This window comes from Lithobates pipiens, unplaced genomic scaffold (genome assembly GCF_037356315.1).
Source record: "Lithobates pipiens isolate NorthernLeopardFrog02 unplaced genomic scaffold, aLitPip1_a1.2 Scaffold_27, whole genome shotgun sequence".
NCBI classification, from domain to species: Eukaryota; Metazoa; Chordata; class Amphibia; order Anura; family Ranidae; genus Lithobates; species Lithobates pipiens.
In genome coordinates this window covers 157,875,458-157,947,546 of record NW_027507788.1, presented here as the reverse complement: position 1 = coordinate 157,947,546, position 72,089 = coordinate 157,875,458, and the positions used below count along the sequence as shown (strand labels likewise).

At 43.1% G+C, this 72,089-nt stretch overlaps 1 protein-coding gene across 1 annotated transcript; it reads right to left on the bottom strand.

Moving 5' to 3' along the window:
* Positions 1 to 15,801: 15,801 nt before the first annotated feature.
* Positions 15,802 to 38,316, bottom strand: LOC143934280 (nicotinamide N-methyltransferase-like). Its single transcript, XM_077457743.1, has 3 exons — positions 38,166 to 38,316; positions 18,270 to 18,477; positions 15,802 to 16,222 (listed from the first exon to the last, which is right to left on the bottom strand). The coding sequence occupies exons 1-3, from the start codon at positions 38,314 to 38,316 to the stop codon at positions 15,802 to 15,804; spliced, it is 780 nt and encodes a 259-aa protein (XP_077313869.1).
* Between the last annotated feature and the right edge of the window lie 33,773 nt (positions 38,317 to 72,089).

The following is a 72,089-nucleotide window of genomic DNA, read 5'->3' as shown; positions in this document are numbered from 1 at the left end:
CAGTGCATGTTGGTCAGTTCGTACGTGTATATCAGGGCATTCTGGTCCGCTTGTTCCTGTTCTTCAGCTCGCTCTTCACAGGCTTTGCTGTTCTTCAGTGCGTTCGTGTAAGTTTGTTCTGACCAGCCGACCGTTTTGAAGCCATGGTGCGTGGATGTACTCGTTCTCGAGTTCGTGCTGTGTGGGGGCTTGGTGTTGGGGTTAATACTTTGGCCTGAGCCTGGTCCATGAGCAGGACGAGGAGGAGTTCATGGACCAAGAACTGGTTACTCCAGCATGAGCACTCCAGAGCAGAGGCTAGTCGCCACGTTGTGGTACTTGGCGTACTGCTACAGGCATCTTCCCCCAGGCTCTGGGGATCATTATCCCAGAGACCTGTTCTGCCATAATTCAGGTCCTGCAGAAGGACTATATTAAAGTAAGTTTTGTCCTTTAACATTACATTATACAGTGGTGTGAAAAAGTGTTTGCCCCCTTCCTCATTTCCTGTTCCTTTGCATGTTTGTCACACTTAAGTGTTTCGGAACATCAAACCAATTTAAACAATAGTCAAGGACAATACAAGTAAACACAAAATGCAATTTGTAAATGAAGGTGTTTATTATTAAAGGTGAAAAAAAATCCAAACCATCATGGCCCTGTGTGAAAAAGTGATTGCCCCCCTTGTTAAAACATACTATAACTGTGGTTGTCCACACCTGAGTTCAATTTCTCTAGCCACACCCAGGCCTGATTATTGCCACACCTGTTCACAATCAAGGCATCACTTAAATAGGAGCTGCTTGACACAGTAAGGTCCACCAGAAGATCCTTAAAAGCTACACATCATGCCGAGACCCAAAGAAATTCAGGAACAATTGAGAAAGAAAGTAATTGAGATCTATCAGTCTGGAAAGGGTTATAAAGCCATTTCCAAAGCTTTGGGAATCCAGCGAACCACAGTGAGAGCCATTATCCACAAATGGCGAAGACATGGAACAGTGGTGAACCTTCCCAGGAGTGGCCGGCCGCCCAAAATTACCCCAAGAGCGCAGCAACGACTCATCCAAGAGGTCACAAAAGACCCCACAACAACGTCCAAGGAACTGCAGGCCTCACTTGCCTCAGTTAAGGTCAGCGTTCATGCCTCCACCATCAGGAAAAGACTGGGCAAAAATGGCCTGCATGGCAGAGTTCCAAGGAGAAAACCACTGCTGAGCAAAAAGAACATCAAAGCTCGTCTCAATTTCTCCACTATGGAAGAGCCCTGGGGCCATCAAAAAAAAAAAAATTCCGAATTCTGAGTTTGAAAGTCAGAATTCTGACTTTGAATCTCAGAATTCTGACTTTGAATCTCAGAATTCTGACTTGCAAACTCAGAATTCTGACTTTTAATCTCAGAATTCTGACTTTCAAAAGCAGAATTGTAAATTACATTTTTTTTTTTTTTTACAGAATTCTGAGATTGAAAGTCAGAATTCTGAGTTTGAAAGTCAGAATTCTGAGTTTAAAAGTCAGAATTCTGACTTTCAAACTCAGAATTCTGAGTTTAAAAGTCAGAATTCTGAGATTGAAAGTCAGAATTCTGAGATTGAAAGTCAGAATTCTGAGATTCAAAGACAGAATTCTGAGTTTGAAAGTCAGAATTCTGAGTTTAAAAGTCAGAATTCTGAGTTTGAAAGTCAGAATTCTGAGATTGAAAGTCAGAATTCTGAGTTTTAAAGTCAGAATTCTGAGATTCAAAGTCAGAATTCTGACTTTCAAACACAGAATTCGGAATTATTATTTTTTTTTGATGGCCCCAGGGCTCTTCCATACTCCACAACACATCTTGATGATCCCCAAGACTTTTGGGACAACATTCTGTGGACCGATGAGACAAAAGTGGAACTCTTTGGAAGGTGTGTGTCCAAGTATATCTGGCGTAGAAGGAACACTGCATTTCATAAAAAGAACATTATACCAACAGTAAAATATGGTGGTGGTAGTGTGATGGTCTGGGGCTGTTTTGCTGCTTCAGGACCTGGAAGACTTGCCGTGATAAAAGGAACTATGAATTCTGCTGTCTACCAAGAGATCCTGAAGGAGAATGTCCGACCATCTGTTCGTGTACTCAAGCTGAAACAAACTTGGGTTCTGCAGCAGGACAATGATCCTAAACACACCAGCAAGTCCACCACCGATCGGCTGAAGAAAAACAAAATGAAGACTTTGGAGTGGCCTAGCCAAAGTCCTGACCTGAATCCTATTGAGATGTTGTGGTATGACCTTAAAAAGGCCGAATTCTGAGATTCAAAGTCAGAATTCTGATTTTCAAAGTCAGAATTCTGAGATTCAAAGACAGAATTCTGAGATTCAAAGTTTATAAATATAGTAGTCTCTATTAAGAAGATTTTAGGACCAGTGAGCAATAATGTAGTAACACCCACAGACCATCATTCTGCAGACATACATGTCTGCTCTGTACATGGATATGTAAACCTATCTTAGTTATAGCACACAGTATAGGGAAGCAGGCAGTGCTGGGTTCTCTGGTTCCTCTACTGTATTAATAGTTCCTCGGTTTGCTGTCTTATCATTCCTCTCTGTCTGCACCCCAGCACAGCTCTGCACCCCAAGTTGTAGGAAACATTGCACTATTGTCCATAAATTGAGGGAATTGTGAATGGCTAGAAGGCAGCAGGACAATATGTTTTATGGCCCTAACGGATTGATCATGGCAATTACTTATATGAACAGTTGTTTCACAAACAATTAACCTCCTATGAAACAAAAAAGACAGCAAAAATAAGTAAAGCGAGTTAGTATAGTGGTTAGAGCAGCAGGCTTAAAGAGGGATTCCGCCAAAAAATAAAATATTAAAAGCCAGCAGCTATAAATACTACAGCTGCTGACTTTTAATAAATGGACACTCACCTGTCCCGGGTTCCAGCGATGCCGGCAGCCGAGGCCGATCGACCGCTCGGGCCTCGGCTGCTGCGGCCGCCATTCTAGGTGAGGGAATCAGGAAGTGAAGCGAATCGGCTTCACTTCCCGGTTCCCTACTGCGCATGCGCGAGCCGCGCAATAGAAAATCTGCGCAAATCCGCGGCGGGTTCCCGCATCGCATGCCTTCCACCGGCAGTTCACACTGCCCTATGCGGACTGCTGGGAGTGTCAGCGAAACCTTAATGACACCCCCAGATCAGTTTGCATATCGCAGTGCAATCTGCAAACTGTGAACACCCATGCGATCCGATTCTGCTGCGGACCAAAAAAAGGGTACCGTGCGAGTTTGCGGCGGGTGCGATGCAAATTCAGCCATACAGATAGTATCTCGCATCGCACAGAGATCGGATGTGATTTGCACTGCAGTGCGGTGCGAATCACATCCGGGTCTCCTAGCCGCAGCAGTGTGAACCCAGCCATAATCTTTTCTGACACGTGTTGCTTACAAGTAAAAATCCAGTATTTTCTGCTAGAAAATCACTCAGAAGCCCCAAAAATTATATAAATATTTTTTAGCAGAGACCCTAGGTTATAAAATAGCAGTTGTTGCAATATTTTATGTGACGCTGTATTTACGCAGAGGTCTTTCAAACGCAAGTTAGCCCTTTTTTTCCGGTCAACCTCTAGAGAGCACTGACATCAGCACCATGATATAGAGCACTGACACCTGCACCGTGATAGAGTGATCTGACACCAGCATTGTGACATAACACATGTATGAGGTGAATCTGGGATCGACAACTACAAGCATTCTTTTTTTATATGTGAAATTCAGAAAATTCAGGAATCTTGAGATAATGGAGGCGAGGGAAGGTCAGGGTAGGCAAAGAAAAGGGTGCAGGAGATGATCACCAGCACCAACACCGTGATATAGAGCACTGACACCTGCACCGTGATAGAGTGATCTGACACCAGCACTGTGACATAACACATGTATGAGGTGAACCTGGGATCGACAACTCCAAGCATTCTTTTTTTATATGTGAAATTCTGAAAATGCAGGAATCTTGAGATAATGGAGGTGAGGGAAGGTCAGGGTAGGCAAAGAAAAGGGTGCAGGATATGATCACCAGCACCAGCACCGTGATATAGAGCACTGACACCTGCGCCGTGATAGAGTGATCTGACACCAACACCGTTACATAACACATGTATGAGGTGAATCTGGGATCGACAACTACAAGCATTCTTTTTTTTATGTGAAATTATGTGAAATTCTGAAAATTCAGGAATCTTGAGATAATGGAGGCGAGGGAAGGTCAGGTTAGGCAAAGAATCATCTCCTGCACCCTCTTCTTTGCCTACCCTGACCTTCCCTCGCCTCCATTATCTCAAGATTCCTGAATTTTCAGAATTTCACATATAAAAAAAGAATGCTTGTAGTTGTCGATCCCAGATTCACCTCATACATGTGTTATGTCACGGTGCTGGTGTCAGATCACTCTATCACGGTGCAGGTGTCAGTGCTCTATATCACAGTGCTGGTGCTGGTGATCATCTCCTGCACCCTCTTCTTTGCCTACCCTGACCTTCCCTCGCCTCCATTATCTCAAGATTCCTGAATTTTCAGAATTTCACATATAAAAAAAAGAATGCTTGTAGTTGTCGATCCCAGATTTGCCTCATACATGTGTTATGTCATTGGCCATGTGGTGGGACTATGTGTGCACAGCTAGTAATTATTTTGTGGCTGCAAATATGACCTGTAGGTTTTTAAAGTTCACCATCCCTGTGCTGTGCTGACTTCCTCCTGGGGCTGCTTATTATGAGGGGCTCCCACCATCCCTGTGCTATGCTGACTTCCTCCTGGGGCTGCTTATGGTGCAGGTGTCAGTGCTGCATATCACGGTCCTGGTGTCAGTGCTGTATATCACGGTGCTGGTGTCAGTGCTTTATGTCACGCTGCTGATGTCAGTGCTCTCTATCACGGTGCTGGTGTCAGATCACTCTATCACGGTGCAGGTGTCAGTGCTTTATATCACGGTGCTGGTGTCAGTGCTGTATATCACGGTGCAGGTGTCATTGCTGTATGTCACGCTGCTGATGTCAGTGCTCTCTATCACGGTGCTGGTGTCAGTGCTGTATATCACGGTGCAGGTGTCATTGCTGTATGTCACGCTGCTAATGTCAGTGCTCCCTAGAGGTCGACCGAAAAAAAGGGCTAACTTGCGTTTGAAAGACCTCTGCGCAAATACCGCGTCACATAAAATATTGCAACAACCGCTATTTTATTCCCTAGGGTCTCTGCTAAAAAAATATATATAATTTTTGGGGCTTCTGAGTGATTTTCTAGCAGAAAATACTGGATTTTTTTTACTTGTAAGCAACAAGTGTCAAAAAAGATTTAGTCTTTAAATGGTTAAACTGAGAAGGAGTTCAGCCCATTAAAGAAGAAACATTGTATGATTTTGTTCTTTTCTTGGCAGCCCAGAGAGGATGAAAGTCCTTGACTGATGTCTTCAGGCAACTTACATTGACTTCTATCACAGAAGTCTTCTGCAAGTCATAATAAGCATAATGACTGAGATACAGAATTCATAAACAAAAGTTTGTATTCCGTACAGAATTCGGACGCACGGCAATTCGTATTTCAGATCCTCCCGAACGTACGAATTTTAAGAAATTCGTACGAATTTGAGATTCGTACAAAACGAATCGCACATGTCTAGTACTGGATGACCTTGTCCTATCTCAGCTGGGGAGACTGAGGTGACAGTAGGCTATAGTCATCCTCACGGATACATTTTTGGGACTCAGTGCCATTACAATGATCACTGCTAGAGTCACTGAGAACTATAGTCATTGCTAGAGACAGAGCTATATTTCAAAATCATAGGGTCCTAACAACCCCGCTTCCCCGCTCAGTGTTATTATTGGTGCTAATGTGTGTGCTATGCAGCCATGATATGTAGTCTCCATGCAGAATAGTATGCAGAGATTGTGCAACTGGGGAGGCAATTAGTGACATGCAGTAAGTTTTAGTAGTAAAGATGTACAGGGCCATGCACAGTAACTAGTGTATGTAGTGACCAGGGCCGTCTTTAGCGCAGGGCAAACAGGGCAGCTGCCCTGGGCCCATTTGCTGCAGGGGGGCCCAAAGTAGCTGCACTGAAACCCACGCTCCTGCCCGCTAGGTCTTTTTTTAAGCCGGAGTTCCACAACCTGCGCTGGTCATTTGCTGGCTGCTCTGCTTTGTTAGCTGCCGTTCAGAATCCTCTCTGCTCTCTACATCTCTACATGAGAGCAGACGAGGGAGAGGGGCGAAGAATCTACACACGCACATGATCCTCGTGAAGCCAGCAACCTGCATGGACGTTCTGTGTAAGTTATGCTTTTTGTCACACAGAATCGTGTGACTTCCCTTCCAGTCAGATCCTGCTGCTTTCCAGGAGCAGACCGCGACTGCATGTGGGTGGGATCGGTATCGGGGGGTGGGGGGGGGGGCAATGATGCCATTCTAACTGCACCTGCAAGAGCCCGGGAGAAAAGAAATTCCACATGCTGCTTAAGTACTGTGTGTAAATATGGATGGGGGAGTGATTGTGCACACTGTGTCAGCCTGATCTGGGTGGGGGGGTTAGATTGTATTTATGCACACTGTGATCGTCCAGTATGTCCTCTAATATAACTCCCCCCAAGTCAGTCTGTCCTCTAGTACAGTCCTCCCATTTCCCAGGTCAATCTGTCCCCCAGTGTAATCCCCCCATGCCGGTATATACCCCAGTATGATCCATCTGACATGGGGGGATTATAATGGGGACAGACCTCCTGGGGGACAGTGGTGGAACTACCAGGGTTACAAAGATCACACTTGCGACCGTCCCTGGTGTTCCGACACTGTAGGGGGCACCCAGCGGGGTTGCTGACTGGAGGGCTCTGAACAGAGAGCGTCTCTCTCATAGAGCCCAGAGCCTGCACTGACAGTTCCCCCTCCCTCTTCACATGCACGGATGGGAGAGGAGAGAGCTGATATGCTCCTTTCCCTCTTGCCCCGCTCCACCTTTGTGCACCGTGGGAATTGTGAAGCCCAGCAGCTGAATTTGATCATTCCCACTTCCCAGGGTGCACACAGAGGGAGAGGGGCAGATCTGCTTAGTTCTCTCCAATCCGAGCAAGTGAGGAGGCAGGGGGAACTGTCATTGCAGGCTCTGGGCTCTATGAGAGAGATGCTCTCAGCTCAGAGTTGGCACTGATAGGTGGCATCCATGAGCACTGATAGGCAGCATTGAGAAGCACCGATAGGTGGCACTGATAGATGGTATTGATGAGCACTGAAAGGCAGCACAGATGGGCACTTATCGGCAGAATTGATAAGCACTGATAGGCTGCACTGGGCATTGATAAGCCCTGACAGGTGGCACTGATAGGCGGCATTGAGGAACACTGATAGGTGGCATTGATGAGCACTGATAAGTGGCACTGATGGGCACTGATAAGGGGCGTTGATGAGCACTGATAGGCAGCATTGATGAGTACCGATAGGTGGCACTGATAGACGGCATTGAGGAGCACTGATAGGTGGCATTGATGAGCAGTGAAAGGTGGCACTGATAGGCTGCACTGATGGACACTCACGTGCGGCATTGATGGGCACTGATAGGCGGAATTGAGGAGCACTGATAGGCAGCACTGATGGGCACTAATGGTGATGCACTGATAATCAGGGCATTGATGATCAGTGCCCTGATTTTTTGTGTAAATAAGGTACTGACATTCTTGCCACTTAACGGCTCTCCTTTCCTCACACAGACACAGCATGGAAGGAAAGTACTGCCGATAACCAGCAAGTCTGTTTATATGTGAAATCACCTGGTAAAGGGCCGCTGTGATTGGCCCTTTACCGTGATCTGTGATCAGCTGTGTCTGAAGGACACAGCAGCTACAGAGTGCGCTGGTTGTGTGCCCCAGGGGGCACACAGGAGGCAGGGCTCTGGGAGTTGTCCATGAACGCCCTCCCAGAACTGGAAGCCCGGGGCTTTGGTGCAAAGGGGGGGTCAGGGGGGCCCTTCATGGTTTCTTTCTCCAGGGCCCTAATGTTTCTAGTTACGCCTCTGCCCTCAATCCTGCACTCTGCCCATAGAAGACCCTTCAACCCTGCACATAGAGAACCCCTCAACCCTGCACTCTTCACATAGCGCACCCCTTAAACCTGCACTCTGTACTAAAGGAGTCCTCAACCCTGCACTTTGCATATAGTGCACTCCTCAACTCTGCATATAGTGCACTCCTCAACTCTGCACTCTGTACGTAGCGCACTCCTCAACCCTGCAGTCTGTATATAGTGCACTCCTAAAATCTTGGTATGTAACAATGCCTCACTGTTTAGTGCAGTTTAGCCACACCCACAAGTTGATGCAGAGATAATGATGTGCAGTAACCTCTAGCAACCAATCAGTGAACAGCCATATGACAAGTGTAACCACGCCAGAAGTCTTAGGAAGGCAGTCGGATCCTCTGTCGGCTATAGTAGCAGTGAGCGGTAGGAGATGCTGTATCTATCTGGTTCTTCTGACATATTGTGAACAACGCTATGACATTATCCTTTGGTTGTGAGTGTACACTGTGAAGTTATATAAATAGCATTAAAGATGTTTTAAATTAGATTACGCTATGTCTGCTGTTCTTCTCTTTCACTGAATTTTGAGGGGGATGAGCGCAGAGGTGGATAAGAAAACTAAGATTGCTGCCACTTTTTGATTGTATATGTATACGCCAGATTGAACCTTTTTTCTGGTAAGGGTTGTATCAAGGGGGGTCTCTTCCACACGCCCCCTGTTTCTACCTGTGCACGTGTGAAGGTGGTGTTTGTCGGTGTCAGCATTCTGCATTCATTCCGCTTTATGAATCTGCAATAGAATTTTTTATACAGCGTCTGATAGTGATTTCCATGATCTGATATATGGACTATATGTTTAGCTACACAGAGCATGGATTACAAAAAAAGGACTGATGTTAAAATAATTGCTTTATTGTGGCAGTTATTTGTAATTAGCGCTGCTTGAATCTGTTTTTTATAGATTTGTGTTAATTTAGTAATGATCTGCTGTAATCTCTAGCAACCCATCAGTGAGCAATAATGATGTGCAGTAACCTCTAGCAACCAATCACATGAGTGTTAAGGATGTGCAGTAACCTCTAGCAACCACTCAGCAAGCAGAAATGATGTGCAGTAACCTCTAGCAACCATTTAATCAGCGGCAATGATGTGCTGCAACCTCTGGCAACCAATCACAATCGCTACCTGATCTGCTGCAGTAAACTGATTCTTGAGTCTAGCTGCTATCTGTTGTATTTCTTAGGTGGGGAGGGGGGGGGCCCAAGAATGTTTGCCTAGAGTCCAATGAATAGAAGAGACAGCCCTGGTAGTGGCAGTGCAGAGCAGGCCATGAGCTGTATGTACTGGCAGTGTCAGGGCAGTCAATAAACACAATGTAGTGACAGGGTAGTGAGCAGTGTGTAATAGCATTTCTGTTCAATCAGCATTATATGATGGCAATGCAGACATCCCAAGTCTCACGCATTTGACGACGGGCAGACGGACACCCGCGAGTGTGGCATGATCTCCAGGCTGTCAACTGCAGCAGCCCGAGCCACCCCCTCCTCCAGGCCAGGGGTGCCAGTGGCATCGCTATGGGGATTGATTGTACGAAAGCAGGTGCAGCACGGTGATTTCCCATGTGTCCCAGACTGTTACTCTGCCCTCCTCTCGTAACCCCCCAGCTCCCTCAATCACGGAGCACCTGCCCTCTGCCAGTCCAGCTCAGAGAAAGTTAGGAAACCAGGGCAGCCAATGGAAGGTGAGCAGCAGCTGTCTGAAAATGACCCTGCATCGGTGGTGTCACTGGATAGAAAAAAATAACCCTGCAACGTTGGTGTCACTGGAAAAAATGACCCTGCATCAGTGGTGTCATTGTATGGAAAACAATTACCCTGCATCAGTGGTATCATTGAATGGAAAAAAATTACCCTGCATCAGTGGTGTCATTGGATGGAAAAAAAATGACCCTGCATCGGTGGTGTCACTGGATGGAAAAAATTACCCTGCATCGGTGGTGTCACTGGATGGAAAAAATGACCCTGTATCGGTGGTGTCACTAGCTGGGAAAAAAATTCCCCGTGTCAACGGTGTAGCTAAGAGGAAAATGGCGCTGCCTCAGTGTCAGTGGGGATAAACTACAGCCAATCAGTGAAGGGGAGATATCGGCGGGTGCATGTACATTGTAGTACACACACACAGATTACCTTATAGTGCAGAGCCCAGGGCTGAGTCGTGACACATGGTGGTTATCATGAAGCTTCCAGGGACAGTCTTCTGAAATTGAGAACTGGCCCCATGTTACCAAAATCATCCTAATATATACACATATTTGTAAAAAAAAATCCCTACTCTAATTTAAGCCCCTTTCACACTGGCGCGGTGGGTGTGTTGGCGGTAAAACACCGCTATTTTTAGCGGTGCTTTACTGCCAATTTTGTGGCACTATTCGGTCACTAGCGTGGAGCTTTTGCCCCCACTAGAGGCTGAGAAAGGGTTAAAACCACCACAAAGCTTCACCGCTCCTTCACCGTTCCAAAGATGCTGCTAACAGGACTTTTTGTAGTGGCCTGCCAGCGCACCACTCCAGTGTGAAAGCCCTCGGGGCTTTCACATTGGAAACACAGCAGCGGCTCTTTCAGGGCGCTTTGCAGGCACTATTTTTAGCGCTGTATCGCCTGCAAAGCGCCCCAGTGTGAAAGGGGTCTTATAGTAGTCAGCATATAGAACAATTTTATCAATATGTCTTTGTTAATATACCTTGAAATCAATTTAGATATATCGATAAAATACAATTTAAGCCCTCACTAACTCATACTTTAAAATAAGTTTAATATGAAATCAATATATTGAAAATATATATATAAAAGTTCAGAACTGGACTAGAACCAACAACTTCAACAATATAAACCTGTCACACTAACCATTATGCTATCACTTAAAGACTTTTGGTTAGAGCTTTTTAAGTTTAATATGAGATTAATTCTCAGTGAAACCACTGTACTAGTCCAGCTAAGTAATTGCTATGATCGATCTGTTATGACCAGTCTCCTGAAATTGTGAACCGCCCCCGGGGAAACTGAAGATGACACCCTAATGCTCCCATCTGATCACCCTAATATATACACCTTTTTTCTTCTAAATCTCTACTCTCTAATTTATAGTAGCCAGCATATACTACAACTTTGTGTGCTCAATATATCAGTGTGTCTTTGTTAATATACCTTGAAATCAATTTGGATATATTGATAAAATACAATTTAAGCCCTCACTATGTCATATTTAAAAAATATATATATAAAAAAATATTGTCACCTGGATTAGAACCCTTGTCATCACCTACTTAAGCCTGCTGTTCTAACCACTATACTAACTCGCTTTACTTATTTTTGCTGTCTTTTTTGTTTCATAGGAGGTTAATTGTTTGTGAAACAACTGTTCATATAAGTAATTGCCATGATCAATCCGTTAGGGCCATAAAACACATTGTCCTGCTGCCTTCTAGCCATTCACAATTCCCTCAATTTATGGACAATAGTGCAATGTTTCCTACAAGTTGGGGTGCAGAGCTGTGCTGGCCATTGTTTTCTGTTATGTATGGAAGCTGTGTCCCCCCCACACACACAATACACACGTTTTCAGCATGGCTCTTCTTGTTGGAGCAGATGACAGAGAGGAATGATAAGACAGCAAACCGAGGAACTAGTAATACAGTAGAGGAACCAGAGAACCAAGCACTGCCTGCTTCCCTATACTGTGTGCTTTAACTAAGATAGGTTTACATATCCATGTACAGAGCAGACATGTATGTCTGCAGAATGATGGTCTGTGGGTGTTACTACATTATTGCTCATTGGTCCTAAAATCTTCTTAATAGAGACTACTATATTTATAAACTCAGAATTCTGACTTTGAATCTCAGAATTCTGACTTTGAATCTCAGAATTCTGATTTTTAAACTATTTTAAACTTTAGAATTCTGTAAAAAAAAAATAAAAAAAAAAATTAATTTACAATTCTGAGTTTGAAAGTCAGAATTCTGAGTTTGAAAGTCAGAATTCTGAGATTGAAAGTCAAAATTCTGAGTTTTAAAGTCAGAATTCTGAGATTCAAAGTCAGAATTCTGACTTTCAAACACAGAATTCGGAATTATTATTTTTTTTTTATGGCCCCAGGGCTCTTCCATACTCCACAACACATCTTGATGATCCCCAAGACTTTTGGGACAACATTCTGTGGACCGATGAGACAAAAGTGGAACTCTTTGGAAGGTGTGTGTCCAAGTATATCTGGCGTAGAAGGAACACTGCATTTCATAAAAAGAACATTATACCAACAGTAAAATATGGTGGTGGTAGTGTGATGGTCTGGGGCTGTTTTGCTGCTTCAGGACCTGGAAGACTTGCCGTGATAAAAGGAACTATGAATTCTGCTGTCTACCAAGAGATCCTGAAGGAGAATGTCCGACCATCTGTTCGTGTACTCAAGCTGAAACAAACTTGGGTTCTGCAGCAGGACAATGATCCTAAACACACCAGCAAGTCCACCACCGAATGGCTGAAGAAAAACAAAATGAAGACTTTGGAGTGGCCTAGCCAAAGTCCTGACCTGAATCCTATTGAGATGTTGTGGTATGACCTTAAAAAGGCCGTTCATGCTCGAAAACCCTCTAATGTAACTGAATTAGGACAATTCTGCAAAGATGAGTGGGCCAAAATTCCTCCAGGACGCTGTAAAAGCCTCATTGCACGTTATCGCAAACGCTTGGTTGCAGTTGTTGCTGCTAAGGGTGGCCCAACCAGTTATTAGGTTTAGGGGGCAATCACTTTTTCACACAGGGCCATGATGGTTTGAATTTTTTTTCACCTTTAATAATAAACACCTTCATTTACAAATTGCATTTTGTGTTTACTTGTGTTGTCCTTGACTATTGTTTAAATTGGTTTGATGTTCCGAAACACTTAAGTGTGACAAACATGCAAAGGAACAGGAAATGAGGAAGGGGGCAAACACTTTTTCACACCACTGTATCTATTATATGTTTGCTAATGTATTGTATTTATTTCATCATTATCTAATTACCATGATTGAAATATGCTGTGAATGTCCCCTTTATCCTGATGCATGCTGGAAGCTTTTTTAAGACTCCTTTTTTGGCCTACATGCATATTTGCCTTCACCAACCTCCCCAGCATGCTATCCTGGGCCCATATACACCTATAGCCTAGTCAAGTGATGGCGAACCTTGGCACCCCAGATGTTTTGGAACTACATTTCCCATGATGCTCTGGCACTCTGCAGTGTACAGGAGCATCATGGGAAATGTAGTTCCAAAACATCTGGGGTGCCAAGGTTCGCCATCACTGGCCTAGTCTCTTTAACAATGTATATTGTTATATCAGCTCCATTGTACTGTTTTCCCCGAAACACCCCCTAAAATGTGTCCAAATGTAATGTGTGTCCTTAAATTAATTTATAACCCTCCCCCACCCCCTAAAATGTGTCCAAATGTAATGTGTGTCCTTAAATTAATTTGTAACCCCCACCCCCTCATACAATTTTATCAATGGGCCATCAGAGATGGTGAGGAATCTGATAAGTGGACCTTATATTTTTATCTTTTTAAATGCTCCTTCAAATAAATGTTATAGTGATGTTTTTATTGTTTGACTCCACAGTTTCCTTCAATGCCACAGGAATGGCAGACTGTGGCCTCCCATTTTGTCTACCGTTGGAACTTTCCCAACTGTGGAGGGGCGATCGATGGGAAACATGTACACATTGTGCCACAACCCCATTCAGGGTCTTACTATTACAACTACAAGAGGCTTAATAGTGTAGTGTTAAAAGGCGGTGGTGTTGGCACAATATGAATTCATGTATGTGGACGTGGGGAAGAATGGCCCGATGTTGGATGGAGGAGTCTTCGCCCAGATGGAGTTCTACCAGCGTCTCCAGACTGGTGGCCTGGGATTGCCACCTGATGCGGATAACGTGGAAGGACTCCCCTTTGTCTTCATTGCAGATGAAGCCTTCAGTCTAGGCAAGCACCTGATGAGGCCATTCCCCCAAAGGACCCTCACTCCGGAGAGGAGGGTTTTTAACTACTGGCTGGCCAGAGCGAGAGCATGCCCTCTGTTGAAGTTGAACAACGAAACCGGTCAGGGCCTGATCAGCACGGAAACCGGAAGTGACGTTGTGCGCTCCACCATGCTCTGCCTTCTACCCGGAAGTGTAATACAGTGTCTGCAAGGAACAGCACACTTCCAGCGGACGGCTGGAGATGGTGATAGCGCCCTCTATTGTATTTCTTTATGCTTGTTGATTGCATTTTAAATGTAAGCAGCTAGGATTAAGGGGGGTTTCTGCTGTATGGGTATGTTGCATTATAATAAACAGGATTATGCTATGTACATCTATCCTTGTGTTTTATGATACAATCGGAATACCTATACCAGTGGACCTTCTGGATAAGTGGGATGTCAGCACAGAGCGGTGTTTGTACACTGATACAAGGCTCTCTTTCTAGCGGTGTCTGGTGAGTTTGTACCCCAGAGGGGTGTGTGCTTCACGAGGTGGATAATTGCATTCTTACTCTGGTGGAAGGTGCACGCTAAGAGAAAAGTGACTGTGAATTATCTGAACTGTCCACATATCCATCTGCTACATAAAGACTGTTGGCCGTGGTGTTTGCCATTGCCCTATGGTTTCATTACCATAACATTTTTTCTATTTTTATTTTCTTTTTAGCGCTGTTTTAGTATTTATCTGATGCAAGGTGGTCTTTACCTCTGGTTATACTAGTGTAATACTATATTTATATTTATTTAAACAGCTGCTTAGTCTTATCTTATGTTTTGATTTCATCTCTATTTTATAATGGTAATTTTATATGTTTATTTATCTATCTATCTATCTATCTATATATATATATATATATATATATATATATATATATATATATATATATATATATATATATTTTTATGTGTGAGACATCGACATATGATATCAAATAGTTCAACACATCTACCTGCTGCTGGCACTGTAGGACTGAGGTGGCGCTGAGTGGGTGACCCATAGGCCATAGTTATACCTCATTTATCTATATATTCAGAGGACTGCCTCAACATTTGAGGTGCTCTACCAGTACATAGGTGACTTGTTGAAATACAATTCTGGGGTTTGTTAGCCTGTTCAGGTGAGATTCAGGTGCAAAATCGGTCACACTCACATGTTATGCAATTTGGGTGCGATTAAAAACGCATCCAATTTGCATATATGTAAACCCAGCCTAACGGCCCATTCATACCATTGTTTTTTTATATGCACTACAACCTTTTTTTTATGCACCACAACCTACAACAGCTCATGAAAACTAGTTGCCATTATAATCTATGAAGCTGTTCACATCAATGTGTTGTGTAAGAGGGCAGTGCATTTTGTTTTCCACAAATCCTGCTTCCTGTATCATTTTTGAGTTTTTGGTAAAATGTGTTTTGCCTTATAGTCAAAGCAACACATGGTGATGCATAGAAAATTCACTTTTTTTTTTAATTACTGCATTTTTGAAATCACATGGTGCATTTTTTTGAAATCACATGGTGCATTTTTTGAAATCACATGGTACATTTCCCAGGAAGAAATTCATGGAAAACGCACACAAAGCTCCCACCTACATTTTTCCTTGTATTACATTTTAACATTACACATTAAAATTGCACTAAAAACATGCTAAGTTATTTCATGGAATTCATGTGCACTTTCTAACAATATGGTGTGAATGAGGCCTAAATCTTCTATTCTTTATAAGCTGTACAGAACATAACTGAATCAAAATCCATCAGATCGCTCTCAGCCTTTCTTTGGGAAACCTCCAAATGGGTGATAACAAACCCCTCATTACTGAGCATACTTCTAAAGTCACTTTCATTATACTTAAAAAAATGGAACTTCTCTCCCCCAACCATATAGAATGTGCAATTTAAAGCTCCATAATGCATAATGCGCCCGCCTGGTTTGAGAAGCTTTGAGAATTTCCTGAAGTTTCTCACAAATTCTTTAAGGTCTTTGCTGATGGCTTCCAGAATATTCCAGAACACAAGGCAGTCGGCTTGTGGTAGCCCAATTGAGCCTGTGAGATTTTCCTGATTGAGATCGAATTTTACAACATGTTTAATTGCCGCCCTGAGTCTGATTTCCTTCTCCTCACTTTGGTCACTGGAAGGAAGAAGCAAATTCCCTGTCACATAAAGCATTTAACTGATATTCTGCAGAGGTATTGAGTATATTGGGTTTGAGCTGTTGAATACCGTTAACATTTCTGAACTGAAGAGACTTTCAGATATCAGTGGAAGAGGAGTGTTGACTCCAACCATTTTCCATAGAGATTAAGCACTTACAGCTAACTACTAACCACCAATTCCCTCTACCTCTTTTACTGGGGATCATATACTGCATACCCAAAAAAAAAGGTTCTTATAGCAGTATTACATTTGATTTTAGTGGAGTAATAATGCATTATTAACCCCTTCACACCAACCGTACGCAAATATGTGGCCCCACTGGACTGGGCTTTTTTCCACAGGACCGCATATTTGCGTATCTCCCTTGATGCTTGAGGCGCATCGCAAGGCGTGCTCCCAGCACAGAGACTGGGGTCCTGTTCTAATTATCGGGACCCAGAACAGACAATTCTATGTCACCTGATCACTGTGATAGCCTCTAATTAAACACTGATGTGTTTAGTCACTGTGAAGCCCGTCCCTATGTTTTTCTGTATACATTGTATACATTGTATCATTCTCTGTCCTTGCAGAGATAGAAAAAAAAAGTGTTAAGAAAATAAAAAAATGTAAATATAATAAAAAACATGAATACCTGAATCAAGGTTTGATCTACAGTAGGTCAATGGCAGGGTTATTAATTTTTGGACAGGATTTTTTTTAAATTAGTATCAGTGTCAGTTAGTGTTAGGCCGCGTACACACGGGCGGATTGTCTGGCCAACTAAGTTCGTCAGACAATCCGACAGACAGTCCGTCCTACTTTTGAATGAACGGACTTGACCACACACGATGAACAGACAGTCCGCTGAAAGCTTGCGCGATGACAGCACGTACGACGGGACTAGAAATACGACGTCCAATAGACTGCAATGCAACCTTCGGCCGTGTAAATCCTTTCTGAGCATGCGCCATACTTAGTCCGTCCAACTTGCCTACTCACGAGCGGACTGTCCGCTGAAACCAAGTTTGGACGGACTGTATTACGGAAATTCCGAAAGACTTAGTCCGCCAGACTGTCCGCTGAAAAAGTCAGCTGAAGCCCTCACACGAGCGGATTGTCCGCTGAAACTAAGTTGGACAGACAGTCCGCCCGTGTGTACGCGGCCTTAGTGTGATTTAGGTAGGATTTAAAAAAATTCAAAATGCACGCTATTGTTTCTGGGCTGTACTCTGGATCGTCAGGAGCAGGAGAATTTATTTTGGGTAGTTCATGGGTGGCAAGTTATGGTAGTAGCAAGACATATACAGTTACATTTAAAAATTAGTTTTTTTTTACTATTTTGGGCTAGTTTTCCTTTGATAATAATAATAATAAAAAAAACAGCAGGAAATATCCATTAACATTTACCACTATATGAAAGCCCAATTTGTCCTGAAAAAAACAAGGTTTAATCCACCTGGATGCACAAAGTATTGATGATACGTACAGTTTTACTAACTTTACTAACAGTTTTACTAACTTTAACTGTCAAAACTGCAAAATAGGGCTTAGACATCTACATTTGTTTTACCATAGGCACGAAGGGATTAATATAATTGTTTCCATCGTAATATTATCACCTGATTTACAAATCTCCTCAGGAGTTGAAAAGACTAATTAAAAATACAATAATTAAATAATTATTAATATTATTAATAATTAAATACAAAAATTAAAGTGGAAGTAAACTCCCCTATCGTTTTTAGCCAAGGAAGCTGCCATCTTTGCCTCTGTTTAATCCTGAACTGCCATGGTGCTGCACATGTAATTCGTTATGACACCAACCATTGGATGATTTGATAGTTTGGCTGAGAGCACAGCCAATGTGCAGTTAGCATTCCCGGCATGCCTTTTTTTTTTAACTGTTTAAATCGATGGGTTTACTTCCACTTTAAATTACAAATGTTTTAAAAAGTATGTCTGGTCCTCCTGCCAATGCTACTAGTTCATCACACCAGGTATTCAGTCTGACTAGGACAAAAAACTGGCAGATACTTCACCTCTTTCCTGCCAATTCTGTAGCAAGTGTAGTCGTGTGTGACCAATCAAATGCTCCGGTTCGGCTGTCTGTCCATTTTTTCACTTCTAGAATACAGTGCTCAGTAGGCTTGAGAAGGATGATATCTCTGAAATGTTCCTGCGCTGCATAGAGATGTTGTATTTGGGGACCAATACTGAAGTCAATCAACACATCTCCCCTAAAGTCACCTGCGGTAAAAGATTCAAAACAACCTTCAAGGAGAGCTGTGGAATAGTCTCTATGCAATGCATTTGAATTCAGGATAGTTAAAGCACAGCTGTGTTACATCTAAATATCAATATAGGCCATTCAAGAAGAGAGCATATTTTTTATAGGTCAATTAATTAAAAACTGATATTTTGGTTATTGATAGGTGCCGGAGAGTTAAATCAGTTTCTTCTATCTCTATGCTGAGGTCCTGGCTCTGCACACCTGCTGTGTCCATCACAATGGGCTTTCACCATCCCTTACAGCATGATTTGTTTTATATTATAGAGAATGTAGAGAGATGGGTGGGGGCAGCCAAAACTTCCAGGAGTACATAACCAGAGAGAATTATGGCAGGAAGATCCCATTGTAGGAATATTCCACACAAATAGCCTGGAACTAGACAACCAGGACTCCCTATAGCGGAGGTGATTGATCTTTTTGTAAGGGTAGGGAGAGTCACCCTTTAAGTTTAAACTCGTCTTATTACATTTAGCTGCTTGAACAGATATTTACTGACGTTTAGTGAAACACCATGCTTTGCAAGTCACTTCTGAAGTCTGCAAGAAACAGGATGCATTTGTGGTCAGAGCTAGCTGTTAGAATTTATAGTAAGTAGGAAATATTCATAAGGTGAAATGACGCTATGTGGTTTAATTATAGATGATTTCTTAAGGTCATTTATATAAATATATGTCTGTATGTCTGGAGACCTTTGATCAGAATTCCCCTAAAAAAGTCCGCTAACTGTATGACGCACTAGAATGTCAACGCCATTTGATTGGTGAATGTTTTGTCTAATCCTCATTGTTTGATAATACAATGTTTTGAATCATAAAAAGACTGGTAAAGAGGAAATTAAAGTTTGTGTATTCAGAATCAAACCAGTGTGTGTGTCTGGTGCTTTTTGAATAACCACCCCAATCGATTGAAGAGAGTTTTTCCAGTGAAAGTCGAGCCCGGGCAAGGAAGACCACAGGGGCGCTCCTTACAGATGGTACCAGAAGTGGGGTGCAGTCATTGAACAGGTGAGCTTTCTTTAAAATTACTTTTTATAAGTCTTTTTGAGAAACTTGCCTGTTTTAATGCTGTACCTAGAACACTTTATGTACTTGATTGTGGTTTTCAAAACAGTGATATAATCTGTCTCTGTCTTTGAAAAAAGGAAGCTCGCTAAGTTAAGGAGTTATAAGAGTTGAGACCCTCGCTAGGTTGGCCGGGGTCAGGAATAAGATAAAAAAATCCTCGCTAGGATGGCCGGGATAAAGCATAAGAATATAGACAAATAATTGAAAATTTAAGTTTTCAATTACAAAGGACTGGTCACTGGAAACCTCTAAAATGAATGTCAGGACATTTTCCTGGGTATTTGTTGGCAGGATGCTGCCCTGAGTGTTTAACAGGCTTATTATTTGTATACAAATAATCTCAAACCTATTTGGTTGCTAATGTTGATGATGGTTAATATCACAAGGTGGGAAAAGGGTGTTATGTTCCATGAAGGTGCACCACGGATACAAACATTAAGGTTTAATATATATAATAATTTTGTGTTTCAAGAAGGTTTAACTGTTAAAGGTGTCAGGAGTATTATTGAATTCAGAACAAGTGAACAATTTATAGTCTGTCCAAAATCATTAAGAGTGTGTTCTGCAACTGATGATTATAAATAGAAGTCATATTATAAGTTAAAGTATAAGAATTGAACATGGGAAATCAGCTGGGAAAGGGAGGTCCAGGAGGTAAGCTGGAACAGCCGACCCCATTTGATTTCATGTTGGGAAATTATGGAAAACATTGTACTGAACCCTTTTGGGCAAACATACTATCCAGAGCTCATATTCTTCAAGTTTAAGGTTTAACTACTGATGGCCCTTGTTGCCAAGAGGATTGGGAGGAGGTTACTAAATTTTGTGAGCAACACAAACAGTACAGTTATCCACCATTTCCCCATAATAATGATTACGTGATTGAATGTTATAAAGCATGGTCTAAAACATTGAAGGAATATAGAAAACGGTTCCCTCATCCCCTAGATGCATGCCCCCTGTCCCTTACGTAATGACGCCCATTTTATCACTGAGAACTATACCGAGGGCTGCTCTATGGGAATAAATGGGAGAGATGTTACAGAAATACATACATACATAGTTCTAGAAGTCGTTCTCGCTCTCCTATCCGGTCAGAGAGCGAGGAAGAAGAAATAGAGGAGTCACAAGATGATGACCTCTCTTTAAAAATGAGTCACCTTAAAATGCCTCTCCAAAAGTCTGTAAATGAAACAGAATTAGTGTCAGATGTAACAGCCCTTAAATTTCCCCTTATTACTATGGGGACTACCCAAGTACAAATTCCCTTGCCCCTAGGCACGGTCAAGGAAGATTGGACTGGCTTTTGGAACAAATTCCTAGCCGCCTGGAGAAAAGCATATAAACCAGAAATGCCCATAAATGGTTTGCTTGCATGTAAACAACAAACAGGGGAAGATTTTTATTCCTTTGTGTCACAGTTATTTAAAATTTACACATCCTGTGAAATTGATAGCCAACTATTGTTTGTCAGTACAGCCATGAATAATGGAGACCCTAAAGTCACACAAATTATAAAATTTGTTAATTCTGATTGGGCTACACAGAGTCCTAAATATTTTATGGAGGACATTAAAAAACAAGCATCCTCCGGGGTTTTTCATACAAAAGGGGGATTATTCACACAAACCACACTTGAAATCTCCCCTGGTATTTCTGCCATGTTTCCTGCTCTCAATGACTGACCACGAGGGTCATATCCTCAGCCCTATGACAATCAAGGGTGTTTTAACTGTGGGGATCCTTCCCACTGGAAATCTGATTGTCCTCAAAGGAAGGGCTATAGACCACGGTGAGGTGTCCAAGGAGAGCTGATTTCAGAGGCAGATATCAGGGAAGGAGTCAACAACACCAACAGGGATATCCGCAAGAACGGAAACCTCCTCACATACAAAGTGAAAGTAGAACTCCCGGTCATTCTCCAAATCAACCTAATGACAAACACCCCGTAGAACCACTTCAGGTGTCAGACTTGCAGGATAGACCCTTAATAAAGCAAAAAATAAAAAAAATAGAAGAACATAGATAGCGGGACTTTTCCATGAAGCACACGGGAGCAATGAAACAGATTAGATAAAAATAGTTTTTAATTATTCGAATTGTTTATGAAATATTTGTATCAATTGTTTCCATACATTTTACTATATATTAATATTTTTATATTTTTTGCACATATACAATTCTTAAAAATTATTATTCCACATTGATTACAATTTCCAACAAGAAGTTGATACTTCTATTACAAGATACAAACAGTAATTGAGACATGATTTAATAGAATAAAATTTATGACTCTACAGATGTCACAGAGGGGCCATAAAAAAAAAAAAAAATGAAAAAAAATAAAAATAAAAAAAACAAATAGCGAAGAACAAATAAAGAAGGAACGGGGATCATTCGTATATACATGCGGTTGTTGTTAGCTCTACGCGTTTCAAGGCCTTATAGCCTATCATCAGGAGCAAAACCGTGGTAGGGATCTATAGAAAAAAAAAAGGATATTAAAAGGGAAATGAATAATGTTTTACTATAACACTATTTTTAGCATTTTTGCTTTTTGTTTTTTCACTTAGCTCTTCAATATAGGGGTTTTTCCACCCATCATATCGTTAGTACACATCTCCATTCACATGAGGTGTTGTCCGGTTTGGGTTGCCGCCTGCTGCACTACGTCCCCTCAGCTCCCGGACGGGGCATTGTTTGGTTGGTCTGGGGATCTCACTGTCTGTGCCACCACTGCAAGGACCCTCATGTAAGTAACAGGGCTAACTAAGTTCAGGGGTATTTTCCCCTGCCCTTGGTTGGCCCTTTTTAATAATTTGTTATAGTAAAACATTATTCATTTCCCTTTTAATATCCTTTTTTTTTTCTATAGATCCCTACCACGGTTTTGCTCCTGATGATAGGCTATAAGGCCTTGAAACGCGTAGAGCTAACAACAACCGCGTGTATATACGTATGAATTCCTCTGATCCCCGTTCCTTCTTTATTTGTTCTTCGCTATTTGGTTTTTTTTTTTGTCATTTTTTTTTTTTTTTTATGGCCCCTCTGTGACATCTGTAGAGTCATAAATTTTATTCTATTAAATCATGTCTCAATTACTGTTTGTATCTTGTAATAGAAGTATCAACTTCTTGTTGGAAATTGTAATCAATGTGGAATAATAATTTTTAAGAATTGTATATGTGCAAAAAATATAAAAATATTAATATATAGTAAAATGTATGGAAACAATTGATACAAATATTTCATAAACAATTCGAATAATTAAAAACTATTTTTATCTAATCTGTTTCATTGCTCCCGTGTGCTTCATGGAAAAGTCCCGCTATCTATGTTCTTCTATTTTTTTTATATATTGAACCGGGATGGAGGAGGGGTGAACGGCCCCTGTATACCTCATTTAAAGTCCCAACCAACCCTTTTTTTTTTTTTTCTTTCTTTGCCTTTATAATAAAAATAAGGGATGGAGGCACACGGATTGCACTAATAATAATTATCAAACGCTTTTTTCTTATAGCTGTCTTTATGAAATTTCTTTATTTTTTCCAATAATGTAAATTGGATTTTTGATTTTTCTTTCCCCCTTTTTTTCTTTTTTTTCTTAATTATTTTAAGCCCCCTTTCTTTAGTTTTGCTTGCATGTGTGCAGTGTTGGTTCTGGCTGTATCTCTCGCTGGACCTTGCCTCGTGTGTTCCGTTCGGGAGCTGCGACGCGCACTGTGGATCCTCCCCCCGCCCTATTCTGACGCTGGGCGGGTGGGGGGTTTCCTCACTGCGCGTCGACGTCACGCATGCCACACCGGCTGTTTGGCTTCTTGACGCCACATGACCGGCAGTGTGTTTACTACCTTCTGACCCACCGGGGAATGGTTTGTTCCATCCCCCAAGTGGTCTGACGCGTGACGTTGGGGGCGTGGTTGCGGTGGCGGCGGTGCTTATATGGGCCCCTTCCTCATTCGCACCAAACACTTAGCACTGATCACATCGGCCATATCAGTCACCATAGATGCACAGAGGCACTCTGCCCTCAATTGCGGTTATTCTGGTAATTGTTTTTTATTTTTTACCTTCACTTCCTATACTGATCACCTTCCCCCTTCCTCTGTTGTTTTCTCAACCCTGCCCAATTTTTCACTCTTTTATTTTACTATTTTTAGCATTTTTGCTTTTTGTTTTTTCACTTAGCTCTTCAATATAGGGGTTTTTCCACCCATCATATCGTTAGTACACATCTCCATTCACATGAGGTGTTGTCCGGTTTGGGTTGCCGCCTGCTGCACTACGTCCCCTCAGCTCCCGGACGGGGCATTGTTTGGTTGGTCTGGGGATCTCACTGTCTGTGCCACCACTGCAAGGACCCTCATGTAAGTAACAGGGCTAACTAAGTTCAGGGGTATTTTCCCCTGCCCTTGGTTGGCCCTTTTTAATAATTTGTTATAGTAAAACATTATTCATTTCCCTTTTAATATCCTTTTTTTTTCTATAGATCCCTACCACGGTTTTGCTCCTGATGATAGGCTATAAGGCCTTGAAACGCGTAGAGCTAACAACAACCGCGTGTATATACGTATGAATTCCTCTGATCCCCGTTCCTTCTTTATTTGTTCTTCGCTATTTGTTTTTTTTTTTTTTTTTCATTTGTTTTTTTTTTTATGGCCCCTCTGTGACATCTGTAGAGTCATACATTTTATTCTATTAAATCATGTCTCAATTACTGTTTGTATCTTGTAATAGAAGTATCAACTTCTTGTTGGAAATTGTAATCAATGTGGAATAATAATTTTTAAGAATTGTATATGTGCAAAAAATATAAAAATATTAATATATAGTAAAATGTATGGAAACAATTGATACAAATATTTCATAAACAATTCGAATAATTAAAAACTATTTTTATCTAATCTGTTTCATTGCTCCCGTGTGCTTCATGGAAAAGTCCCGCTATCTATGTTCTTCTATTTTTTTTATATATTGAACCGGGATGGAGGAGGGGTGAACGGCCCCTGTATACCTCATTTAAAGTCCCAACCAACCCTTTTTTTTTTTTTTTTTTTTCTTTCTTTGTCTTTATAATAAAAATAAGGGATGGAGGCACACGGATTGCACTAATAATAATTATCAAACGCTTTTTTCTTATAGCTGTCTTTATGAAATTTCTTTATTTTTTCCAATAATGTAAATTGGATTTTTGATTTTTCTTTCCCCTTTTTTTTCTTTTTTTTCTTAATTATTTTAAGCCCCCTTTCTTTAGTTTTGCTTGCATGTGTGCAGTGTTGGTTCTGGCTGTATCTCTCGCTGGACCTTGCCTCGTGTGTTCCGTTCGGGAGCTGCGACGCGCACTGTGGATCCTCCCCCCACCCTATTCTGACGCTGGGCGGGTGGGGGGTTTCCTCACTGCGCGTCGACGTCACGCATGCCACACCGGCTGTTTGGCTTCTTGACGCCACATGACCGGCAGTGTGTTTACTACCTTCTGACCCACCGGGGAATGGTTTGTTCCATCCCCCAAGTGGTCTGACGCGTGACGTTGGGGGCGTGGTTGCGGTGGCGGCGGTGCTTATATGGGCCCCTTCCTCATTCGCACCAAACACTTAGCACTGATCACATCGGCCATATCAGTCACCATAGATGCACAGAGGCACTCTGCCCTCAATTGCGGTTATTCTGGTAATTGTTTTTTATTTTTTACCTTCACTTCCTATACTGATCACCTTCCCCCTTCCTCTGTTGTTTTCTCAACCCTGCCCAATTTTTCACTCTTTTATTTTACTATTTTTAGCATTTTTGCTTTTTGTTTTTTCACTTAGCTCTTCAATATAGGGGTTTTTCCACCCATCATATCGTTAGTACACATCTCCATTCACATGAGGTGTTGTCCGGTTTGGGTTGCCGCCTGCTGCACTACGTCCCCTCAGCTCCCGGACGGGGCATTGTTTGGTTGGTCTGGGGATCTCACTGTCTGTGCCACCACTGCAAGGACCCTCATGTAAGTAACAGGGCTAACTAAGTTCAGGGGTATTTTCCCCTGCCCTTGGTTGGCCCTTTTTAATAATTTGTTATAGTAAAACATTATTCATTTCCCTTTTAATATCCTTTTTTTTTTCTATAGATCCCTACCACGGTTTTGCTCCTGATGATAGGCTATAAGGCCTTGAAACGCGTAGAGCTAACAACAACCGCGTGTATATACGTATGAATTCCTCTGATCCCCGTTCCTTCTTTATTTGTTCTTCGCTATTTTTTTTTTTTTTTTTTTTTCGTTTTTTTGTTTTTTTTATGGCCCCTCTGTGACATCTGTAGAGTCATAAATTTTATTCTATTAAATCATGTCTCAATTACTGTTTGTATCTTGTAATAGAAGTATCAACTTCTTGTTGGAAATTGTAATCAATGTGGAATAATAATTTTTAAGAATTGTATATGTGCAAAAAATATAAAAATATTAATATATAGTAAAATGTATGGAAACAATTGATACAAATATTTCATAAACAATTCGAATAATTAAAAACTATTTTTATCTAATCTGTTTCATTGCTCCCGTGTGCTTCATGGAAAAGTCCCGCTATCTATGTTCTTCTATTTTTTTTATATATTGAACCGGGATGGAGGAGGGGTGAACGGCCCCTGTATACCTCATTTAAAGTCCCAACCAACCCTTTTTTTTTTTTTTTTTCTTTCTTTGTCTTTATACTTAATAAAGCAAAGTTTTGTCATCCTCACTGATTTCCCTTTATGTCTAATGGGACGGGACCTTATGTCCTCATTGAGGATGGCGATAGCCATTAAATTTGACTTACAAGGGGGTATGACAGCTAAAGCAGTTAACTGTGACTTAACTATGCCTAAGCAAAGGGACCTGACATTTTACTTCATGTCCATACCAGCCCCCCCTGGAGACTCACCCAATTTGGGCGAAGTCCAAGACAGATGTAGGACATATCAAATGCACTCCATATGTCCCTACTTTCAAGCCCAGCACCTCTCCCATCTTTCAGAAACAATACACACTACACACTAAAAACTACAGAGTATACAGCCACAAATTGTATTTACAAAGGGGAATCCTTAAACCCATCATTGGTCCCTGGAATACCCCCATAAATCCTGTCAGAAAGGCCAGTGGGGAGTGGAGGATGGTGCAGGACCTGCAGGGATTAAACAAATAGTTTCAGACATTACTGGGATCTTAAAAATTTCTGCCACATCAACCACTGACACGGTACTAGACTTATCCAATGTTTTTTCTTTAGCATTGATGTACATGAGGATTTTCAGGAAATCTTCCCTTTTTACCTGGGGCCCCTGGCCAACAGCTGACCTGGACACGTTGTCTCCCTCAGGGATGTGTGGACAGTCTGGCAGCCTTTTCAATGGTTTTGGAAGTCACCTTGGATGGGTATCACCCCAGGGATCTGTCCTACTACAATATGTAGATGACCTACTGTTGTGTAGCGAGAGCGGGACGCAGTGTGCAGCAGACTTTGAAAAGCCTGATGAATCACCTGTTTCTCAAGGACCACTTGGCGTCTCGGAAAAAGATCCAGTGGTGCAGGGACAAGGTGGAATACCTAGGATGTATTATCTCAGGCGTGACACGACAAGTGTCACCTGAACAAGTCAAAACCCTGACCTGTCTCAGTCCCCCGAAGGATAAGGCAGCGTTCCTTTCCTTCTTCAGCTCTATCATCTACTGTAGGCAATGGATCCCAGACTGTTCTTTTTATGACTCAGTCCTACGCCCTGCCACTGCATTGACTGCCCCAAAACAGGTCACATATACTGAGGAAATGACACAAGCTTTTAACTCTTTGTTTCAGTCCTTGGCCAGTGCCCCAGCACTGGGCTTGCCAGATTACAGAAAATCCTTTGTAGTCAGGGGCCCTGCATTCACTGCGGTTCTAGCGCAAATGCACGGTACTCACTACCGCCCCGTGGCCTACCTTTCAAAAAAAAAAAAAAACTACCAATTCAAGTCCAGGGCCTGCCTGCCTGTCTACAAGCTGTGGCTGCTTTGCAATGACTGTAAAGGAGGCATGTAAAATTACTCTTGGCACTGACACAACTCTGTATACCACACACACTGTAGTGCATCTTCTACAAAACATGTCAACTCAACACATGACAGCTCAGAGATCCAGTGCAATCACTCCCACCCATGACTGTTCTAAAGAATTGACTAATACAACTTCACCAAGACTGACTCCCTCCTCAAGAGTTGACTGACACTCTCAACTCTGTATTTTAAGACATTTTTGTTGACGGAAGTTGTTCCAGGCCCTCAGATAGCACGTACAAAACAGGGTATGCAGTAGTTACTTTGCCTGACCAGTTAAGCACAACAAGCTGAGCTACATGCCTTAACTAGAGCATGTCAGTTATTTCAGGGACAGGAAGTGAACATTTACACATTTACACTGACAGCAAATACGCTTTCAACGTGGCCCATGATTATGGAATGATCTGGATTAATCGGGGGTTTAAAATTGCAGACAACAAACAAATTGCCAACCAAAAATGGGTGGAAAACCCAAAAAGTTAATATTATAAGAGTGAAAGGCAATTCTTTTGACAAAACAGAAACTACTAAAGGTAACAATTTAGCTGACAGAGCAGCCAACAAGATACCTTGTACAAAGAAAAGCACAACCCAAAGACATGGATTGCTGGGTTCATGCAGGTTTGACACGCAATCCGGATGGATTGTGGTCAAACAAGGAGGGAGTCATAGGGATCCCAGAAGATCATTGGATCAGTAGGTTTGGTTTACCTGCTACCATATACTCTGACCAGGGGCCCGCTTTCACAGCAAAACTCACCCAACAGTTAGTGAAAGTTTTGGGGATATGGAAGTTCCACATTCCTTACCATTCACAGAGTGCAGGAGTAGTGGAAAGGATGAACAGGAACATTAAGGACAAGCTAAGGAAGGCCACACAGGGTACTATGAAGAACTGGCTTCATTTCTTGCCAGGGGTACTCTTCCAGATAAGGACCACCCCTCATGCCAGGACAGGTCTCTCTCCCTTTGAAATCCTAATGGGTAGGCCAGCACAAAAGCCCCTAAAATAGGTGAGGAGTCTAACTTATTTTCCTTACAGGAAGAACACGTGAAACATTTGGTAAGTAGCCTTACTGAAAACTATGATAAGTTTGCTGACACTTTCCCTCCTATTTCCACAGAACCCCTTCATACCAGGAGACAAAGTGTTGATCAAACAACTTGCAGTCCGCAAGCAACCAGGTCCTGTCTTCCAAGGTCCATTTGAAGTCCTCAAGGTCTCCAGGACAGCAATTCTGACCGAGAAAAGTCCTCAAGGTCTCCAGAACAGCAATTCTGACCGAGCAAAGCCCGCAATGGATCCACGCATCAAGGATAAAGAAAGTGCCACAGCAGCAAGAACCAGAGATGGTTCCAGAACCAGAGATGGACCCAAAGCCAGGACCAAATGGATCCGAAGAGACACTGACCCAACCACTCCCTGCCACCCCCCCTCCTCCATTCGGATCTGAAGAGACTCTGATCCCATCACTCCCTGCCCCTCTCCCCTCCAGCCCCTTTGTCCCACAGCCAAGCTGCCTTCCTTCTAGGGTCCCCCAAGCCCCAATTCACAAAGCCCAGAAGGTGCAATGTTAAAATTATTCTTATTTTGTCAATTGCATTAACCATGAAGGTATTCTTATTAACTGTTTTTGGGTGCTGGCTTACATCTTCATGCGGAATGAGTAGGAATAACAGTATAGGGGTCAGGGGTAGAGCAACATTTACAGAAATGATTTATAATTATTCCTGCTGTATATAGACAGGAGATATAATGTCAAAAGCACAAATTGCAGCAACAACTGAGTATCACATTCAGAGAAGGGATGGGACATGTAATATAGCAGCAATCATATTGTTAGCAACATATAAAGGGACACAATGATGAAAGGGCGAAATTGCAGGACCGAATGAGACGTCTGGGAGACTCCTGGAATCCATTCTCTGGAATGGGAGGTTGGTTTGGTTCGTTCTGGGATAGTATCATGAATTTCTTTAAGAAAGTAGGAATGATCCTCATCATCATACTTATCCTGGGAATTGCAATTTATGCCACCATTAAGATTGTATTTTGTCTAAATGGGTAGAATTACCAAAATCAAACCTTCCACTTCAGACCCAGACAGGCAGACAGACATAGGTGGTTCTGAGAATGATCAAGAAAGGACTTCGTCCTTCATGATCAGAGGAGGGATTGTAAGGGTAGGGAGAGTCACCCTTTAAGTTTAAACTCGTCTTATTACATTTAGCTGCTTGAACAGATATTTACTGAAGTTTAGTGAAACACCATGCTTTGCAAGTCACTTCTGAAGTCTGCAAGAAACAGGATGCATTTGTGGTCAGAGCTAGCTGTTAGAATTTATAGTAAGTAGGAAATATTCATAAGGTGAAATGACGCTATGTGGTTTAATTATAGATGATTTCTTAAGGTCATTTATATAAATATATGTCTGTATGTCTGGAGACCTTTGATCAGAATTCCCCTAAAAAAGTCCGCTAACTGTATGACGCACTAGAATGTCAACGCCATTTGATTGGTGAATGTTTTGTCTAATCCTCATTGGTTAATAATACAATGTTTTGAATCATAAAAAGACTGGTAAAGAGGAAATTAAAGTGTGTGTATTCAGAATCAAACCAGTGTGTGTGTCTGGTCCTTTTTGAATAACCACCCCGATCGATTGAAGAGAGTTTTTCCAGTGAAAGTCCAGCCCGGGCAAGGAAGACCACAGGGGCGCTCCTTACACTTTTAACACATTTGGGTGTATGATCTCTTGCTAATGTTCATCCTCCCTATGTATAGTATATTCTTATACTTCAAGCAAGTTAAAGTAAAGTAAAATCCACTTTTTGATTTATACCTAAAGACCTATAAGACTTAGGTATATGTACAGTAAATATCATCTAAGTTTAAGAAACTAAATAAGGGGTTGGGACTTTGAATGAAGCATGCACTTTAAAAAAAAAATGATTCGTTACAAGTTTATTCCATATACTAATGAATAATAAAAGCAAGACGCATAGCACGCATTTCATGGTTGCGAGCTATGGATGCTATACCTATGCATCTTCTACTGATAGTAAATAGTGATGGACGAACTTCCGACGGGACGTTTCGCGAACGCGGACCGCGAGCGCGACCGATAGTTCACGAACCGGAACGTTCGCGGCGGGCCCCATTGACTTCAATGGGAGGCGAACTTTGCAAACCTACAGGTCAAATTTGCAGCCACAAAATAATTAATAGCTGTGCAAACATAGTCCCACCACATGGCCAATGACATAACACATGTATGAGGTGAATCTGGGATCGACAACTACAAGCATTCTTTTTTTATATGGGAAATTGTTGTGACAATTCAGGACTGTGGAGCGCACAAAGGCAATGGAGGAGAGGGAAGGTCAGGGACCAGGGTAGGCAAAGAAGAGGGTGCAGGAGATGATCACCAGCAGCATAACATACAGCAATGACACCTGCACCGTGATAGAGTCATCTGACACCAGCACCGTGATAGAGAGCACTGACATCAGCAGCGTGACATACAGCAATGACACCTGCACCGTGATAGAGTGATCTGACAACAGCACCATGATAGAGAGCACTGACATCAGCAGCGTGACATAAAGCACTAACACCAGCACCGTGATATACAGCACTGACAGCAGCACCGTGATAGAGAGCACTGACATCAGCAGCATGACATACAGCAATGACACCTGCACCGTGATAGAGTCATCTGACACCAGCACCGTGATAGAGAGCACTGACATCAGCAGCGTGACATAAAGCACTAACACCAGCACGTGATATACAGCACTGACAGCAGCACCGTGATAGAGAGTACTGACATCAGCACCGTGATATACAGCACTGACACCTGCACTGTAAGCAGCCCCAGGAGGAAGTCAGCATAGCACAGGGATGGTGGGAGCCCCTCATAATGAGTATAGCACAGGGATGGTGGGAGCCCCTCATAATGAGCATAGCACAGGGATGGTGGGAGCCCCTCATAATATGCACAGCAGAGGTACAGCCCCAGGAGGAAGTCAGCACAGTACAGAGATGGTGGGAGCCCCTCATAATAAGCAACCCCAGGAGGATGTCAGCATAGCACAGGGATGGTGGGAGTCCCTCATAATAAGCAGCCCCAGGAGGATGTCAGCATAGCACAGGGATGGTGGGAGCCCCTCATAATAAGCAGCTCCAGGAGGAAGTCAGCACAGCACAGGGATGGTGGGAGCCCCTCATAATAAGCAGCCCCAGGAGGAAGTCAGCACAGCACAGGGATGGTGGGAGCCCCTCATAATAAGCAGCCCCAGTAGAAATATGACACCGCTCAACCTCTTAAAAGAGGAGGGTACGGGCATATAGTATGGTGTGCTTTTTTTGGACAAGGAAGTGAGCCAAATGAAGAAAGAAGGTCTGTGTGCTCGATTTAAAAAATTGTTTATAGACATATACATGGTCTACTGGTCACATGTGTTGAATTCCTCCGAGATCCATGCCTCATTCATTTTTAGAAATGTGAGGTAGTTAACACTGTCGTGAGCTAGGCGAGTACGCTTATCGGTCACGATCCCCCCTGCTGCGCTGAACGTCCTTTCGGACAGGACACTGGACGAGGGGCAAGCCAACAGTTCGATTGCAAATTGGGCAAGCTCTGGCCAGAGGTCAAGCCTGCCCACCCAGTAGTCCAGGGGTTCATCACTCCTCAGAGCGTCCACATCGGTCGTTAACCCGATGTAGTCAGACACCTGACGGTCTAGGCGTTCCCTGATGCTGGATCCGGATGACACCTGTCGATGGGTCGGCTGAAAGAATGACCTCATATCCGAAGTCACCAACACATCTTCAAACCGGCCTCTTCTTGCAGGCGCTGTTGGATTGGTACCCGCAACTCCTTCTCTGGAAGTGGGAATTGCTCCTCTGCCAGCGCACGCAAAAGCAGAATGCAGCATTTCTCGAAGCAAGGCCTGGAAGTGCTGCATTCTGACAGCCCTCTGTGACGGCGGTAGCATTTCCGCCATTTTGTGTTTGTACTGGGGGTCTAAGTACGTTGCCACCCAGTACTGGTCCTTGACCCTTATGCTTTTTATACGGGGGTCCCTATTAAAACACTGGAGCATGAAGGCCCCCATTTGCACTAAAGTGGAAGGGGTGTGGTGGCCTGGCTCCTGCTCATCATCCAGGATAATGTCGTCCTCTTCATTCTCCTCTCCCCATCCACGCACAACAACAGGGGTCCCAGAAAGGTTTAAAGCATGCTCTTCTTGCTCCTCCTCATCCGCCCCGGCACCATCCTCCTCTGACTCCTCTTCAGACTCCTGTTGTTGACTTGTCTCAGATAGAGTAGCCCCCCCTGGGAATACATCCAGCATTGCGACTTCCTCATCTTCCCGCTCCTGCTCCTCCACAGCTTGATCAATGACACGCCGCAATGCACGCTCCATAAAGAAGGCATAAGGTACCATGTCACTGATGGCGCCATGGCTGCGACTGACCAGTTTGGTGATCTCCTCAAATGGGCGCAGAAGTCTGCATGCGTCGCGCATGAGCAGCCACTGGCACAGTGAAAAAAACCCCAGCTCCCCAGAACCTGTTCTGCCGCAGAGTTCATACAAGTAGACGTTAACTGCACGTTTCTGCTGGAGCAGCCTATCAAGCATATAGAAGGTTGAGTTCCATCGTGTCGGGCAATAGCAAATAAGACGTCTGACCGGCAGATTGTGTCGCCGCTGAATGTCAGCAAGGCGAGCCATGGCCGTGTAAGATCTTCTGAAATGGGCCGAGATTTTACTTGCCTGCCGCAAGATGTCCTGGACCCCAGGGTATTTGACAACGAATCGCTGCACAACCAAGTTTAAGACGTGTGCCATGCATGGCACGTGCGTGATTTTGCCCTGTTACAATTCGCTAAGCAAATTGGCACCGTTGTCACACACCACTTTACCAACTGTCAAATTGAGCGGTGTTAGCCACTGATCTGCCTGTGAACGCAAAGCTGAAAGGAGTGCCGGGCCAGTGTGGCTCTTGGCTTCCAGGCACAACAGATGCAGCACGGCATGGCAACGTCTCACCTGGCATGTCGAATAGGCTCTGGGGAGCTTGGGCGGCGCAGCGGAAGAGACGCTAGCAGCGGAAAAGGAGGAGTCAGCCGAGGAGGAGAGGGAGGAGGATGGAGTAGGAGGAGGAGGAGGAGAAGAAGAGCCAGGCCTGCATGCAATCCGTGGCGGTAAAACCAAATCTACACGGGTGCCACGGGTTACATGCTTGACGGCCGTCAGAAGGTTCACCCAGTGGGCAGTAAAAGTGATATACCTTCCCTGCCCGTGTTTGCTAGACCACGTGTCTGTGGTCGGATGTATCTTGGCACCGACACTGTGTGCCAGAGATACATTCACTTGCCGCTGAACATGGCCATATAGCTCTGGGATGCCCTTCTCTGAGAAATACTTCCTTCCTGGGACCTTCCATTGTGGTGTTCCAATGGCCACAAATTTTCGAAAGGCCTCCGAGTCCACCAGTTTATATGGCAGTAGTTGGCGGGCTATGAGTTCTGACAAGCCAGCCGTCAACCGTTGGGCGAGAGGGTTATCCGGCGTCATCATTTTTTTACACTCGAACATTAGGCCCACGGAAGCCTGCCTTTTTGCAGAAAAACGTGAGCTTGGCGTGATGGAAGGTGGAGTGGAGGACAATTGTGAGGAGAGAGGAGAAGGAGAAGTAGAAGACGAGGCTGGACGGTGAGAGCCTGGAGTGTGGCTTTGTGTGTTCCGTTGCTCCCACTGGGCTCGGTGATGGCTGCTCATGTGCCTTCTTAAGGCGGTCGTCCCTAGGTGAGTGTTGGGCTTACCGCGACTAATGCGTTGACTGCATAGATTGCAGATGGCAACGCTATTGTCAGCAGCGGACACGTTAAAAAAAGCCCACACTGCGGAGCCATGTGCCGGTGTCCTGGGAGCGCCAGATGTGACCGTACATATGTCGATGACTCGCTCCTGATACATTTTCAGTCTGCTTTGTCCTCCTGTGCAAAGTTATTCCTGCTTCTCCCTATCTGCTGGTCCATATCTCCCTCTGAACTCCCCTCCTCTTCCTCTCTTGTGGGCACCCACATGACATCACTAGACACGTCATCATCGACGTCACCTTCCCCACCGCTATAAGTAGAGATCTCGGAGTAGGCAGCAACACCGGGGACCAATCTCCTCCTTGGGATGATCTGGGTACTGTCGTCAGACTGCTGAGTAGCGGTTGTTGCTACCTCCTCTTCCTGATCCAATACCAAGAGTGACTGCGCATCAAAAATGTCTTGATATGGATCGATAAATAATTCCTGTGACTCAAGCGGAAGGTATGTGGTGGTGGTGGTGTTGTTGGTGGTAGTGTCTTTGGGGGTGCACATAGCAGAAAGTGAAGAAGAGGATGCAGATCGAGAGGATGAGGAGGGTGCAGAAGAGTAAGGTTGAGTGAACCACTCAACCAAGTCTGGTGCGTCCTTTAAAGTAATTGAACGCACCTTCTGCAACTTCCCACTTTGGCTCAAGGCTGTTGCTCCTGCCCTACCCCTACCACCCCTGCGGAAGGGCCTGCCTCTCCCGCTGCCTGTCATTTTTTAAATGACCCTGTGACAAAACTCTCAGTCCCTATACTTATGAAGGACTGCTGCAGTATAGGGCTGCGGTCAGCAGTAGTGCACCTCAACCCTATGTATTATGGACCTATACCAGTCCTTACAGAATAGCAGACTGTACCTCACTCAACCCTATGTACTGTAGTACCCTATACCTTACCAGTCCTTATAAGGACCTTTGTGGAACAAGTAGGTTGTGTGTGACTGATTAGCAGACTGTACGTCAGTCCCTATACTGATGAAGGACTGCTGCAGTATAGGGCAGCGATCAGCAGTAGTGCCCCTCAACCATATGTATTGTGGACCTATACCAGTCCTTATAGAATAGCAGACTGTACCTCACTCAACCCTATGTACTGTAGTACCCTATAACTTACCAGTCCTTAAGGACCTTTGTGGAACAAGTAGGTTGTGTGTGACTGATTAGCAGACTGTACGTCAGTCCCTATACTGATAAAGGACTGCTGCAGTATAGGGCTGCGGACAGCAGAAGTGCACCTCAACCCTATGTATTGTCGACCTATACCAGTCCTTACAGAATAGCAGACTCTACCTCACTCAACCCTATGTACTTTAGCACTCTAGACCAAGTTACCAGTCCTTATAAGGACCTTTGTGGAACAAGTAGGTTGTGTGTGACTGATTAGCAGACTGTACGTCAGTCCCTATACTGATAAAGGACTGCTGCAGTATAGGGCTGCGGTCAGCAGTAGTGCACCTTAACCCTATGTATTGTGGACCTATACCAGTCCTTACAGAATAGCAGACTGTACCTCACTCAACCCTATGTACTTTAGCACTCTAGACCAAGTTACCAGTCCTTATAAGGACCTTTGTGGAACAAGTAGGTTGTGTGTGACTGATTAGCAGACTGTACGTCAGTCCCTATACTGATGAAGGACTGCTGCAGTATAGGGCTGCGGTCAGCAGTAGTGCACCTTAACCCTATGTATTGTGGACCTATACCAGTCCTTACAGAATAGCAGACTGTACCTCACTCAACCCTATGTACTTTAGCACTCTAGACCAAGTTACCAGTCCTTATAAGGACCTTTGTGGAACAAGTAGGTTGTGTGTGACTGATTAGCAGACTGTACGTCAGTCCCTATACTGATGAAGGACTGCTGCAGTATAGGGCTGCGGTCAGCAGTAGTGCACCTCAACCCTATGTATTGTGGACCTATACCAGTCCTTATAGAATAGCAGACTGTACCTCACTCAACCCTATGTACTGTAGCACCCTAGACCTTACCAGTCCTTATAAGGACCTTTGTGGAACAAGTAGGTTGTGACTGATTAGCAGACTGCAGCAGAAGGGCAGCAATCAAGTATAATATTCTTTCTATATATGGAAGAAAGAATATTATACGTGTACAAGCCTATTACCATACCACTGATACCAGTCCTGAAAAGAACCTTTGTGGACCTAATATAGTAACAGCTACTGATTATACTGACCCCCCTCCTCACACACAGCTTCCTGCCTGTCCCTATATAAACTGACAAAACAGAGGCTGCTGGAACAATAACTGGTTACTGGAATTGCACTTTTGTGGACCTGATAGTAACAGCTAATGATTAAACTGACTCCCCCTGCAGCACATACCGTCCTGTCCCTTTCTCTAAACTGACAAAAGACACTCAGGCTGCTGCAACAATCACTAGCACCACACTGCCTCAAACCTATATCCTGAACTACACCTAACACCTATACCAGTCCTGAAAAGAACTTTTGTGTACCAAATAGCTAGCGATTTGGGTCACTGCAATCTCTCCCTGCTCCACACAGCAACCTCTCCCTATAGTGACATACGAAAGAATGTAAAATGGCCGCCGGATCGGGTGTATTTATAAGTTAGGGGGAATGTCCAAGTGTCCATGTGCTGTAATGTCTCAATTGGCTGTCCTGTACCCCATGATGGATGTGTCATCATAGGTCAAAGTTCTTTTACACAGTAAACACGGAAGTCCACCGGGCGAACGGCGGCAATAGTCCGCCGATCGGGCGAATCGCGAACAGCCAAAATTTGCTGCGAAACGACCGCCGGGCGAACCGTTCGGCCATCACTAATAGTAAACATCCATATATGTGCAACAATGTGCCTATCCTATGCCAGAATAGATATTTACCTTTTATTATGTCATTATTTGTTTTTTAAGCTACTTACATTGAACTATCATGTGTTATTGTGCCTTGCATTTATGTGTGTGTACATATAAATGTTGACTCTATATGTATATATATGAAATTAATTTTCGGAACTCACAGTGCTGTGCGTCTTGTTTTTATTATTCATTAATATATGGAATAAACTTGTTATGAGTAATTATTTATTTTTAAAGTGCATGCTTCATTCAAAGTCCCAACCCCTTATTTAGTTTTTATCAGAATTAGGGATGGAGGTAACCTTGACATTTTGGTCATAGACCTCATTTAAAGTCCCATAGCCTTTCTTTTATTAATACAGTGTGTACAGTTTAGGAGATATTTAGTTTAGTAGTAGCCGGTGATGACACTGGTGCATGCACATTGCACTCTGAAAGGACAGTGCTGTCCATTCGGAGCTCTGTGCTGAGACCGCGACTCCTGTGCGCATCATCGCGGCTCAGCCATTCAAACGGACAGAGCCCGTGAACCCAGAAAGAAGACTGTGTGAAGATGGAAACCCTGGCAGCAGTGACAGTGTCCCGCTAGAGGGGTTTTTGATTTTCCTAAAGAATGGATCAGCAGAAATTCTACTTTGTCTCTACCTGGTTTATCTAAATATATGATTCTTTCACCCTCTGTTTCAGTCATATCTTCACTTGTACAAGACTGTTCTGCAAATCAATAGTTATGCTTAATTTTTCCTAATATATACTTCATGCACAAAGAATTTATTATCAAAAAGAGCTTTACCTACCTGAAGAAAATGCATTGTGAAATTTCTCCATAGGATACATAAAAGCCTCATAAGTAAAGGGCATTTCTGCTTTACTGGAACAGTACGTGTCTAGCAAATTCCGGGAGTGGAAGCCATGTAAATGGTAGAGTTTATGAGATCTGGGCTCCATCCTGTAATATTGTTATTTTCACTACAGCAATCTTCCAGTGTGTATCCTGTCTTTTGATGTGTGGGATAAATTCAACTTTTTAAATATTAATATGACTTCATTAGAATGTCACCCAATATTAGTACATTGTGACTCAAGTCATCATGCTTTGGTAGCAGAGATTCAGGTGACTGCATTGTGATCGGCCAACAAAGTAAAGCAGCTTTTTTTTTTTGCTAGTTTTGGGGGTAGAAGACGTTTGATCCTCTCAAACAAAATACTACATTACAAATATAGAACAGAAGTTTTTTTCTGTGCCAAAAATGTTTTGTGTGTTTTGCTTATGTAGCCAAGTCCTGGACTACAGAAACAAGGAGAAGGAGACAGTGGGCTCCATTCACAAAGCAGTATCTATCGCTTTAAGAAATGCAGTAAAACAGTTTGGCCTTGGAAGTCCAATAAATGTTTTTTTATATTTTCAATCCTTATGTGTGAACTGGTGATAATTCATCCAAGACATTGCATAACACAGAAGGATTGGAAAAAAAACATTTATTGGACCTCCAAGGTCACATAGACAAACCACAATTGGCTATAAAAACAATGATTTTGTAGATGGTTGGTTCAATGGATAACCATATGCAAAAAACACCAAACTACCCCAAGCACAATCTGGTGGCTGTGTCAGCCTACTTGCCCACAGATGTAGATTTTGGGGAATAATCCTCGGCTGTGGAAAAGTTCACCGCAAAAGTCAGGAATTACTGATGAAATAGGTTGTGATGGCCCTCAGCTGCGGTTGTGGCTGCCGCCCGCAGCAGACATACCAATTGTGGTTTGTCTATGTGACCTTAGAGGTCCAATAAACCTTTTTTATATTTTCAATCATTCTGCGTGAACTGGTGATAATTCATCCATGACATTGTTCAAATCAGATATATCATAGTGTTATTGTAGGCACAGCCTATGTCCTAAGCACATTACAGAAAATTCTGGATGTGTTTTTCATGGCTACTCCCCGCAGGGGTGACCTCCAGCAGCTATGGATGGTCTGCTGTGACAGGGTTTTTCCTAGGTCTGTATACTGTTTAGGGGAAATGCATTGGGCAGAGTTAGTGGTAACATCGCCACGCATGAGCCGATCGAGTGGAGTTGTGGCCGTGTGCTGTGGATGTTTTATGCCATAAGTTTTATTCCATGTTGTAAGTGCAATACTTTTTATTTATAATGAACAGTCATGCAGTTTGCACTGTGATTTCTCCTTCTTGCTTTGCATATTAAATTTAAACTGAGCTGATTGGTTACCAATCAGAGTGGTGTGGAGTCCATTGGGATGGAGCAGAAGCTGCCTGAGGGAACATACCTTAGAGTGTGTTCTGATCCCTTGTGGATCTGGGGATCTGGTAAGCAGCTCTCTTTTACACATGAACAACCGGGTGTTAAGTCTCTCTAGCACGGAGCACCTTTTCTTTCTTACTTATTACACTTATCAGGACTGAGACTTGGACTGTGGTCCTACCTTCATTTAATTTTTTCACAGCTTGAATTTATCTAAATCTCTATCAAAAAGAGTATCACATGTTGAACTTGCCCCGAGCACTTTATAATCATTTTTTGGTTGATCTCTTTTTATTTGATTGTTCATAAGACACCTTGTACTTTATTAATGTGTCACCAATTTTTACTATCATAGAATTTATAACTGATTGACACTGTAATTGATTCATGAACATTGTCTTATATGGTTGCACATTTTTCATACATGATCTTTATGCTATAAGGTATATTGTTGGGGGACAGCGCACCTACCAACCTCAAGGGGAATCCCAGCCAGAGAGATTTAACTGCACCCTCTTAGACATGCTTGAATCTCTCACAGCAGAAACAGCATTGGAGTAATCATATTGCAGCCATTGTACATTTTTTTTTTTTTTTTTTTTTACATTCCAGATTTTTTTTTAAACATTCCAGATTATTTATTTTTTCAACAGTAACTCTGTTTAGACATATTAAATCCTTTTCTTCATATACTCTAACTATACCTTTTTGTCTTTCCTATTATCGTATCACTATCATTATTATTCAGATAATTCATAAAAAATTCTTATATGAGAATCACACCCCAACTCCCCCTCACATAATGATCGACCGATCAATATGTCACTGTCATGGTTATGCAGTGATCTTCCTGTTTGCTTACCTCCCCTCATGTGTTCAGACTAAGAGGTCAGCCACTTCCACCTGGTGGTTTTTATAACCTCTCCTCTAAGCGTGGCTCCACCCCAGGCCCTATCAGGGAACCTTATATTAACCTGTGCACTGCAAGCCAACAGGGCTGATCAACCATTGTGTATTCCTTTGTGTGTTTAGCTTCCTGTTACCTGCCGTGTGCTCTTCTGTTGTTCCGTTACCGACTTTGGCGTGTCTTTGACTATCCCTGTTTCGCAGCAGTCAGCCGTAGGGTCCACAACGTTGCGGTGCACTCCTGATTCTGTCTCCTCGCCTCAAGGTGACCACCTGACAGTCACTTTTGATGCAAGTCAAATAAATCATTGAAGTTCACCCAAAAATGATAGTCCTTGATAACATAATCAAAAAAATTATTTTCGAAAAAACCAGAAGTAGTAACAAATATAAATTTAGTTGTGCTTGTTGCATTGTCAGGGAAGACTTTTAAAAACATAAAAAAAAAAAAAAGAATAGAATTGTTTTCTTTAAATTTAGAAACGAAAGACATATCTATAAAAGAAAATACAAACAAGTATCAAATTCTTATAAAAAATGTTTTCCTAAATTTTCATTACTCAATTTAAACCATTCTAGGCTGATAATCCTTTCTGTGTTTACCCATTTTATTCTTATTTTTACCAATTATTTTTATTTTTACCAATACTTTTGAAACGAAAAACTATAATCCCAATGTACCTTAAAAATATCAAAATAATTTTCCCAATTGATATCCCAGTTGACATCTCTGTTGGCATCCCTGGTACCTTCAGATCTATAATTCTTAACCATAACTTTAGCTAGTGGAATAAATTACTAGAAATACTCATTAGAAGTAGAAATCTCATTCAAGACATAAATTCTATTTAAATTTAACAAAGGCCTAGCCATGTTTTGTGAACAAACTTCTGAAATACCTGTACCTGTTTGCAACCACATTCATTTCTACACAACAGATTATATAAATAACAAAGTATGCCAATCTTAAAAGACATCCTGTCATTAACTTAAAAAGTTAACAAATCCTATGTTTAGAAAATAAGGTTTTTAAAATAAAACTATAGCAGGTAAATAAAGTCACCCAATATTTATCTTTTTCTTGAATCATCTTACCCTATTTAAACTTCTTGAGCCCCTACAGTCTGGCCTCCGCCCTCAACATTCTACTGAAACTGCCCTACTAAAACTCACCAATGACCTACTAACTGCTAAAACCAAAAGCCACTACTCCATACTCATACATTTAGACCTCTCTGCTGCCTTTGACACAGTTGACCACCTGCTCCTCCTCAGCAAATTATGCTCCCTTGGCCTCTGAGATTCTGAATTATCCTGGTTTTCCTCCTACCTATCTCAGCGCACTTTCAGTGTCACTTACAACTCCATCTCCTCCGCTCCCCTTCCTCTTTCTGTTGAGGTACCCCAAGGTTCTGTACTTGGGCCCCTCCTATTCTCGCTCTATACCTCTTCCCTGGGCCAGTTGATAAACTCCCATGGTTTCCAATACCACCTCTATGCCGACGACACCCAGATCTCTCCACTCCTCAACTCACCCCCTCAATCTCCTCACAGATCTCCAACTTACTGAATGACATATCAGTATGGATGACACACATCTTCCTCAAACTCAATCTTTCTAAAACTGAGCTTGTTATATTTCCTCCTTCATAACCCCCCCCCCCCGTGACTTCACCATTAATATCAACAACACAACCATTGGTCCCTCCACACATGCCAGGGTCCTGAGTGTAATCCTTGACTCAACACAACATCGCCCCAACTACATCACCAACCTCATCTGCAGATATCACCCAAATCGTCCCCTCCGCTCCTCCAAGGACCTCCTGCTTTCTAGCTCCCTTGTTACCTCCTCTCATGCTCACCTTCAAGACTTCTCCAGAGCCTCTCCCATCCTCTGGAACTCCCTGCCCCAGTCTGTCCAATCAGCCCCTACCCTGTCTACCTTTAGGAGTTCCCTGAAAACTCATATATTCAGGGAAGCCTATCCCACACCCACCTAACTGTCCCTGAGCCACCCCCATCAAATCATTCTCTGCAGCTATTACCTTTTGTACCACCACCCCCTCCCTTTAGAATGTAAGTGTCAGGTCACCTTGAGGCGAGGTGACAGATGCACACCGTAGGGACCAGGAGTGCACCGCAAGGTTGTGGACCCTACGGCTGACTGCTGCAGATGGGGGACAGATCCCACTGGGGTTAGAGCGTAAGATTCCCTGGGGCGCGGAGTCTAAGAGCCAGCAGGTGTTCACCAGCGCCTCTAGTGGTGAGGATGGACTTGGCTGCAACTGGCTCCAGGTCGTGACCCCCAGGCTCCCCCAGCTCACACCCACAGTAGGCAACAGGAGGATAGGGATGGTGAGGGACAAAGCCAAGGTCGGGGCCACAAACAGACAGGAATAGTCAGGGACACGCCAAAAGGTCAGGATCACAGGCAAACAGGGATAGTCAAGGACACGCCAAAGTCGGTAACGGAACAACAGAAGAGCACACGGCAGGTAACAGGAAGCTAACACACAAAGGAATACACAATGGTTGATCAGCACTGTTGGCTTGCAGTGCACAGGTTAATATAAGGTTCCCTGATAGGGCCTGGGGTGGAGCCATGCTTAGAGGAGAGGTTATAAAAACCACCAGGTGGAAGTGGCTGGCCTCTTAGTCTGAACACATGAGGGAAGGTAAGCAAACAGGGACTGCATAACCATGACAGTAAGCTCTATGAGCAGGGCCCTCCTGTACCTTTTGTATTGTACTGTAATTGTGTTGTTCCCCCCTATACATTGTAAAGCGCTGCGTAAACTGTTGGCGCTATATAAATCGTGAATAATAATAATACTATTCATACATTCTACAATACCTGAGTACCTAAGATAATAAGAAACAGAACTTTACTAAACCTAAAATTGCGTACATGTCCTAAAATTTTAAATCATTATCTGATTCCGCGGTTTGAAATCCAACCCCAATGGAATATGACATATGTTCACAACAACTTAGCTTTGATTAAAAATATAATTTTTTCTAGAATAACCTCAATTAATTTGTCAAAAAGAAACATTAAATAAAAAAAACAACATCCTTGTAATCCTCCTTTAGCAGGTGAAAAAAAACAAATATAATCAATCTGTATAGATTTGCCAAATCTCTAAATACTTTGTAGTATCAGGTTAGGCCTCTTTCACTTTGGATAATTCTATAAACAAATAAAACAATATTCAGAAGTTTGATGACAAAGTGTTCTAAAATGAGTAGTTCATAATTTTTTTCATTAGCTTAAACAAAAAATCTATCAATCAGTCAGTCAGGTACCTGGATGTGCAAAAAGAAATATGTTCATTTAAAAATAACTATAATAATAAAAAATAACCATTATTGTTGGAATCGATTATTTTTACAATCAGTCTGTACTGACTCTAAGACAAAATTTTATAGTCCCCCTCTTTATCCTGCGACTAAAATAAATCTTGTAAAAGAATAATTTTACCAGATTATTGTATTTTTCTTTACACTGACAATTGCTTTAATTTTGTAAAAGAACACTAATTTAGGGTTGGCTTTCCTAAATATTCTATTTCTGAAAGAAATTTGATCATGTTGAAGTTTCTTTTTCAGAACCAAACATTTTTCTCATACAATATGATTGAATAAACCACAACTGCTCTGTCAATCTGACTGCTAAACAAACACATGGCAGTCTTAAAGAGGAAGTAAACCCTGATGGGTTTACTTCCTCTTTCATTCCCTGCAAAGGCAAAGCATAATGGACTACTATGCATCGCATAGTAGCCCATTATGTGTCACTTACCTGACACAGGAGCCAGCGATGTCACCGCTGTCCCCTGTAGTCCGGCGCATCCATCTTTTCGGTGGGGTCTCGCAGCTCCGCCGCTGTCATTCGGCGGAGCCGCGATGACGTCACTCCCGCGCATGCGCACGGGAGCCGACAAGCGCGGCAGCTCCATTGTTGGAAATGCCGCGCTCAGTGCGCCTGCGCGCCGCTGTCTACGGCGCATGCGCCATAGACAGCGGTGCCTGTCTTCGGGCAAATATCTCCTAAACCGCATAGGTTTAGGAGATATTTCTTGGACCTACAGGTAAGCCTTAATCTAGGCTTACCTGTAGGTCAAAGTGGTTTGTAAGGGTTTACAACCACTTTAAGATCAGCTTTTAATGCAGCCACATACAGAAAGTTCATATTGTCATTCCATGGTGCTAATATTTGGATCCATCTATAGAAGCACAAGAATTTTTTTTCCCAATAAATGTCCACTAAAAGTCGAAAAAGTGGCTTTTGCATGATTAATTAATTACACAACTGTGGCTCTATCACACTGCATATATTTAATTACCATGTATTTATATCCCACTACAACTGATCTTTTTAAAGCGGAGCTCCACTCTAAAGTGGAGCTTCCGCTCATTGGAACCCTCCCCCCCTCCGGCACCATAATTGGCATCTTTCAGGTGGGAGGGGGGTGCAGATACCTGTATAGTACAGGTATTTGCACCCACTTCCGGCATAGATATCCGCAGAATCTGCGGATATTTACGGCACTTCCTGTGGGTCCCCCCGCTGCCTGCTGGGAAACACACGGATCCCAGAGACAGCGGGGACCATCCTTATTGTGCAGCGCGACTCGCATATGCGCAGTAGGGAACAGGGAAGTGAAGCCACAAGGCTCCACTTCCTGATTCCCATACCCAAGATGGCAGCGGCAGCACCCGAGAGCCGATCGAGAGATCGGCTTCGGGTGCCGACATCGCGGGCGCGCTGGGCGGGTAAGTGTCCTTATTTTAAAAGTCAGGAGCTGCAGTATTTGTAGCTGCTGACTTAAAAAAAAAAAAACGTCCGAACTCCTGCTTTAACGTCCGATTGCCACTAGACAAAACTGTGTGTATTGACACCTCCTGTTTTCCTTGTAATAGCACCTTTAGTGTAACATAAGATGTTTTTAAAACAAATGGTGCAAAACCCACAATGTCTCCGATCTGTAGCATTGGACAATGCACTCCTAACACATTTATTTATAAATACCAATGAAATTGTCTCATCACCCACATACACTTGAATGTAAAATGGCTGAGAAAGATCTCTATATTAATCAAAAATACAAAATTAATAAGGGCTTTCTTTAGATCTTCAAATGTTTGTATATAAGTTATCTTTTGTTATTAAAAAATATATGCCTATATAATTCATTGAAATTTACTCAGACAGATACTTTGTCTGCACAAATCTCAATGAACTCTCGAGAAAAGTTACTAAGGCCCAAAAATCTTTTTTTTAAAACAATTACTTTAGTAAGTAATAATACCTTTTAAATATACATTTTTTCTCATCAATGAACCCTCTTCCAAGTATCTGGAAAATTTAACACAAAAATGTGTTGTGCTTTGATCCACAAAAGTGAAAAATGTCATGGCATGTCTGACCAGTCTGTAACTTGATCTGCAGTTCTCTGTTGGTAATACGCTCCTCACATGTCACCTACTCTTCAGAGAATGATCTGTTACTGTCAATCTTAGCTACCATACTTTGTAAACCCTACACTGTTGTCAGGGCTGGCTTAGCCATTCCTCCTCTGGGCTGGCCGCTCAGCTGTCAGCTAATTGCCAGCTCTCTTCTCTTTTCACAGTTACCAGCTGTTCCTGATGATGCTTGTCTGACTGCCTATTTAAAGCCTTCCAGCTCACTCTTTCCTTTGCGTTTGCGTTGGTCACATCACTAGGAACCATCTCCTGCTGTTTGTTTCAAGACTGGCTTGCTGACATCCCTCCTGGCTTCTATCCTGCTTGCAGTTGCTCTCCTTGGATTCCTGACGTCTGGACTGGCTGATTACCTGATCTGGTTTATGAACTTTGGACTGGCTGACTACCCGATCTAGCTACTGGACTCTGGCTATGCTTGACTACGCTTTTTTCTATTTACCTTTTTATTTTTATTAATAAACAAGTGTGATTTGATTTTACTTCTGTCTCTGTCTGTTTCATGGTTCCTGACAAATGTACAATTTCGTAACAATCTTGTTTCTCATTTTTATAATCTTTAAACTTTTTACCACTTTTTAAACATATTTTATTTGTACATCTGCCAAAAATCATGTACACTACGTTTTATGACTTTCCTGATTATAATAATGACAAAAAAATGTTTAGAAAACAATCTTGTGAAACTCACAGATTGGGTCCTGCCCATGACCTGCGATTGGCCATTTCCCCAAGAAAACTCCTCCCCAACCACAGTCCTTACTTTTATCAGAAATACTCATTTACAAAAACTTTTAACAATATTTTTTTTTTTTTTACAATTTTTTTAGGTTGAACAAAACTTTCATATTTTAATATTTTCTCTAGGTAGCCTTAAGTAAATTAGAACAATCTACTACTTTTAATTTAATAACCAAATCCAAGTTTGGAATTACTTGTGAAAATTGCTCAATCCTTAACTTATTATTTCCTGCAACCAAATCTGTAGAATTTTTGTAAAACACTAAACATCGTGTTTTTTCCATTATCTCAATTTCATACAGTTCTTTCCGCAATCTTAATCAATATATTTTTTTCTCTGAAAGCATTGTTCTGCCCCTTTTTATGTGTTTTAGAATGACCATGTGTAATAACACACATTTTCTGTTGTTCAGGGCTTATATATTCGTAAACATTTACATGCAGCATTAAACTTCGTTTCCTTATTAAAAAACTTCTTTACACTCTGGCATTAATTAATTACCTTAACCGGTTCCCGACCAGCGCACGCCGATGTATGTCGGCAGAATGGCACGGGCAGGCATATTGGCGTACAGGTACGTCCAATCTTCAATGCCGCCCTGCCATCGCGAGTGCGCTGGCGGCGGCGCGCTCGCGTGTCGGTCGGGACCCCTGTGAGTCCGGTCGCAGGTCCCGCGGACTCGATCGCCGCGGGCATACCCGCGATTGTCTCACGGGATGGCTGAATGGAGAAATGCCATTGTAAACAGCATTTCTCCATTCTGCCTAGCAACTAGTGACGCTGATCTCTGCTCGATGTGATTGGAGCAGAGATCAGTGTTCACTAAATGAAAGCCCAACCCCCCACAGTTAGTAACACACCCCTAGGAACACTTAACCCCTACACTGTCACCCACTGGTTAACCCCTTCACTGCCAGTGTCATTTACACAGGAATCACTGCATTTATATAGCAGTGATTGCTGTATAACTGACAATGGTCCCAAAAATGTTTCAAAAATGTCCGATGTGCCCGCCATAATGTCGCAGTCACAATAAAAATCGCTGATTGCCACCATTACTAGTAAAAAAAATAATAATAAAAAATTATTAATAAAAATGCCATAAAACTATCCCTGTTTTGTAAACGCTATAACTTTTGTGCAAACCAATCAATAATCGCTTATTGTGATTTTTTTAATCAAAAATATGTAGAAGAATACGTATCGGCCTAAACTGAGGGAAAAATGTTTTTTTTATATATTTTTGGGGGATATTTATTATAACAAAAAGTAAAAAATAATGCGTTTTTTTCAAAATTGTCGCTCTATTTTTGTTTATAGCGCAAAAAAAAAAAAACGCAGGGGTGATCAAATACCACCAAAAGAAAGCTCTATTTGTGGGAAAAAAAGAACGTCAATTTTGTTTGGGAGCCACTTCGCACGACCGTGCAATTGTCAGTTAAAGCGATGCAGTGCCGAATCGCAAAAAGTGGTCTGGTCTTTGACCAGCAAAATGGTCCGGTCTGTAAGTGGTTAATACTGCATGTATTCCTATATTCAATATATATTTGGAATGTATCAATAAATACTTCTGAGCCTAGATATATTAACCATCCCTTTTATATAAACAAACACACTCACCCCTTGTTTAGTATGATAGTCCTGTGTGCATTAAAAAAAAAAAAAAAAAAACAAGAGATGAATAATATTCTTTAACTTTATCTGTTGTTCGTTGCTTTTTCTTTCATTTGTTGCCTTTTCTTTTGTTTGTTGCCCTTTCTTTTGTTTGTTGCTTGGAAGCATATTGTCCTTGTCTTCTTTCTTTGAAGAATAATTTCCTTGTAGCTTTTTGCCTTGTTCCTTGAATTGTGTACTGTAGTGTGCTGTAGTGTTTGCCTGCTGATCTATTCTTCGCCATTGTGCTTGGACCTTCCATCTTCAAACATCAAAATCCTACTTTCATATTAGCTTACCCAAAGTGTACAACTGCCTGTTGTATCTACAATAGTGGCTTTTTTAAATAGTGTGAAGTCTTTGTTCCTGTTTCAAACACTTTTTTCTTCTCGGGCAACAACCCAATATTTTCTTATGTGAGACTTTCTCACCTTCTTATGAACTAACCTTGGCAGATATCTTCACATACGTAACAAAATTACGTCTTCACAAATAAGGATGAGCCGAACACCCCCCTGTTCGGTTCGCACCAGAACTTACAGAAACCTGCATTACATCAGAGGGGGACGGGGTCACCCATACGTCACTGGGGAACCCCATGGCTTCCCTCACCAGTGTCAGAGGGGGCGGGGTCAGGTGACGGGTGGCCCCGCCCTCCTAATATAAGAAACGTCAGCGCTGGGATCCTCGCAGTGTCTCCGCAGTGGAGACAGAAGACGGATGCATGTATGGACAGCGCTGGATTGAAAATCACCCATCGCTGGATCAGATCAGCCATCGCTGGACCCCGGGGAGATGATCATCCATCGCTGGATAGCAAGAGTGGATTAGCACCGCTGGAATCTTTTTTTTATTTTTTATTTTTAATAAAAGGAATTTTTCAAAAGTGTGTTTATCTTATGTAACTATTTTTACACTTTCTTTGTGAAATGGTAGGGGTACTTTGGTACCCCCTTACCATTTAAAACAGGGGGGGCCGGGATCTGGGGGTCCCCTTGTTAAAGGGGGCTTCCAGATTCTGATAAGCCCCCTGCCCGCAGAACCCCACAACCACCGGCCAGGGTTGTGGGGATAAGGCCCTTGTCCCCATCAACATGGGGACATGGTGCTTTGAGGGGTCACAGACCCCCAAAGCATCCTCCCAATGTTGAGGGCATGTGGCCTGGTATGGTTCAGGAGGGGGGGGCGCTCTCTCATCCCCCCTATTTTCCTGCGGCCTGCCAAGTTGCGTGCTTGGATAGAGGGTCTGGTATGGATTTTTAGGGGGACTCCCACGTCAATTTTTTTTTAAAAAATTGATGCGGGGTTCCCCTTAATATCCATACCAGACCTGAAGGACCTGGTAATTGAATTTAGGGGAACCCCCACGCTTTTTTTTTATCAATGAATGAATTGTCGGCTCCCGTAATACAGAGAACACTCAGTGTTCTCTGTAGTACGGGAGCCGACAATTGAAAGTGATTTTAAAATACTTTTTTTCCTTGCGAAATGACACTTTGTGCAGGGACAGTTCTAAGCACGGGAAACATGCGCCCTTTCACAGGCATACTATAGACACCCCCCAGGTACGAAATTTAAAGGAATATTACACTTTTATTGTTTCACTTTAATTATTATTAAAATCACTGCTCCTGAAAATACGTCCGTTTTTAAAACTTTTTTTTGCATTGATCCATGTCCCCTGGGGCAGGACCCAGGTCCCCAAACACTTTTTAGGACAGTAACTTGCATATTAGCCTTTAAAATTTACTTTAGATTTCTCCCATAGACTTGTACAGGGTGTTCCGGATTTTCGAATTTGCTGCGAACAGCCAAAATTGTTGCTGAATAGGCGAACATGCAATGTTCGAGTCGAACATGAGTTCGACTCAAACTCGAAGCTCATCCCTATTCACAAAGACCTGGATTTTTTAAAAAATAACTTGAAGCATTACTGCATACACTTAAAATATTAATTAACTCAAAAACTTCTAACAGTAGATGAGGAGGACACTGAAGGTGAATAAATGGGCATGCACTGGCTGTGTCCATCTCAAGTATCGGAAACTGTCACCTCCACTTCTCCTCCTAGAGAGTGTCAGGGCTGGGCTGGGCCCTTCCTTCCCTGAGCTTGCCGCTCAGCTGTCGGCTAATTGCCAGCTCCTATCTCTCCACAGTTACTCAGCTGTTGATGACATCATGCTTGTCAGTCCTGCCTACTTAAGCTGTCCAGCCCAGAGGACCTCTGCCCTCACCTTAATCAACATCACAGAGACGCGCTCCTGCATTCCTGTTAAAAGACTTGCTTGACTGACATCCCTCCTAGCTCCAGATCCTGTTTGCTGTTTTACTACACTAATTTTTGGCTCCCTGTCCCTTTTTTGCTTGTCTGACTATCCATTCCGGTTCCTGAATCCTGGCTATGTTTTGACTACATTTTTTCTATTTACTGAGTGTGTGATTTAACTGTACTTCTGTCTCGGTCTAATTCATGGTTTCTGACAGTAGGCGAAGGTCATGAATTCAGAAGATACAGTCAATCCACTTGTTGGTAATTTTTTTTCCAGACTGGATTAGCAAGATCACCGCATGGATCAGTTTGCCATAGCGTAACAAGCGCTCCTGAGTCGTACGGCTCATCTGGAATCTCCCACTGTGGCTGCTTCGGTACAACCTGAGTTGCAGGACGTTGCTGCTGCGCCAGTCTCTGTGCAGGCACCCGCCTTGGGTATTACATCTATAAGAGGTATGTCTGTTTCCGCTCCACTTCCCCAGCGTTTTGGGGGTGATCTAGTCCAATGCAGAGGGTTTCTCAACCTGATTGAGATATACATTGAGATGCTGCCCCAGGCATTTTCCACAGACAGAAGCAAAGTAGGTTTCATGATATCTTTGCTTTCTGAGAGAGCCTTGGCCTAGGAAACCCCTCTATGGGAGATGCAAAAACCTGTTGTCTTGAGTTACCCTCATCACATGACGAAGGGGTCCTGCGTCATTCCGAAACATTGCACCTTCTTGTATTGTGATGATGCAATAAATTAAACAGTTTGGACGCCACTTTGTGCTGATTCTTGGTGTGCTGGCAAATATCTACGTTGTGACTTGAACCAGTATCCAGCTAGTTGTTGCTACAGTTCCCAAAACTTTATGCCCTGTACACACAGTCGGACATTCCGACAACAAAATCCATCAGATTTTTTCCGACGGATTTTGGCCTAAACTTGTCTTGCATACACACGGTCGCACAAAGTTGTTGGAAAATCTGATCGTTCAGAACGCGGCGACATAGAACACATACAATTGGACTATAAACAGGCCAGTAGCCAATAGCTTTTGTATCGTAATTTATTCTGAGCATGCATGGCACTTTGTCTACACACGATCGGCATTTAAACAATCGGATTTTGCTTTTGGAAAATTTTAGATCATGCTCTCAAACTTTGTGTGTGTCGGAAATTCTGATGGAAAAAGTTCAGATGGAGCCCATACATGATCGGATTTTCCGACAACAAGATCCGATCACACATTTTCCGTTAGAAAGTCCAACCATGTGTACAGGGCATTAGAGCTTATACCAGGACCGTGTGCGATGGGAATATAAAGTATTAACTGTACTTCTGTCTGGTTTCTGACAGATTCTCAACATGATCAACCTTCCCACTACAATTTAGTGGAGTGGCCACCCCAACTTAGCCCCTGGCACATCTAGGTGGGCTATCCCTAAATCGGTGGCTTTTAGGCACCATGTCCTCCTGACTAAAGACAAAAGCTTGTATCTCTGATGATATGGGGGTGTATTGGTGCGTAAGCAGGGATACTGGGACATTTCCCTGGGAGGCTGCCTGCCTTGGGCCACTTTGAGCTGTGGCAGCAGTGCTCCCCCCCCCCCCCCTTATTTACTGTATTAGACTGAACACAGATCTAATGGCAGGAAATAGATGCAGTGTTCTGTCTATCACACAAGCTGGTCTAGGAGGAGGCGGGACCTTTGTCACAGCACGGCTGGAGTACATTTCAGACTCAGCTCTGTGACACAGCAGAGAGGCCGCTGTGTGTAATCCAGGTACTGACTGGCTGTATGGATGGGCACAGTGAGGCTTATTGATGGGCACAGTGAGGCTTATTGACGGGCACAGTGAGGCTTATTGATTGGCACAGTGAGGTTTATTGATGACCACATTAATGCTGTATGGATGGACACAGTGAGGCTGCATGGATGGGCACAGTGAGGCTGCATGGACGGGCACAGTGAGGCTGCATGGACGGGAACAGTGAGGCTGCGTGGACGGGCACAGTAAGGCTGCAGGGACGGGCACAGTGAAACTGCATTCATGGGCACAGTGATGCTTCATTGATGGGCACAGTGAGGCTTATTGCTGGGCACAGTAAAGGTGCATAGGTGGGCACAGTGAGGTTGCACTGATGGGCACAGTGAGGCTGCATTGATGGGCACAGGGAGGCTGCATGGATGGACAGAGTGACGCTGCATTGATGGGCACAGTGATGGTGCATTGATGGGCACAGTGAGGCTGCATTGATGGGCTGTGAGGCTGCATGGACGGGCACAGTGAGGCTGCAAGGACGGGCACAGTAAGGCTGCAGGGACGGGCACAGTGAAACTGCATTAATGGGCACAGTGATGCTTCATTGATGGGCACAGTGAGGCTTATTGCTGGGCACAGTAAAGCTGCATAGATGGGCACAGTGATGTTGCACTGATGGGCACAGTGATGTTGCACTGATGGGCACAGTGATGGTGCATTGATGGGCACAGGGAGGCTGCATGGATGGACAGAGTGACACTGCATTGATGGGCACAGTGATGGTGCATTGATGGGCACAGTGAGGCTGCATTGATGGGCAGTGAGGCTGCATGTACTGGCACAGTGAGGGCTTATTGATGGGCACAGTGACACTGCATTGATTGACATAGTGAGGATTATTGATGGGCAAAATGACGCTGCATTGATGGGCATAGTGAGGCTTATTGATGGGCATAGTGACACTGCATTGATGGGCACAGTGAGGCTTATTGATGGGCACAGTTACACTGCATTAATGGGCAGAGGGAGGCTTATTGATGGGCACAGTAATGCTGCATGGATGGACACAGTGAGGCTGTATTGATGGGCACAGTGAGGCTGCATGAACGGGCACAGTGAGACTGCTTGTATGGGCACAGTGAGGCTGCATGGATGGACACAGTGATGCTGCATTGATGGGCACAGTGATGCTACATTGATGGGCAGAGTGAGGCTGCATTGATGGGCAGTGAGGCTGCATGTACAAGCACAGTGAGGCTTATTGATGGGCACAGTGAGGCTGCATGGACGGGCACAGTAAAGCTGCATTGATGGGCACAATAAATCTGCATGAATGAGCACAGTGAGATTGCATGGATGGGCACAGAAAAGCTGCATGGATGGGCACAGTAAAGCTGCATCGACGGGCACAGTAAGGCTGCATGGATGGTCACAGTGGGGCTGCATGGATGGGCACAGTAAAGCTGTTTGGACAGGCACAATAAGGATGCAAGGATGGGCACAGTGAGGCTGCATGGATGAGCACAGTGAGGCTGCATGGACAGGCACAGTAAAGCTGTATGGTTGGCCACAGTGAGGCTGCATGGACAGGCACAGTCAGGTAGGCTGCATTGATGGGTAGTGAGGCTGCATTGATGGCACAGTGACACTCCATTGATGGGCACAGTGAGGCTGCATTGATGGGCCCAGTGAGGCTGCATGGATAGGCACAGTGAGGCTGCATTGATGGCACAGTGAGGCGTATTGATGGGCACTGTCAGGCTGCATTGATGGGCACAGTGAGGCTGCATTTGATGGGCACAGTGAGGCTGCATTGATGGGCACAGCGAGGCTGCATTTGATGGGCACAGTGAGTCTGCATTTGATGGGCACTGATAAGGCTGCATTGATTTCTTGTATCATGCCCACAGCCTCTGACATCTCCTGTATCATGTCTGCAGCATCTAATCATCCCTTGTATCATGTCTGCAACCACCGACCATCTCTTGTATCATGTCCACAACCTCTGACAATCTCTTGTCTTATATCATGTCTGTAGTCTCTGAGGGAGTCTGGAGAGGAGTCAAGAGTGGGAGCACCGCCAGGATGGGGGTCATGCAAGAAGTCAGACATGTGTTGACTGTGGAGAGGAGAATATAGGATAAAACCAGAGTTGCCAAGCTGGAGCCGACTGACTGAGCCCTGCATGGGGCACCTGAGAGGAGATCATTGACAGCGCCGCCATGCCAATCTGAGGGGGTCACTGATGTAAGAAGGGGAGTGAATACAATAATGTAAGGGGCACTGATATAAAGGTTCCTGCTCATATCAGTAACCCACCCCCCTTACCTTCTTTATGCGGAAGGTGGTCTCTGGACTCCAGAGTCCCACCCCCACATTCCCAGAATCCCTGTTGTCCTCCTTGATGATTGCTCCACTTTTAACTGGCATTTGCTGTTTATATATATATATATATATATATATATATATATATATATATATATATATATACACATATACAGTGGTGTGAAAAAGTGTTTGCCCCCTTCCTCATTTCCTGTTCCTTTGCATGTTTGTCACACTTAAGTGTTTCGGAACATCAAACCAATTTAAACAATAGTCAAGGACAACACAAGTAAACACAAAATGCAATTTGTAAATGAAGGTGTTTATTATTAAAGGTGAAAAAAAATCCAAACCATCATGGCCCTGTGTGAAAAAGTGATTGCCCCCCTTGTTAAAACATACTATAACTGTGGTTGTCCACACCTGAGTTCAATTTCTCTAGCCACACCCAGGCCTGATTATTGCCACACCTGTTCACAATCAAGGCATCACTTAAATAGGAGCTGCTTGACACAGTAAGGTCCACCAGAAGATCCTTAAAAGCTACACATCATGCCGAGACCCAAAGAAATTCAGGAACAATTGAGAAAGAAAGTAATTGAGATCTATCAGTCTGGAAAGGGTTATAAAGCCATTTCCAAAGCTTTGGGAATCCAGCGAACCACAGTGAGAGCCATTATCCACAAATGGCGAAGACATGGAACAGTGGTGAACCTTCCCAGGAGTGGCCGGCCGCCCAAAATTACCCCAAGAGCACAGCGACGACTCATCCAAGAGGTCACAAAAGACCCCACAACAACGTCCAAGGAACTGCAGGCCTCACTTGCCTCAGTTAAGGTCAGCGTTCATGCCTCCACCATCAGGAAAAGACTGGGCAAAAATGGCCTGCATGGCAGAGTTCCAAGGAGAAAACTGCTGAGCAAAAAGAACATCAAAGCTCGTCTCAATTTCTCCACAACACATCTTGATGATCCCCAAGACTTTTGGGACAACATTCTGTAGACCGATGAGACAAAAGTGGAACTCTTTGGAAGGTGTGTGTCCAAATATATCTGGCGTAGAAGGAACACTGCATTTCATAAAAAGAACATTATACCAACAGTAAAATATGGTGGTGGTAGTGTGATGGTCTGGGGCTGTTTTGCTGCTTCAGGACCTGGAAGACTTGCCGTGATAAAAGGAACTATGAATTCTGCTGTCTACCAAGAGATCCTGAAGGAGAATGTCTGACCATCTGTTCGTGTACTCAAGCTGAAACAAACTTGGGTTCTGCAGCAGGACAATGATCCTAAACACACCAGCAAGTCCACCACCGAATGGCTGAAGAAAAACAAAATGAAGACTTTGGAGTGGCCTAGCCAAAGTCCTGACCTGAATCCTATTGAGATGTTGTGGTATGACCTTAAAAAGACCGTTCATGCTCGAAAACCCTCTAATGTAACTGAATTAGGACAATTCTGCAAAGATGAGTGGGCCAAAATTCCTCCAGGACGCTGTAAAAGCCTCATTGCACGTTATCGCAAACGCTTGGTTGCAGTTGTTGCTGCTAAGGGTGGCCCAACCAGTTATTAGGTTTAGGGGGCAATCACTTTTTCACACAGGGCCATGATGGTTTGGATTTTTTTTCACCTTTAATAATAAACACCTTCATTTACAAATTGCATTTTGTGTTTACTTGTGTTGTCCTTGACTATTGTTTAAATTGGTTTGATGTTCCAAAACACTTAAGTGTGACAAACATGCAAAGGAACAGGAAATGAGGAAGGGGGCAAACACTTTTTCACACCACTGTATATATATTATTATATTATTATTATACACGATCTATATAGCGCCAACAGTTTACGCATCGCTTTACAATGTATAGGGGGGGGGGGGGAACAACACAATTACAGTACAGTTCAATACAAACAGTACAGGAGGGCCCTGCTCGTAGAGCTTACATTCTAAAGGGAGGGGGTGGTGATACAAAAGGTAATAGCTGCAGAGAATGATTTGATGGGGGTAGCTCAGGTGCAGTTGTTAGGTGGGTGTGGGATAGGCTTCCCTGAATAAAAGAGTTTTCAGGGATCTCCTAAAGGTGGACAGGGTAGGGGCTTATCGGACAGACTGGGGCAGGGAGTTCCAGAGGATGGGAGAGGCTCTGGAGAAGTCTTGAAGGCGAGCATGGGAGGAGGTAACAAGGGAGCTAGAAAGCAGGAGGTGAAATTGGTGATGTAGATGGGGGCGATGATGTGGATGGCTTTGTATGTTATGGTTAGCATTTTGAATTTTACATGGTGAGGTAGGGGAAGCCAGTGAAGGGATTGGCAGAGAGGGGCAGCAGTCATGGATCGATTAGTGAGGTGTATTAGTCTAGCAGCAGCATTCATAATATACTGAAGGGGGGGGGGGGGTAACCTGCTTAAGGGTAGGCCATTAAGGAGAGAGTTGCAGTAGTCAAGGCAGGAAATAATCAAAGAGTGAATGAGTTGCTTTGTGGTGACATTAGTCAGGAAGGGTCAAATTCTGTAGATATTGCAAGGATTACACCCAGGACCCTGGCATGTGTGGAGGGACCAATGGTTGTGTTGTTGATATTAATGGTGAAGTCACGGGGGGGGATCGTGAAGGAGGAAATATAACAAGCTCAGTTTTAGAAAGATTGAGTTTGAGGAAGTGGTGTGACATCCATAGTGATATGTCATTCAGTAAGTTGGAGATCTGTGAGGAGATCGAGAGGGTGAGTTGAGGAGTGAAGAGATAGATCTGGGTGTCATCGGCATAGAGGTGGTATTGGAAACAATGGGAGGTTATCAACTGGCCCAGGGAAGAGGTATAGAACAAGAATAGGAGGGGCCCAAGGACGGAACCTTGGGGTACCCCAACAGAAAGAGGAAGTGGAGCAGAGGAGATGGAGTTGTAAGTGACACTGAAAGTGCGCTGAGATAGGTAGGAGGAGAACCAGGATAAAGCAGAATCGTGGAGGCCAAGGGAGTGTAATTTGCTGAAGAGGAGCAGGTGGTCAACTGTGTCAAAGGCAGCAGAGAGGTCTAAAAGTATGAATATTGAGTAGTGGCCGTTGGTTTTAGCAGGTAGTAGGTCATTGGTGAGTTTTAGTAGGGCAGTTTCATTAGAATGTTGTGCGCAGAAGCCAGACTGTAGGGGGTCGAAAAGGTTGTTGTCCATGAGATAGTGACTCATTTGGTCATGGACAAGGCGTTCGATGAGCTTGGAGGCAAATGGGAGCAGGGAGATAGGTCTTAAGTTATTCAAACAGGTGGGGTCTAGTGAGGGTTTTTTGAGTATGGGGGTAACCAGTGCATGTTTGAGCGGGGAAGGAAAGGTGCCAGAGGAGAGGGAGAGGTTGAAGATGTGGATTAGGGAGTTGAGGATAGAGTGGGAAGGTGATCGCAGTAATTGTGAGGGGACAGGGTCAAGGGAACAGGTAGTGAGGTGGGCCATGGAGAGGAGTTTATCAACTTCACCTGTGGTAACTGGGCAAAAAAAGGAGAGTATTGAGTGCGGTGATGGACCTGTTGTGTTAGGTAGGGGAGGAAGTTGAATGCTGGATATCTCCTTGCGAATTGTGTCGATTTTTCTATTGAAATGGTTGGCAATCTGTTGAGCGGTAAGCAAATTGGTGGGTGGGGGGTGAAGTAAGGAATTAAGGGTAGAAAAGAGTTGACATCGTTTGGGTGAGAGGGTTTTGATGAGAGTGTTGTAATAGGTTTGTTTATAAAAATATATAATATTAGTGCGCTAAAATCAATAGTGGTCTAAAAAAAATTAAAATATACCTTCCACAGGGTTTAACTAAACCCGTCATATGACCCTAGTCACATAAAGTGCTCTCATGCATAATGTACAAAACAACTACAATTAATTAAATTCAATAAAAGTGCATAATGTGCATAAAAAGTGTAATCTTCATTAATACTAGACTTATGGAGACTTAAAAATAAAGTGCTAAAAAGATAGTATGTATTCACATGCAGTGCTGATGTATCAAAAAAATACTTCATAAAGTGCCTATGTGCATATGTAAACTTTACACTAGCGCCTTAAATCTTATACACCAAGATCTGTGAACAATATGATTCTAATATCCCACATAAGTTCTCTCCTTTAGCATGCTGCCCAGTATTAAACAACTTATCCTTCCTATTACTTAGGATAAGGTGCTGGTATACTTATACAGATCACTAAAAAACGCCAAAAAAAGTCACTTATAGTAAAGACTTTACTCCTTTTTCCACCACTAGATCTTGCAGTCAGCTCCGATTACATCCATTCCACTGCAGTTACTTTCACCTTCAGATTTAAGCCACACACTGGTCTCTCAACCACCCTATCTCATCCTCCCTCCGACTTATGATTAAACCATTTCAACAGGTGCGGACATACGAGAGAACAAAGTGAAAGAGACACAATAGGTACAGATTGATACTGCAATGTGCTCGGCGGCCCCTTGAGAATGTCACGTGACCTGTGACGCAACGCGTCGGGAAGAGGAGTCAAGTGGCGTGGAGCCTTCGGTCGGCAGGAAGGCTGTGAGGAGGAGTGAATACACTGACGCTCTATCAGAGGCTTGACACAAGTTCAGGTTTTGTAAGTAGGACCGCCGAGCACATTGCAGTATCAATCTGTACCTGCAGTATCACACTATTGTGTCTCTTTCTCTTTGTTCTCCCGTATGTCCACACCTGTTGAAATGGTTTGATCATAAGTCGGAGGGAGGATGAGATGATTGAGAGACTAGTGTGTGGCTTAAATCTGAAGGTGAAAGTAACTGCAGTGGAATGGATGTAATCGGAGCTAACTGCAAGATCTAGTGGTAGAAAAAGGAGTAAAATCTTTACTATAAGTGACTTTTTTTGGCGTTTTTTAGTGATCTGTATAAGTATACCAGCACCTTATCATAAGTAATAGGAAGGATAAGTTGTTTAATACTGTGCAGCATGCTAAAGGAGAGAACTTATGTGGGATATTAGAATCATATTGTTCACAGATCTTGGTGTATAAGTTTTAAGGAGCTAGTGTAAAGTTAACATATGCACATACGCATTTTATGAAGTATTTTTTTGATACATCAGCACTGCATGTGAATACATATTATCTTTCTAGCACTTTATTTTTAAGTCTACATAAGTCTAGTATTAATGAAGATTGTGCTTTTTATGCACATTATGCACTTTTATTGAATTTAATTAATTGTAGTTGTTTTGCACATTATGCATGAGAGCACTTTATGTGACTAGGGTCATATGACGGGTTTAGTTAAACCCTGTGGAAGGTATATTTAAAAATTTTTTTGGACCACTATTAATTTTAGCGCACTAATATTATATATTTTTATAGTACGTATTTAGGGATCATTTTTTTGGTGCAGCTTTTTTCAGCACATTAACTAGTGTGGTTTAGGGTCAATATTACCAATATTGCATACATATCAGCGCTTGAGTAAATCTTTAATAAATAGGTTTGTTTAGCAGTGTGGAGGCAGGAGTTGTATTAGAGAAGGGTAGATTTGTAGAGGGTGAAGTCTTGCAGGGACTTAGATTTACACCATGCTAGCTCAAGAGCACGGCTGTGTCTCTTGAGACTTCTGGTGTCGTCTGTTTGCCAGGGTTGTGGCAGATGGGGTGTGTAGAAAGAGGTGAAATGTAAAGAATTAAATAGTGGGCTATGGCGCTAAAACCCAATATATATGCAAACTGTGCATAAAGGTATATGTGAATTTACCCTCATGTTAATAAATCTGTATTAATATGTAAAAAACATTTTACCTAGGTGTATGTTGGATGCATGGTCTTCGACCCTAATTTCTGTATAACCTAAATTGTCCCAAGGCCTAAAGGGAAAAGTTTTATTTAGGGTTGCAGACTTCCTGTTGATTGACATTTGGTCTGAAGAACCAATTGGGGCCTATGTCTGCTCATGAAGGATTAGAAGGATATATGTTAATGTTTATTTTATCCTCCACATTAATGCTATTGAATACATAACATTCGATCCAAACTTTGTGGTTGTTGAATACACAACATTCGATCCGAACTTTGGGAGGATATATATTAGTGTTGGTTCTATCCTGGTGTTATTGAATACATAACCTTTGATCCGGACGTTGCGATTATGAATACACAACATTCGATCCAAATGTCCCAATACATAGACCAACAAGAGGCCTGAGTTAAGAGGGGGGTACTTCTGTTAAAAATTAGTCAGAAAGCAAATGAGATCTAAATCCACATTCATTTCCCCTTGGTTGAAGGGTGTCTAGGTTGAAAATCCATTTGGTCTCGTTTTTAGATACTTTAATTGTTTTGTCCTCTCCTCTCCAATGGCCTCTTATTTTGTCTATTCCATAGAACACCATCTGCCCTGGGTCACGGTTGTGGAAGTCCCTAAAATGTTTGGAGACACTATGTTTATGAAACCCCTTCTTGATGTTCGTAATGTGTTCCCCTATTCTGACTCGTAACTCCCTTGTGGTTCTCCCTACGTATTGTTTACTAGTTTAGGGATATTATATGCACATAGATGTCTGGTCAGCAGCAAGCTCATCCAGCCATGAAAAGTAGGTTACAGTGCTCCACGTATGCATATATAATCACCAAATGCAGGGGATACGCCATTAGATATAATAGAATGCAGCGATACACCTCCAATAGGAAGAATATGTGGTACACACATTAGAGGAGGAGTAATTAGATCGTAAGATAAGGGATTCCCATATCCAAAATGGCGCTGTCCGATCCACGCAAGCGCAGTGGAGCACTGCACCCTATTTAAACAGGAAGGTGCACCAATATGGCCGCTCCAGAAGACGTCACTCTGACGAAACGCGTAGGGCGTGGCTACGTGCGTGCACCCTTCCCATAGCCAGCAGCGGCCGGCGGAGTTTGTTTTCAGTTCATTTATATACGCAAATTGTTTTATGAGCAAATGTGAGTAACTCTCTTTCTTATAACCAAATAAAAAGTTTTAAACGTATTTGCACCATGGATATGTTTCTCTTTCCTCCATGCACATAATAACGGAGTACATATAAAGTGAAGAGCGAACATTCCCCCAGCGCACCAGCAGCAGCATCCAGTAGCAGCATTAGCATCCAGTTAGCAGCACAGTGGCTTATACTGTGAAAGCCTGTCCAACCCCACAGGGGTATTTGATCTGGTGAGAGCATTCACATTACCACAATACTGAGTGGCGCACCGGGGAAGAGTGTTTTCTCTACATTGATGATTGGCACTTTTTTTCCACTGGTCACTTTATTCTACTACCACCACCTGGAATATTACTGTATGTGACTTTCCAGCGATTTTAGAATTGCGATTTTGAAAAGTTTTTTTCATGTATAAAGACGCTCTTTGAGACTAAATATTTTGCAAAATTTTTGCATGTTTGTTGAGATTAATTAATTTGCAATTTTTTTTGGATTTTTTTGGATGTTTTTCATGAATTTCCTAGGAATTTTTATGAATTTGTTATTATTAGTATAAGCAAATTATATGTATGGGCCACAGCAGTACTAGTACATATATGCACATACTAGATATATTAAAAGAATTTTGGTAGCACTGTTATATAAATTAAATTCACATATACCTTTATGCACAGTTTGCACATATATTGGGTTTTAGCGCCATAGCCCACTATTTAATTCTTTACATTTCACCTCCCCCCCCCCCCCCCCCCCCCTATCTACAAGGGGTGGAGGATCTAGGCATAGGCAGCTCTAACCCTTACTAACATCACCATTCACAGTTTTTTAGTTTATTTCACACAGATAGAGTGGGTAGTCCGTAGCGCGACTTTATCTATTTATTTTTTCTGTGTAGAAAGAGGAGCAAGTATGTCTAGGGAGGATGACAGCATGTTATTGTAGATGAAAGTGGTTAGGTCTGGGCAGGACAGTAGTGGGATTTTGTCATAAAAGCCATCAGCAGCAGAGTGAAGAAGGGAAGGGTTGAGGTTGCAAATGTTTCTGTGGGTAGTGGTTTGTGAGTTGGCAGCATGGGATGTAGGAGACAAGGAGAGAGTGAAATGTATAAGGTTGTGATCAGAGAGAGGAAAGGGTATGTTAGAGAGATTGAGGGGGGTGCAGCGATGGGAGAATAGGAGGTTGAGAGTGTTACCGTTGGAGTGAGTGGTGGTTTGTGTCCATTGCGTTAGGTTAAAAGAGGAGGTTAGGTTGAGTAGTTTAGAAGTGGTAGCAGTATTAACATTGATTGGAATGTTAAAGTCACCTAGGATGATGGCAGGCACTTCAGATGAGAGAAATAGGGTAGCCATGCAGAGAAGTCATCCAGAAAGCAGAACACTGGTCCAGGAGGTCGATAAATAACTGCGACCCTCAGACAAACTGGAGAGAAAAGACGAATGCAGTGCATTTCGAAAGAGCAGGGGGAAAGAGAGGGAGGTGTGGGAAGTACCTGGAAGGTGCATTGTGGGGAGAGGGGTAGTCCGACACAGTGGCGGCCCGTCCATAGGGGGCGCATGGGTGCCGCCCCCCCCCCCCCAGTGAAAAAAAAAGTTAAAAAAAAAAAAAAAAAGTTAAAAAAAAAGTTAAAAAAAAATAAAAGTTCTTCAAGTTCACTGTGCATGGGCGCCGGCCACAGTTCACTATGGAAGCGTCATGACACTGCAATCTCGTGATTGCAGGCAAGATGCTACATTTGCGGGGTTTTGTGTTGCTTTGTGGCGCACAGCTAAGCGCCTCTCCACTATGATTGGGTCAGCCTTCTGTCTCTCTGCCTAACTGACCATTAGCGCTGCCATAGGACTTGGGCGGTGCTGTCCCCCGGAAGCGTGTTACTTTCGGTTTCTGTGCCAGTGGGAAGAAGGCTCCATGAAGCAAGAACAAGGTAATGTGATCTGACACTCTGCTCTGCCAGTGTGTGTCCTCCACATACCTTGTATTGTATTCTTATGTTGTGACCTGTGATCGGACGGTGGAGGGAGGGGGAGGGGGTGCCCTGCTCCTTTAGTCAAAGTGTTGTTCCTCTACATACCTTGACTGTATTCTGCTCTGATCAGACGGTGGGGGGAGGGGGTGCCCTGCTTGTTTGTCTTTCCTCCACATACCTTCTACTGTATTACCCCCCAGTGATCTGTGAGTAGAGGGAGGGGGTGCTCTGCTTCTTCTGTGCCATTCACCCAGCAATCTGCAGGAACATTTATGTGTGCCATGAGGGGTCGCAGCTACAGCCATCGTATGCAGTATCCTCACCTTCACCAGGTCTCTATCTCTCTCCCTCTCTCTTATCTATCTATCTATCTATCTATCTATCTATCTGTCTATCTATCTATCTGTTTATCTATCTATCTATCTATCTATCTATCTATCTATCTGTTTATCTATCTGTTTATCTATCTATCTATCTATCTATCTATCTATCTATCTGTTTATTTATCTATCTATCTGTTTATTAATCTATCTATATATCTATCTGTCTGTCTGTCTGTCTGTCTATCTATCTGTTTATTAATCTATTTATTGTCTATCTATCTGTTTATTAATCTATTTATTGTCTATCTATCTGTTTATTAATCTATCTATCTATCTATCTATCTATCTATCTATCTGTTTATTAATCTATCTATCTATCTATCTATCTATCTATCTATCTATCTATCTATCTATCTATCTGTTTATTAATCTATCTATCTATCTATCTATCTGTCTATCTATCTATCTATCTGTTTATTAATCTATCTATCTATTATCTATCTATCTATCTGTCTATCTATCTATCTGTTTATCTATCTATCTATTATCTATCTATCTATCTATCTATCTATCTATCTATCTGTTTATTAATCTATCTATCTATCTATCTATCTATCTATCTATCTATCTATCTATCTATCTATCTATCTGTTTATTAATCTATCTATTATCTATCTATCTATCTATCTATCTATCTATCTATTTATCTGTCTATCTGTCTATCTGTCTATCTGTCTATCTGTCTATCTGTCTATCTGTCTATCTGTCTATCTGTCTATCTGTCTATCTGTCTATCTGTCTATCTGTCTATCTGTCTATCTATTGTTAGGTGTGACTACAGCAAGTCACCTACTCATCAAGTTATGTTACCGTTTCCCAATTATTATTAGAGTTCTTATCTAAGCAAAGAGACACGGAAAGAGGTTCTCAGTATTTCTGCTCAGAAGGCTGCACCCAACTCTCTGAGTCTCTTTATTAACACAGCTCTTATATACACAAAAGACAGGCTTCAGGAATGTTGAAACACAACAACAAGTTTCCATAAAAGGCAATTCTCTAGGCGTCTTCTGCTTTTAGAGCTGATGTGGCAGATGGTCTTTAAGATAAGGTTTCTTCTTATGTGTACGTGACTTAAGGATGAGGTGTCTTTAAGATACTTAGGACTTAAGGATGAGGTGTCTTTAAGATACTAAGAATGAAACAGACAAGATAAACATTTAGTGAAACATACTGTCAACCATCTTGGTTTTCTTATACCTTGATCCTCACAATTTCCCCCTTTGACATCACCCTTCCCTCTTACCCTGGGTCCACCTGAACAAGTTCTAGTCGGCCTATGTCCAAAGTACTCTCCCTGACCGCGAGTTGTCAGAGGGGTATACACCCATCCCCCTGGATAGTACCAACATCTAAAATTCAGGAAGAGTGGCCTTTCTGAAAGATGGGTGATGTCAAGAAACTAAATCCACCTATCTCATCCAACTTATCAACTTACAAAAGTTCCATCTTTTCTACAGCATTTACCTTGGCTTTCTTGCAAAAACACATAAACAACTTAAAACACAAATAAATGAGAAATATGAATATAAGCACTACTATAATCATCATTGCTGCCTTCTTGAACCAAGAAAATAACCCTGAGAAACTAAAAGTTCCACCAAAAGGATCCCAGTCACGGCCAATATTACGGGCCTTCTCCTGTAGATCCTTTACTTCCGTGCGGTGTTGTGCAATGGTGTCATAATAATCGGGTACTTCGATGCTGGTGTTATGTATCCAAGTACAACATTCATAGTCTTCTGTGGTCTCACAGAGTCCTGTTAATGCTGCACTCATACTTTCAATCGCTAACTCATGTAATTCTATTTGTTTTGTGATGGCTCTGGTCTCTAGATTTAACTTAGTAATGTCATCAGAGTTTTTCTCCAAAATATCATTAATTATTCCAGTATAGTTATTTAGTCGCTTCATTAAGTCTATACCCCATCCTGTCCAGGACGGGAACCAAGCCATGCCATGTCCTGCTCTAAAAATATTTCTCTTTTGCTACGATATCTGAGGGGATATCTGGGGTGCATACTAGCTTCCAGTAGGTGATCACCTCGTTCATCACCCACTACTCCCATTACTGGTACCAAACTTGCGAGGTAGCACCATCCCTGAGCCCTTCTAGGTATCCAGGTATAACACTTATCCCCACAACAGATGTATATATTGTTTCCTAAGGCTACTGGACTTGAACTGATATTACGTCTATAACGAGAGGTGTATCCATAGAGGGAAAGGTTGGACACTAACCACCTAACCTTATTATCCACAATGTTAGTGAGGAAGTCAGATAATGTCTGGTGTGTACTGGTATTACTGGGGTAGAAGCTTCCATTTAATACGACAATGGACAAGTTAAACTTGCTGTCTTGGCATTCTCTATTTCCTCCCGTTGTGTTCCCTAGGTTGAAACACCAATCAGGGGGAAAGGCGAGGCCATTCGATTTAAACATTACTGTCTTGCTGGTATTTGTTCCAATTATGTTAATGCTACTGTTAGCAAGATCAGTATAATTTATAGGAACTGCCATCAGTGGTATTTTAGCCGTGCTGGGGTGTAATTTACTGCAAACCCAACATTTCTCATATCCTGACTTCCGAGCATAAGCATATTTAAACTTCAGTAATAACATTTTTTTAGAAAATCCTTCATCCTTGTGAATTTCATTCTGTGAGGTAACCAAACTATTGGTCAGGATTACTGAAACAAAAAGAATAAAAAGATACATATTGTCATTTGCCGACTGGCTCCTTTTTACAGTGTGAAGCGTGGATCCAGGTAGGTTTCCCTTCCAATTTCACTGATGTTGCTGTAGTCAATAGCACCTGGAAAGGACCCTCGAACCTTGGTTCCAGTGTCTTCCTGGTATGTTTCTTTACATACACATAGTCTTCCGGTTGTAAGTCGGGAGTACCTGTGACAGAATTAGGGTCTGGAAGAGAAGAATACACACTCTTGTGGATTTTAGTCAGACGCTGTTGCAATTGTATCACATATGTAGTTAAACTATCACATTGCAATTGCATACTTTGAGGAAAATATAAACCTAATCTGGGTACACTCCCAAAAAGTATTTCATATGGGGATAACCCGGTTTTTCCTGTTGGAGTGTACCTAATAGAGAACAAAGCTAAGGGTAGACACTCAGGCCATGGTTTATTTAACTCTTGCATGGCTTTTTGTATTTTTAGCTTTATTGTCCCATTTACTCTTTCTACTGATCCTGAACTCTGTGGGTGGTAAGGGGTGTGAAAACTTTGTTGAACCCCTAACATTGCCATCACATTTTGCATTATTTCTCCCGTGAAATGTGTCCCCCTATCCGATTCTATTGTTTCTGGGAGACCAAACCTAGGTATCAGCTCAGTAATCAGTTTCTTGGCGGTGGCTTTTGCCGTAGCTGATTTCACAGGATAACTTTCTGGCCAGCCTGAAAATAGGCAGATGCACACGAGAACAAATTCAAAGGGGCCGCTCTTAGGCATTTGTATGTAGTCAATTTGCAGTCTCTGAAAGGGATATTGGGCCCGGACCTGATGTTTACGTGGGGTTTTCACTCTCTGTCCTGGGTTATTTAACAGACAGATTTGGCATGCAGCACAGTAGTTCCTTGCAGTACTACTGAATCCAGGGGCTAGCCATCCTTGGCTTACAATCCTATACATAGAATTGGAGCTGACATGAGTGGGCAAGTGGACAGCCGCTGCCATTGCTGGGTATAGAGAGGCAGGTAGGCATATTCTGCCTCCTTCCCTCCATATATTGTCAAGGCCTGGTGCTGCTCCCATTTTTACCCATCTATCTTTCTCGCTCTCTCCTGCTTGCTCCTGTAGTTTACTCATCTGCTGCCATGTCGGTTCTGGGATGCTCACCTTTACCGTAGCTAAGGTCTCAGGGCTTACTTCCCCTAGAGCTGCTTGTTTTGCAGTTAAATCTGCAAATGCATTTCCTTTTGCCTCAATTGTTTTTGCGCTCGTGTGTGCCGCTATCTTCATAATGGCTACTCTTCTAACTTTTTGAAGATTGTTCAGGACTCTTTTGATTCCTTCACCATGTTTAACAGGTGTGCCTGCTGCTGTAAGGTAACCTCTAGCTTTCCATATGTGGCCATAATCATGTGCAACACCATAAGCATAGGCAGAGTCAGTGTAAATGTTCCCTTCTTGTCCCTCTAAGTGTTCTAAGGCTTTTTCTAAGGCCGTGAGTTCCGCTTCTTGTGCAGACATGTGTGCTGGTAGTGACTTTGCCTCAATTACCTGTGTGTCCGTTACCACAGCATAACCTGTGTGATATTTACCTTTGTCATCGGCAAATCTACTACCATCTATGTACAGTGTGTGTTCTGCATTTGCAATGGGTGTGTCTGTGACATGTGGGAACCCCGTGGTCTCTTGTTCCATAAGTTGAAAACAATCGTGTTCATCAGATGTTATGTCATGAAATGAAAGTGTGTCAGAATCCTGAGTTTCTTGTGCTGTGCCTTCACCATTACTCCCCCCCAGGGGTCAAGTCCTGGGGAAAAAAGTGTGGGAACTCCCACCCAAGATCCACTCCCCCACCAAAAAAAAAAAAAAAAAGATACGCTCACATGCATATATATATTTCACATAAAATACAGTGACTGCAAATGCGACATGCTACAAGAGATGACCAGACTGCGAATGCGACTACAGGAGATGACCAGACTGCGAATGCAACTACAGGAGATGACCAGACTGCGAATGCGACTACAGGAGATGACCAGACTGCGAATGCGACTACAGGAGATGACCAGACTGCGAATGCGACTACAGGAGATGACCAGACTGCGAATGCGACATAGTACAGGAGATGACCAGACCAGGAATGAGACTACAGGAGATGACCAGACCGGGAATGAGACTACAGGAGATGACCAGACCACGAATGCGACTACAGGAGATGATCAGACTGCAAATGAGACATGCTACAAGAGATGACCAGACTGCGAATGTGACTACAGGAGATGACCAGACTGCGAATGCGACTACAGGAGATGACCAGACTGCGAATGCGACTACAGGAGATGACCAGACTGCGAATGCGACTACAGGAGATGACCAGAGTGCAAATGCGACTACAGGAGATGACCAGAGTGCAAATGCGACTACAGGAGATGACCAGAGTGCAAATGCGACTACAGGAGATGACCAGACTGGGAATGCGACTACAGGAGATGACCAGAGTGCGAATGCGACTACAGGAGACGATCAGACTGCGAATGCGACTACAGGAGATGACCACAGTGCGAATGCGACTACAGGAGATGACCAGACTGCGAATGCAACTACAGGAGATGACCAGACTGCGAATGCGACTACAGGAGATGACCAGACCGGGAATGAGACTACAGGAGATGACCAGAGTGCGAATGCGACTACAGGAGATGACCAGACTGCGAATGCGACTACAGGAGATGACCAGACCGGGAATGAGACTACAGGAGATGACCAGACCACGAATGCGACTACAGGAGATGATCAGACTGTGAATGCGACTACAGGAGATGACCAGACTGCGAATGCGACTACAGGAGATGACCAGACTGCGAATGCGACTACAGGAGATGATCAGACTGCGAATGCGACTACAGGAGATGATCAGACTGCGAATGCGACTACAGGAGATGATCAGACTGCGAATGCGACATAGAACAGGAGATGACCAGACCGGGAATGAGACTACAGGAGATGATCAGACTGCGAATGCGACTACAGGAGATGACCAGACCAGGAATGAGACTACAGGAGATGATCAGACTGCGAATGCGACTACAGGAGATGACCAGACTGCGAATGCGACTACAGGAGATGACCAGACTGTGAATGCGACTACAGGAGATGACCAGACTGCGAATGCGACTACAGGAGATGATCAGACTGCGAATGCGACTACAGGAGATGATCAGACTGCGAATGCGACTACAGGAGATGACCAGAGTGCGAATGCGACTACAGGAGATGACCAGACTGCGAATGCGACTACAGGAGATGACCAGACTGGGAATGAGACTACAGGAGATGACCAGACTGCGAATGCGACTACAGGAGATGACCAGACCGCGAATGCGACTACAGGAGATGACCAGACCGCGAATGCGACTACAGGAGATGATCAGACTGCGAATGCGACTACAGGAGATGACCAGACCGCGAATGCGACTACAGGAGATGACCAGACCGCGAATGCGACTACAGGAGATGACCAGACTGCGAATGCGACTACAGGAGATGACCAGACTGCGAATGCGACTACAGGAGATGACCAGACTGCGAATGCGACTAAAGGAGATGACCAGACTGCGAATGCGACATAGTACAGGAGATGACCAGACCGGGAATGAGACTACAGGAGATGATCAGACTGCGAATGCGACATAGTACGGAAGATGACCAAGTAGCTAGTTTTAAAATTTAAACCTGTCCTCAGCCCCTTTATGGCACCTCCTTTACATTCCTGTCCTCACCCCCTTTGTAGAACCCCCCTTCACATTCCTGCCCTGCCTCCCTTTTATATCACCTCTCCTCATTCCTTACAGTTTCTGATACTTTCCCCCTCCCTCCTTCATAACAGCCCCCTCTTCCCTGTCTTACCTTACACAGGACACAGCAGATGACATCGGAAGTGCAGCAAAGGGATGGACAGAGGGCGGGACCTGCCCCAGTTAACTGATTGGTTGATAGAATGCAGAGCAGTTCTATTAACCAATCAGTTAACTGAGCCAGCCCCTGTCCTCCGTGCATCACTGTGCTGCTCTTCCGATGTCAGCTCTGTGAGGACAACGCAGCTAGCAGGCTGTGCTAGAGCCTCGGGCGGCTCTGGTCCTGCAAAGGGAACGGCGTTCCTGCTGTGAAAAAAGTGCGGGGACGCCGTTCCCACGCGTTCCCGCAGGACTCGAGCCCTGCTCCCCCCTGTCAAATCTGTCTGTAAGGGTAAAAGTTGTGCTAAGTTAAAAGAAGTGCATCGCTGGAAGGTAACATTGGGAGGTAGGAGCAAGGTGCATTGCAGACGCAGCTGCCTTGCCATTGATATGTGTTTTGGCTGAACCTGTGACAAGATGGCGTGTATGTCATGTGTGGTATGTACCACTACAGGATTGTCTAAGACAATTTCTGAGGATTTGTCAATGATAATTGACACTGCTGCGACTGCCCGTACACAGGACGGTGATCCTCTAGAGACAGGATCGAGAGCCGCTGAGAAGTATGCTACCGGCCTTTGTTTGATGTGTTGTTGTGTCAACACCCCTGTTGCGTGTCCCGTGATTTCAGCAATGTACAAATGAAATGTTTTGGTATAGTCAGGAATCCCGATCGCAGGTGCCGAAATTAGTAACTTTCTTAAGGTGCTAAAAGACTTATGACCTGCTTCTGTGAGTGCATAGGGTACTATTTTCAAGCAATCATATAATGGCTGCATCAGAGAACTGGCATGTGGTATCCATTGTCTACAATATGACACCATTCCCAGAAACATTTCATTTGTAGAGTAACCGGGGGTATCAAAAACGCACAGCAAAAAGGCACTGCAGAAATAGATCAAAAGCAAATTGCATAGGCCTGCACCAAGCTCCATGCTGGCCACACATATAAACTCTCAGGCGAGAAAACATTGACGAAAAATCCATGTACATTCGCTGAATGTTTGAAATTTAACTTGTTTTTAACATAAAATCAACGTAATTTCTGAATGAAAACCACACACACCGCCAAAAAAATTCCTTTAAACAAACACAATTTAGTAAATGCACCTTTTCAGTTCATTAGTACAAGTCTTGGCTCAGGTCATTTGCATGTCAATACAGTTTGCTTTACATTCTCACTGACCTGGTCAGAAAGAAGGGGGGTCATTTGAATGGGCTGTCAGCAGCTGTGAACAAACTTCACAGGACACATCAGTATTGCATACTCCACACCCCCCACACTCACAAAATTAGGTCAAAGATGACCTCTAGATATGACACCTACTAACATGTTTTCTATCAGAACCTGTACTTCTTGTTAAACCCATAACGTCTGTTTGGTAAGTTTGAAATTCTTT

Excerpts from the sequence above, each read along its gene's own strand:
- LOC143934280 (XM_077457743.1), bottom strand. The coding sequence starts at position 38,316 with ATGGAGCCCAGATCTCATAAACTCTACCATTTACATGGCTTCCACTCC. Across the intron at positions 18,478-38,165 it reads TCACAATGCATTTTCTTCAG|GTGACTTTAGGGGAGATGTG; the intron begins GTAGGTAAAGCT and ends CTTTTACCGCAG. Across the intron at positions 16,223-18,269 it reads ACAGAATTGGCAGGAAAGAG|TGACCAAAGTGAGGAGAAGG; the intron begins GTGAAGTATCTG and ends TCTTCCTTCCAG.